Source organism: Azolla caroliniana, unplaced genomic scaffold, assembly GCF_043228905.1.
Source record: "Azolla caroliniana isolate FFs.n. ecotype wild unplaced genomic scaffold, voAzoCaro1.0.p SCAF_1, whole genome shotgun sequence".
Taxonomy (NCBI): Eukaryota; Viridiplantae; Streptophyta; class Polypodiopsida; order Salviniales; family Salviniaceae; genus Azolla; species Azolla caroliniana.
Genome location: NW_028230436.1, coordinates 26941306 through 27002253, shown reverse-complemented (window position 1 = coordinate 27002253; position 60948 = coordinate 26941306). Strand labels below are relative to the sequence as shown.

The following is a 60948-nucleotide window of genomic DNA, read 5'->3' as shown; positions in this document are numbered from 1 at the left end:
TGTTTACATAAGCATTGTGTAATCAAACTTTTCCCGAGGATGCTCTCTATACTATTATCACAATTACATACACTTAAGTATTCACACCTAAGCTCACATTTTCTTAGTTCAAATCCAACTTATGTTATTGCACGTTTTTGCAAGATTGTTATGTACTTATGTTATTGTTGTAACTTGTGAACTCGTGTGGATCACGTATCCGATTCTACAAATTGCATGTTATAGCAAGAGAGTTATGTTGAATAGAAAGTGAATTCTAGCCATTTTCTGATGAAATGAAATGTGGGTAACTCAAGCACAAAAATAAGGTTCATTATAAAAATGATGGGGGTGTGTGCAACTTCTAAGGTAGGGGACACCAAGTGATGTTAACCAACGAACGATATTTTGTAGACTTTTAAGATTCATTATAAACATGACGGGTTTTCAAATTCTAGGGTGGGTGACACCATATGATGTTAACCAACAAACAATATTTGTAGACTTGGAAACAACTTTTTGGGCACGAGGAATGGAATTTGATAATGACATGACAGGGCATCAACTTTAAATCAAGAAGTAAAACAAAGCGAAAATGAAAGGCGAACAATGGAATCTGAACGAGGTGTTTTTTTTCTCTTTTCATTTCGAAAGTGGGTATGGTGTGGTAAAGAGCAAGCAATGGGACCGTGAATTGTGTGAGTTTGTGCGTTGCGGTTATCCTTCTAGAACATTTTAATTCAGGATGGTTTTGCAAATAGAATGATGACCAAATGTAGAAAGAAGGGCCACTACATGCATTAAACATTACCGGTGGATTATCTCCTATTGGTTGATGTAATTAGAAGATAGTAGAAACAAGAGAAAACTAGTCGTAAACAAGTTAATGATTAATAATAAATAAGTTAATGAACAATAAATAAGTTTATGTGGTTATCTGCATGGCGATGATAATGTAGGAATGCTCAAATAGACGAAGACGAACGTACCTTGTTGTTTTGTAAGCAAAACATCACACTCAAATTGTCTAATTATTTTTAACTTAAGGAGCATGTCTACAAAGTTTATTAGAAAACCCAAATCTTTACTTTACTAGGATAACACATCTAATTTTGTTTATTCCAAAATAACTTTACAAAGCTAGGCTCTTCTTGGAAACTACATGAGGTCTCTGGATTCTTGTCTGCCTAGGAGTGTCGAAATAACGCAAATAATGCAATGCATAAATGGATACCTAATGAGGTGATTTTTTGAAGCCCCAACAATGGTAGTAAGGGCGTGATATGATTGAGAGGGTCTTCGTTCATAGATATAGTGTCCAAAAGTAAAACCCTCAGGTGTGAAAATGGCCACCTAGCCCATTCCGCTCAATGAGAGTGTTGGTTGTTTTTACTTTCCGCCGACCTTTCCGTGAGTGTCGGAAGATGATAATAGAATCCATCTATCTATCTCTCTCCCCCATCTCCCTCGTGTGAACCCAACCTTAAAGCCACAATGTAAAAGCTCTCAGAAAAAATAAAGCGCAAAATTAACTAGGGCTTAAAACAATAATTAAACGAATGGACTTTTTGTTTTTCGTAAGAACCCAAAAACAAAGTTCCGATTTCCCTGCCGCCAGCTCAGCAGGTCATTCCACGTGGCACTTCACAGCTGGCAAATGGCAGGAAGCTGCCGTTGTCGGTGGCCACACCTTAGTAAAGTACCACCACGCACCGTCACCATCCGACGTGGCACGCCGGGTTCTATGCCGTTCTCTCCTGATCTGTGCCAGGTCAGCAGATCAGGACGTGACGTGGCCCTTTTTCTCTCTATAAGTCAGAGAGGGTCGAGACGGGGAGGGGGCCAGCTCAGCAAGATAAAACAGCCCTCTCTGGTCGCGCATCTGACGTGGCGTCTGACTCACTCCATCACCCCCCCCCCACTCTTCTCTCTCGCTGTTCCGTTCATTTTTCGTAATGTGAGGTTCTCTCTCTCTCTCTCTCTCTACACACACACACACACATATACTCTTTCTCTCACTCACTCACTCACTCTCTGTCTCTCTCTGCACCATAGCAGAGGAGAAGAGCTCTGCAGTGTGCAGATCTCCTCTCTCTCTCTCTCTCTCTCTCTCTCTCGAGTAACACACACACACACACACACAATCTCTCTCCCTCTCTCTCAAGTAACACACACACACACACTCTCTCTCTGTCTCTCTCTCAAGTGATCCTAGATCTATGAGTGCCTAACTCCTCTCTCTCTCTCTCTCTCTCATATCTCATAAGACGGTCACTCCGCCATAGCCGATATGTCTATCCTTCACAATTTCTTCGCCTTCCTCTTCTTCCTCTCCCTTCTTCTTACCTCTTCTCTCTCCCTCAACACTTCCACTACCCCTTCCCCTGTTTCTGCCCCTGCTCCCAAAACCGCCGCCCCTGTGCCGAAACCGCCAACAGCCCCTGCTCCAAAACCGCCAACAGCCCCTGCTCCAAAACCGCCTACAGCCCCTGCTCCAAAACCGCCTTCGGCCCCTGCTTCAGAGCCGCCTTCTGCCGCTGCTCCAGAATCGCCTTCTGCCCCTGCTCCCAAAACCGCCGGCCCAGCACCGAAAACCTCCCCAGCAGCAGCCTCTCCAAAAGCCGCCCCTACGCCTCACAATGCTGGGCCTATTGTTAGCCCCCCTTCACATGCTCCCACCAAAGCTGCTCATACCCCCTCTGTCTCACAGGCGCCAGGCCCCGAGAACTCACTCCCGCACGCCCCGAGAACTGCCCCGAGCCCCGGGTCGCACGCGCCCAAAGCCGCCCCAGGGCCCATTGCACCGGGCCCCGCTGCCGCCCCATCATCAAGCACGTCAAAGAAGCATCGTTCTCCTCCCCCGCCCCCGCCCCCGCCCGCAGCCCCCGGTCCCGAATCGGGAGCCGAGGGAGATCTCGACCCCAGCCAAGTTGCCGCCTTAGAAGCCCTCGATGTTAACTTCACCAAATCCGCCCCCTGCCAAACCCCGGGCGACATCTTGCTATGCAACTCCGACCGCCCGAGCAAGCTCATTGCCCTAAGCTTGCAGAAGTGCCCGAAATCCGCGACCTTATCTGTCCCGGCATTGAAGAACCTCACTGGCCTCATGTCGCTCGAATTCATCGACTGCCCCATGACCCCCGTCAAATTCCCTCCCTCCCTCATCAAAACACTCGACACCCTCTTCATCATCGAGAGCTTAGGGAGGACCGGGACCAACGAGAAAGCCGCGAGGCTCCCCGACACATGGATCAAACAATTCACGCACTTGACCCATCTTGTCATCTCCGAGGTCGAGATTAGCGGGAAAGGGCTCTATCCAATCACCCAGAGCTTGAGCTATCTCACCAACATGACCATCTCGAAGGCGAGCGTGGTCGGCATTCTCCCTCGCAACACGTGGCCCTCTGATGTGCAATACATCGACGTCTCCAGCAATTCCATCCGAGGCACGATCCCTTCCACTCTTCGCAACTTGGCTCAGCTTAAATACCTTGATTTTAGCAATAATCAGCTCAAAGGTGTCATCCCCAATGTCTTTGATAGCCTCAATGGCATGCAATACATCGATTTGCATGGAAACCAGCTCTCAGGACCCATCCCGGGCTCGGTAGCCATGTTATATAACTGCTCTCACCTAGATCTAAGCAATAACCACCTCAATGGAACCATCCCTTCCAACATTACCCATCTCAAAGCTCTCAAATATCTAGATCTGAGCCAGAATTCATTCACGGGCGAGGTTCCGTTCAACGACACGTTCATAAAGCAATTGAAAGTGTTGAACCTCAACAACAACGTGGGATTGTGTTACAATCATAGTGCGATCAAGTCCAAGCTCTTGAAAGGGATAGCAGATTGTGCTCCAGCAGTGGGCGATTTCTTGGAATCACCTGCCCCTGCTCCATCACAAGACGGGGTGGGCTCGAGCTCGGGCCGAAGTGGTGGCGTATCCAAAGGGGTTGCGGCGGGAGTGAGCATTGTAGTCATTCTAGTAGCCATTGTTGCATTCTTTGTGGGCCGAAAGATATGGAAAAGTCGCCGGAGCCACAACGAGTTCAAGAGTATGCGGTAACTAACTACCGATGATTATTCCCCGATAGATATGAGGTCGGTATTTGTTTGTTTACATGTGAAACCTTTGGCTTAGCTTAATGCATTTGCTTCAAATTTTTTGGCTAGCTTGATTAGTATATTTATTTGATCCCACACGCCTCACATTTTCTCTGCCCCCCCATTGAGGACCATTATCATCCCTTTGGGATCTATTTGAACAATGTGTTTTCCTTATGACAAAGCCTTATGAAATAAAAAAAACTTGTAACAAGGAGGGATTTGTAATGGCCATTCCCAAATTTATGTAACATTGAGCATTTTTATTCTTGAAACAGTTTGCTGTCATTTAATATTGTAGAGATTGTGTAGATACTTATGGAAAGCATTGTAACTTGCATTGCCTCTAATAGGCATCACCAATTGTAATGAAGCACCATGTTTTATTATGGATGAAGTTGAAAACGTCAAACTTTTTCTCTAGAAAACAATGAACTTAGATATTATCCACATATTAGGCATTGTGCTTGAATCAAAGATGTGCCTCATGTTATGGCATATTGATTGCAAATGCACATGTTTGGGCCTAGGATGAATACATGTGTTCAGCATGGATTAACACTTTCAAAAAGGTGTTTGATAAAATGGTTTGTTATTGTGGACGGAGATTTCTTTTATCATGCAAACTCTATATTATCTTCTCTTGAAGGTTTCCATATCTTTCCTTTTGGGAGTCATTAGTGGAATGGACAAGTACTTATGTGTTCAGAAATAAGATCATATGGAGAAGGGAAACAAAATCTTTGAGGACTTGTAATGAAAGGCCCTTGACATTCAAATCGCATGGCATTAAGCCATACTACTTCAAGTGTAAGAACTCATCATGGAAGATTCATAAATTCAAACTTCATGACAATCAACCAATTGAGGGAATAAAACGTCACTTGGATAATCAAGCAAATAACCCATTATGAAAGGCATGTTAGGACATAAATGTCAAGGTTACGGGAGGACTCAACATTTCTTCACTAATATAATTCACAATATTTGTTTAAAAAGCTTTACCATTGCATAGATTGATACACATATGAAATGTGATCTTTATACACCAACATGATACATCTGAAGTATCTAATGTCATGCAAAATTTAGTCACTTTTATGTCTCCTAGTGAGAAGACATTAGAGGGTCATTATTTTAATATATTAACATAACAACAAAAAGAAAATGAGAAATCAAAATTTCACAAGCATCTAAATCATGCTTTACTTGTATAGTTGGACCCTCCATTTGATCGAGATCGTTAATTGGGGCCATTGCACTATCCACCTTATCACATGGGAGATGAGTGAAGACGAATGAATATCTTCATCGAGCTTTGAATGACCATAATTAGGCTTATACAAATCATTTCAACACTTACATTGAGCCTACTTATTAAGATATTGCTCCCTCAACTATGTATGAGAACTTAATAGTCGCATTTAAATACTTAATGGGATAGAGGGATCTTAAGTAGGAAGGAAGTTAATGGTTTCAATTAATTAGTCCTCGATGAATTAGAAATTTGGTCCTTAATCGTTTTCCTCAATAAATCTCAACGAAGTTGAAAAATAGTATAACCCCTTTCCTTTATATATCCTTACCCTCCCCTTCAACTAAATGTATTGATTCTTCCCTTTCTTTGTGTTCTCTCGCTCTCTCTCTCTCAAATACATTGAATCATCAACCATTCTCAATTTGATATCCATGGGGCTCATTTCTGGACTTCCCCAAAATTGCCAAGAGTCATAACTTAGTATATTAATCATGTCCCCTATGTCCATTACCATGGGCACAATTTGTTCAATTTACAATCGATGTGAGAACAAAAGTATTCTTATCAAAGAGGGTGGTATACTTGATGTACTTTCTGTAGAGTGTCTTTGAAAGCTTTATTAGCTTGAGGGGCCTCTAATATTTTTACTCCATACTTCATGCTAGGCTCTAGCTCTCATTTTGCTTGTTGTAGTACACCATGCATGCCATAGCTTTATATTCAACCACAAATTCTTCAATGATGAGCTCCTTTGGTTTTGTCAAGTTGTCCCCTTTTTGCTCCATGTTTTTGGTATCCCACCATTTTGTACACCTCTCTTATTGGTAGCCGCACTTGAAATGCTAGCAACTAGCAGAGCATGTTGAGTTCTCCATTAGATTGCCTTGGTTAAACCTTTTTATTATTATTGTGGAGCTTGTTTCGTGAGAGACAACTCGTTACTCAATTGTTTCTAATATTTAACATGACATCTTCCCTTTCCTGTTGTATAATCCTAATTTTTGTGCATGGGTTTATGCAACTAGGGAGATTTTTGAGGAACTTGTCGATAACTTTAGTATTTTGAATCATGTATAGCCTCACCTTTAACTTTTGGACAGAGAGATCTTCATTCCCATGTAAGGTAGGTCTTAATTTGAGCACATTTGTCTATGGGGTCTTACCTTTGCATTGGTACACATATGCTAAAATATCACCTTTTACTATAGAACATACGCAAATAGGATGTGTTAGTCACTTATTATTGGGACACACAATGGGGAATCATGTGATGGATCAATAACACATAATCAACACTTTGGGCCTGATTTATAAAGAACTCCTATGCAAGTACACATATAAGTTGCTACAGTAGTGACTATCACAATGGGATTGTCAATGTCTACTTAAATTGTTGCAATGTCTCAAAACAAGGGGACAACTTGATAGGTAGGGACCACTTGGGGGATGGGACAATGTCATCAATAAATGTGAGGGGTTTTACAAAAATCATAACATAGGAATCAATGGGTTTCATGGAGAATGTGTGTGTTAATAAATATCTATGAGATGTGGTGGTTGTGTCATGCAATGAGGGGTTAGCCTCAACGTGGTTCTTTGTGGTTGTCATGCTAGCCAACATGCTATATTCACCGTGGTTTAGTATGTCAATTGGAATTTCAAATGGAAGGACAACTATGGGCGATTAGTCGAGGCATGATTGACACTCGTGTATATGGTGCATTGCATAGACTTACAAAACCATCGAGGCATGCAATGTTTTGGCCAAGTCATGCATGAAGGGTAGGGTCATTGACTGTGAGGATTCATTCCATCATGGCATCAAGAGGCTTGATGATGAGTAGGGTTTCATGCAACACAAACTTTAGGATGGTGTTTTAGTTGGCCTCCCTTGATCATGTTTGAAGGTAGCACAATAGTTGCTCAAAGCAAATGAAGGAGTGTGGTAGGGATTTGTGGAGATGGTATTGTTGTCCGTGGGCCAACATAGTATCATATGTGAAACATAATAGGTATTAGGTAACAGTAGGTAAAACAACCGAAAGCAATCAGAAGCAGCCAAAACTAAACACAGTCGTAAACGTGAAAGGAGAAGGAGCGCGCCAAGGAACATATATATAAGGAGCATCAGATCGAAGAAAAAAAGAGAGATATATAGGAGAGAAGTATGAGGTTATTACGTAATTAATCATACTATAGTGTATCTGATACATTCCGGCAGATAGCCGTGTAACTGTAATCATTTCTCATTCTATAATCTAAACAGTGTTGGGTCTATGTTGTGTCACTGTTCGCTTTTAATAATTGTAAGTAATCTATCTCTCCCTATCGTGTATACATAAACCAATGCTTTCTCTTACGTAATCTGTAGGGTTCCCTCCCGTTTCATAAAAGCGATTTCGACCACCATGTACCACAGTCCTTTGGTCCGATTTTGGTTAGGAATCGAAGGTGTAGCCTCCGAACAGAAAGGCAACACAATTTGGCATGGCCGGTTCACGTTGTGTAACACAACGAACTCACGTGGTGGTAATGCCAGTCGCCAGTACGATGCCCAACAGAAGTACTTGTTCTTGCCCACCGTCTTGCCGCACTGAGCCTACCGAGGAGACGACCGCTTCCGTGCTCACCTAACATTCGTCCCCGAAATCGCGAGCCTCGCCCTCAGTCCATCCCGAAACCCAATCTTCGCCACCAATAATCCCAGATTCACAGTCACCTATCGGTCTTGATATTGCTACCCCTCCCAGTCCTCCGGAAGTCTCACCTCCACCGGAGCGCAACCCGTTCCCGGCCCTTCCGGACGACCCAGATCTTGATACAATGCCTTATCACCCCTATGTTCGTTACACGGATGGCCCGGATGCCGAAGCTCACATTTGCTCCTTTCTCAACACGTGGCAAGCCAACCATTCAACACAACGGCTCACGGACGCGGAGATCGACGCTTCCAAAATCGCCAAATTCACCCTCTCCCTCGATGGCCCCGCTCCATGCTAGTTTTCCCGGCACGATCCTGGGGAGTTCACCACATTCCAGGATGTCCGCATGTAGTTTCTAGAATTATTCCACTGAGAGATTCCCAAACGGGAGTTGCTTCGGCAATTTTACACAATCACACAGGCACCCAATGAAATCGTATCCCACTTTGTTCTCTGATTTCCAGATCTCTACCGCCAACTAGCATAGGATGTCTCAAACAACCATCTCAAGGATACGTTCCTGGCCGGCCTCCATGAGCCTTTACACACAACGTTGGCTGCCACGGATTTTTCACAACAAACCATCGAGCAAGTAGTTGCTCGCGTTCTTGCGCTCGATAGGGCACATCATAAAAATTCATTCGCAATGGGCACGCTTCAAACTGCCTTACCCACAACTGAGGAAACATAGTTCCAGCAAGCGTTACAATGCACAATATGCGCCAAATCTGGGCACTCCGCCCTTGATTGTCCTTCATGATCACACTGCCCCATCTGCCATTCACGGGTCCACATGGTTGAGCAATGCGAATATAACATGCTGAACTGGACGAACTTGGTCCCAGTTCACCAAATTGAGCCTCATCCCAATCAAGCGCAACCACCCCCACCGAACAGAGAGGCGACACGACCATGGGAAGAAAACCGGCCACAATACAACACGACCGGGGGGTACCTTTGACACGACGTGTTACAATAAGGAAAACCAATATCGTACCGAGCCCTGTTGCTACCCCAATCAGCCACACCACACGAACGAGCACTAACACTGTCATCAAGATCACCACCATTGTTGTAGGGATTACGACCACGAGGCCCTACGAAATTATCGTGGCTTCCGTAATTTCGGCAACTGCTAACACTTTGACAATCATTGCTGGGATAACCATCGTGACAATAACTGGCGCAACCCCCCAATGGAGGCTCGGGGCAACCCTCTACAGGGATATTCTCCGCAGGGACGGGAGGATCAACCACAAACTTTGAGCACGATGACCCCAGTACCTTGACAGGAACTACACGCTCCCGATGAACAACGCTCAGCCACAACCAAGCTTAGAATCAAACACAGAAAACAGGGAAAGAATGCACGACACAATGGAGAGAGGAGTACATAGGATGTTAACGTGGAAAACCCAAACTAGGGAAAAACCACGACATCCCACAGACTGCAAACTATCACTATATCAGAATGTACAATAGTGAAGCACCGAGGCAACGACCTCGAGCTTGCTATCTTCACCACTGGCGGCGGTTTCAACAGAGGCAACGACCTCTTCCTCTCTCTCTCTCTCTCTCTATACACAGTTACGCGCTCTAATCTTGCACCAACAAGAATGACAACCACATAATCACACTAAGTTTGCCCTAAGTCATATTTATACTAAAATGACTTTTCGGCTATTTACAAATATAGTCCAGATGGACTCTCAGAAACATATTTACTAATATGTCCCTTCATCCGGTGAGCACTCCTCACCGGGCCTGCATCATCCGGCGCTTGCCGGGCACTCGTCATCCGATTCTCACCGGGTCTTCACCATCCGGCTCTTGCCGGGTACTCGTCATCCGGTTCTGGCCTCGGCCGAGTTTGCTCATCATCACTGTCCTTTCCACTTCCCATCTGGAGGGACTTATTTCCTAACATACCTCGACACCCATCACTTGTTTTAAGTGTAATCAACTAGGCCACTACGCCAACGAGTGCCCCACCAACAATAGGGGCAAAGCACCAGCAGTAAACATGATCACGGTCGACGTGCAGCAGGTGACCACACGTAGTAAGACCACGCAACAATCATAGTGGGACATCCAGGACTCTGTTCGGCAACAGGCTAAGGACTGGGTAGATACAACAAATAACAGCAACATAGACCGTATGAAAGCTGACATAGCGGAATCCAATGAACGGAAACACGGCCAACTATAGACCGCACACTCAGATCAACCTAGCTCTACTGATCACACAGATACCGATCCCGGGTGGCAAGCATTTGCGGACTCTCAAATCTCCATGCCGCTGCATAAACTGCTCCACCTGTTACCTCGCTTCAAGGAGACGGTCCATTCACTCACAAATCGGGATCCGTTGCATCCATCCATAAACCTCATGGCCTTGACACCAAAACTTCCTCACCTAGATTCACAAAACCCAGTCGTACAACTCATCTTATGAGGTCACAAAGTTTTCGAATGCATTATTGATGGTGGGTCAGGCGTCAATGTGATCAGCGAAGCGACATGCAACAAGATCGACATCACTCAATGGGAGCCGTGTCCATTCTGGTTACGAATGGCGGATACACAGTCGATACGCTCGATAGGCCTCATCCGAAACTTGGAATTTACCTTGGGAGGGCACGCTTTTACCGTGTCAGCCATAATCTTACACTTAGAGGCCCCTGGGGATTACCCCCTCCTGCTTGGACGTCCATGGCTACGTACGGCCAACATCAAGTAGCATTGGCAGCGTAACATGATCTCATTTTGGTGCGGAAAAACTAAAGTCTGCATTCTTACGGAAGCACAGACCCTGACTCCTCCTAACAATAGCCCATTATACGCCGAAGGAGTCCATATGTTAGATGGTCTCACAGACGACAAGATGAACTCGTTCCTGGATGAGCACCCTACGATAGTTCCGCTTTTTGAAATCGACATACTTTCGGCCTTTGAACCCTACGTAGCCAACGCCATCGATCACGAAGTTCCCCACAAACCCGACCAGGCATCAATAAAAGAACTTCTACAAGCCTGTGACGCACTTGACCGCGAATTAGCAATATCGCAGCGTGTAAAAGCCTCCACTTTAGAAGAGGTCAACCTCGGCTCACCTTCCAAGCCACGTACCGGAAAAATTGCCAAAGACCTAGCAACTAGTGACAGATCGGCTTTAATAGGACTGCTTACGGAGTATCAGGACGTGTTTGCGTGGTCCTACAACAACATGAAAGGCTTAGATCCTCAGTACTACCAACACCACATTCACCTTCAAACGGACGCACGACCAATTCAACAACGACGATACCGTATGAATCCCAACTATGTGGCAAAAGTAAAAGACGAAATCGATAAATTACTATGCGTAGGATTCATCCGACCGATAAGAAGGGTTACATGGCTAAGTCCTATTGTGGTTGTCCCGAAAAAGAATGGACAAATCCGAGTTTGTGTGGATTACCGGAAACTTAACGTCGTCACAATCATGGATGCCTCCCCACTTCCATTCACCGACAACATCCTCGATATAGTGGCCGGCCACGATTGTTATAGTTTCCTTGATGGTTTCAGTGGCTATAATCAAATTTGCATGCACCCGGATGATCAGGACAAAACAACCTTCATAACAGAATGGGGTGTCTTCGTGGTTGTGGTTATGATGTTCGTATTGAAAACAGCCCCTGCCACATTTCAATGCATAATCTCCAAAATCTTCGAGGACTTCCTTCTAGTCTTTATGCAAGTCTTCCTTGATGACTTCACTGTTTATGGACAACACGCGGAACACCTTGCGCAATTACGATTATGTCTCAAGAGATGTCCGCATGCACGACTCAGCCTCAATCCGGCCAAATGTGCTTTCCAAGTGACAAGCAGAGCTTTACTAGGTCACATTGTTAGTAAAGCAGGTATCGTTATGGACCCAAACAAGGTGCAAGCCATCTTGAATGCCCCGACCCCCACTACAACCAAAGCACTCAACCGATTTCTGGGCCAAATACAGTGGCATAGTTGTATGCTTTGATACCTTGCTGATTCCGCAACCCCTTTACATGTAGCAATCCATACGGTACCTTTTCGATGGACAGAAGAGAAGACATTGCATACCAATCACTGAAAGTCATGTTGTCCCAAGCCCCAATAGTCCAACCCCCGTATTGGATGGAGCCCTTTCACGTATTCGTGGACGCATCCGATATCGCGATTGGTAGTGCTTTAATGTAGAAAACCCCACCCAATTGGTATCACCCAGTCTACTACGCCAACCGCCGACTCTCGACAATAGAAAGGAATTACTCCACCATGGAACGAGAAGCATTCGGCATGATATATAGCATTACGAAATTTCGGCATTATTTGCTTTATGATCTCATGCCAATACCCCTCTAGACGTATGAGATGAGGTTAAATATCATGTTACTATGGTAACACAAAGGTGTTTTAAAAACCATGGGGTGGCAAATGAAAGTCTTTCCCTTATCTCTATATCGATTTTTTCATGGCGGCTCCTCGAGGCTCAACCATGTATGTTTGCGTCATGAATAGTTTATACACAAAAAAATGTTAACAATAAACTATATGTCTCTGTGCCCACCCATGTGGTTTCGGCCCTTTAAGTCCTATTACGAGGACCCCAAAGTGCACTTAGACCTAATGTCTAAACATGTTTTATAGTCGTATGTATTAGTAATGTTATATGGTCTTGGTCATATTTGAACTCGAGACCTCGAGAACAAAGCCATTAAACACCTGAGCTAACCAAATAGGTTGCTCGTATTAAATGATCAATATTTGATATGCGTATGAGAGATACGCGAAGGCATTTGCCCATATATGTTTTTCAAAAGAAAACATATGTATCTAGAAACCCTATTGCCCCCTCGTTAACAAGAAAACTATGTTAGTACGTTACCCAACCTCAAGTCTCATCATTACGATGACATACCCCAAAGTGCAACCTAATGGTCAAGCCACACGAGCCCTCTTTTCATAGTAGGCCCACGTGGCCCATCACATGGTTACGTCCTTACGAATGCCTTCTGTCATGATGATCTCATGGTGGCATCGTAACCATGTAACGAGTGATGAATGTTGGATGTGTGTGTCATACGAACGACCTCACATGAAGTGGGTCAAGCCCTACACTCTCAACATCATTGTGGCTATGATCGTTCCATTCTAAAATGTAGTAAAATCAAGGTGACCAAGGGGAATAACAAAAATAATAATTGTTTAAATGATGGTCACTATGCCTTTCTCACAAAAAATGTGAGGACAACCACCAAGTTCCTTTCCCTGAAAAGGACAACGTTCAATATTCCAAAATCACGTAATAAACACTAATATACACATATTTATGTTTGTCACATGTATACAATTAAATACGTATACACGTGATTACATATGCATGGATTTAAAAAAATCATAACATAGCCAACGAATGATGTAATCAAGATACGTAATTGAGGCATATAGCCTCTACGCACATGAAACATCCAAAAAGGGTGATCGTAATATGCAATTGAGGTATTGATCTCTAACACATACGACACAAATCGCATATTGTTTACATAGAAATCGAGGTATTGACCTCGTATGAATATAGAACATATGTTACACGCAATTGAGGTATTAACGTCGTACACATACGACACAAATCACATATCAAAGATATGTCAATTGAGGTATTGACCTCATATTTATAGCCATACCTAAGCCCCCCATGCAAGTTCACACTTGGCCTTAATGGGTTGTCTCAATCCCAAGGATTAAAAGTAATCCTCCCCTTCCTTACACTCTCGTTTAACCCTCACACTTTATCCACGTGTATAGAATACTACGGTATAATCTTACCACGAGATATTATATGGTCATGCCCATAACACATGATGCCACGTTGTCGGAAAAATTTAGTGAAGAAAACTGAAATGTCTTCGAGAAATTTTGACTATCAGATAATCTTCGATTTGCTCCTTCCAGAAATTGAAGTTTGATATGTCGAACTTCCTTAGACTCATCTCTGATGAGCCGGATGTTGAGGCCATTTCGATGTGATCCGATTGGTCGTTAAACTGTTTTGGAGGGGGATGCAACCGGTTGGTTCATCCGAATTTGATCTAGCTGAATTGGACACAAACTTAGTCGATTGTTCAATCAATTCTACTCGAAGTAACTACGACCAAGTGTGGAGTAGAGCCGACTAGTCTCTCCGTTGTGATGCCTAGCCAAATTGAGTTCATCCCTAATGTTTCTTAACCGAGTTAAGCATGGATTAGACCGATCAAAGTGTAAATCACAGTGTTAGTGTGTTGTTTTCGGTGATGATCTTGTTTCTGAGTGGCTACAATAGAGGGAGGAACAGAGCCGACTGGTCTTCCCGAATCTCTTCTAGCCGGATGGAGCACAAATGACGTCATATTTGAAGCCTATTTTGCTTTGATTGGTTACAACAATTAAGTGGGCAACGTCGACTGGCCTGTCTGAATGTTGCTTAACTTGATGAGGCATGAATGAGGCTTACTTGAAGTAAGTTACACTCCAAGTGGCTACGATCACAGGAATGAGGCATCGTCGACTAGCCTACTTGGGATGTGATCCAACGCAGTGGAGTGCGGACCGACTAGTGTCGTTCTTCTCTTCTCTTGATGGTTGCTAAACTTAGGGTCTGACAGGAACACACGCTCCCTTAGCACAATGCTCAGCCACAACCGAGGCTAGGATCAAAACACAGAAAACGGATAATGAATGCATGACACAGTGAAGAGAAGAGTACACAGGATGTTTACGTGGAAAACCCAAACTAGAGAAAAACCACGGCAGCCCACAGGTTGCAAACTATCACTATGTTACAATGTACAACAGTAAAGCACCGAGGCAACAACCTCGAGCTTTCTATCTTCGCCACAGGCGGCGGTTACAACAGAGGCAACGACCTCTTCCTCTCTCTCTCTCTCTCTATACACAGTTACGCGCTCTAATCTTGCACCAACAAGAATGACAACAACACTGTACTAAGTTTGCCCTATTAAGTCATATTTATACTAATATGACTTTTTGGCTATTTACAAATGTAGCCTCGATGGACTCTCAGAAACATATTTACGAATATGTCCCTTCATCCAGTGAGCACTCCTCACCGGGCCTGCATCATCCGGCGCTTGCCGGGCACACGTCATCTGGTTCTCACCGGGTCTTCACCATCTGGCTCTTGTCGGGTACTCGTCATCCGGTTCTCATCGGGTCTTCCGTTGTCGGGTACTCTTCATCCGGTTCTCACCGGGGCTTCCATTGCCAGGTACGTTTCATCCGGTTCTCGCCGGGTCTTCCGTTGCTGGGTACGCTTCATCCGGTTCTCACCGGGGCTTCCGTTGCCGGGTATTCCTCATCCGGTTTCGGCCTCGGCCGAGTTTGATCATTAGTACTGTTCTTCTCACTTCCCATCCGGAGGGACCTGTTTCCTAATAGGGTCTTCAAGAAGACAGGGACAAGGATGTTGAAGTCAGATAACGGCCAACAACAAGTTGAAGAACCTCAACTCTGATACCAGATGTTGGAGTTTGAGACCGTCAGTGCGGAAACAAGACCAACATCTATGCTAAGAAGATCACCAAGTTAACAAGTTAAAGCAAGATCAAGGAAACATAGTGTGAGAAAGAGAGACACAGAAGCACATAATGTGACAGTCTTATTCCAAAAGTTACAATACAAGAATGATACTATCAACCTCAACAACACCACATACTAGGTTACAAGAGTCAGTTTAAATACCAATCGACTTAGGGCAATTGCCCTTTGTACTGTTTACATAAATAGCCTAAACCTAGTGTGTCCAAATGGGACAATGTGAATATGTCCATTATGTACCTGTATTCGACACTAAGACTTTACAAGTCTAGAAAGTACATAGCTATGATTATGGATGGTGGAATATCTTGAAATGTAGTTGGCATTCTAAATTGCCACTTGTTGCGAATGTCTTTATTTGGAGAATTTTGATTGGGGGTTTTTGCCTTTGGGATTAGCTCTAAAGTGAGGTGGACTACTAATAGGTAATTACTTATTTTGCATTGTTCAAGTGGAAGATAATAATCATTATTTCATACGATGTACACTTGCTTGTCAGTTATGGAGTTGTATTTCTCAAATTTGGCAAGTTTTGTCACGGACACCCAAGCAATGGGTGTTTGCATAATTCACACAGGCCGAGCCAAAATCAAAGATGGAGGTAGTTTTCTTATTTTTTAGATATTGGGGATTGCATCATAATTGGGATATGTGCAATGCTTTTGCATTTGATGGTAGGCATGGTGTCAAAGCCTATCTCTGAAATTTAAAGGAAGCACTAATATGACATCTTTATTGGAGCAAATAGAAATTCATTCCTTGATGGAGCGTTTGTCTTCCTTATTGGCAGAGTTCAACATGTCCCACTACGCATGTAGTGTTGATCAGACTCCATTGTGGTACCCAATGTACGTAGTGTTTGTCACAAACATTTTTATCAATATACTTGTGTGTTTTTATTGAGAGAGAGAGAGAGCCTAGATGGAGTAATAGAGAGGTGAGATAATTGGGTTTTGAACCTAAGATGTAGTGTTAATAGTGTAAACAACTTACCACTAGGGTAAGCTAATTACGATAAAAGAGTGTGTGAGAGAGAGTACTGACAAATGGAAGTGATAGATAGATAGAGAATATACTGGGAGTAATATCGATCGAATGTCAACAAAGAAGAGTCTGAAATACATACTCACTCGGGGGGGGGGGGGGGTTCTCATTGTTTCCTCATATGTATGTCCCTCCGTTATCGCTACTTCCTGAAAGGCCTTCAATTTGACACTCGCTTGAGCAAATTGCACATGATGTCTCAAGCAAATATTTAACAGGGGCAACCACAATTGACCCACGTTCCTCCTTTTACATTTATGTGTTGCCTTACTTGGGATATTGAGATACGGCGACGGTGGTGTTTTCGTTGTTAGCCAGAATTGCTCTTTTGGGTAGGCCAGGGGCATTCCGCGGTGGAAATAAAGAAAACTCAGGGGTATTTTGGGAATTTGTTTTTTGGTTTTCGTCGGGGTTAAGTGTTTAACCAGGGTTGAGTTAAAAAACCAAGTTTTCATTTTCTGTGCCGAGCCATAGCCGTCGTCGGCGTGAGCAAGAGAAAGGAGAAGGCGAAGGCGAAGACGCAGAAAACCATGTTCAAGAAGCCCAATGAAGTTCGAGCTCATCAGAGGATCTCCGGAGCTGATCGGAAGAAGCTCCGTCGGTCCCTCAGAAATCGATTTCTTCACGCTTCTGATGCAGATTTAGACCTCATCCTTCCTCCCAAGGTATATAAACAAGAAGAAAAGATGGAAACGATATATTTCAGTTTTCATCTTTCTTTTGCATTATTCGTCTGCATGTGTAGATTTCATGTAACAGAAACCGCTCTTGCTCCGGAAGTCTATTAGTTGTCCTGTGCTAATCTCCCATCTCTCTGCATCAAATGCTATGAAGCTTCATTATTTTGATGGTACTCCCATTTATCTCCATTCTTCCACTTCGAAAATCATGTAAAGAATTTCCCTTCTCTCTATTTGTTTGTTTTCTATTTATTTCTTATATCTTAGGAAAACTTGATTTTTATATAATCCTATTTCAACTTTGGTCCTTATTCTTTCTCCCAAAGTAAAATTCATTTCTCTGTGCATTTTTTCCATACCAAACACATCTAAAATCTCTTGTTTTCTCTCTCTGCTGTTTCTTCTTATGTGCAACGTTTTCTTTGGTTAAGACACCATTTCTCTGCAAAGTCTCTCACTGTTCTCTTTGGTTGGCTTTCCTGTTTATAATTCCTACATAAGCGAACTTGAATATAAGTTACCTTATTAAGAAAACTTGAAAATAGCTTACCTTATGAAGCAAACTTGAATATAGCTGAAATTTCTATTTAATCTGACATGAAGCAAAATGTTTTTCTCGCATTTTGTCGATCATACTCTCTCTTATTTTCGTTTGATTTTGTGCATTCAATGTCTTTGTTGGTTTGTTTATCCACATAGTCTGTTGTTAATTTAATTTCGTTTTCATACAATCTCTTTATTTATCTTAGTGATAATTATACTAGAAAATCTATTAAAAAAGGTATCACATTCATGTTTTTGTATATTCTATTCAGCTTATGTTTTTTTCTTTCTGAACTTTGCACATGCTGTATTGACCATTTTGCCTGCTTAAAATCACAAGGCTGAAGTTACTATGGCAAAATTGGCGAATCGAGTCTGTGTCTATGGTGTGGAGGGTGAACCTCCTCTGCTGTTTGATCTCGATGGAAGAGGCAATGACATATTTCCAACAGGTGAGATTCCAGAGCAGAAAGATGAAAGCTCTAGTTATCTGATTGACTCTAATTGCACCAAGAAGGAATTTTACATACAGATTATTTGTTTTATTTTCAGCTTCATTCTACATTATCTTCAGATCTCTCTTGTCTTTCAGGGCCTTTTAAAATACCAGTAGTTTCCTGTGTTATCTGTCTCAATACTTATTAAACGAGTCATCATTATGACCTTCTTGACTTAATGAATATATACATATATATATATTTGCACTCTCTTTCTTTTTATTGTCCATTTCTTAATGGTTAATGTCCATAACATGTCATCATTATGAGTGTTTTGACTTATTATGGAACAGTATTTGCATTATGGAAGGTTCCATCCCTTTTGCCTTCATTTGTTCTCAAAGGAGGCGAAGTGTCGCGTTATGTACTCGGCGGTGCAGATCTGATGTTTCCTGGTATTCATATTCCTCCTGAAGGCCTTCCATCATTTACAGCTGGTGAGGCATGGGCTGTAAAAGTTCCTGGAAATGCGTCTCCTATTGCTGTAAGTCTGGAAATCCTTTTTTCATCAAATGAATACAAACTTAAAATGGTCAAGTAGCCCTAATTTGGGTTTATAATCCAGGTTGGAATAACAACTATGAGCAGTTCTGAAGCAATGAAAGCAGGGCTTCGTGGGAAGGCATTGCGTATAACTCATTATTACAGAGATACACTATGGTAAGGATGGGGGTGTTTATAAAAATAGATAATGAAAGAAAGACGTGATAACATATATGGTTGGTGAAAGACCATATATGCCTATGATACCTAACAAATTTTAGGCATGACATTTGTGATTGGCCAGCTTCCTACATCATTGCTAGTAACTGTGTTTTTTTAAGCAAATGCAAATTGACTTTCTTTGTCTCTGATTACTTGGAGACTAAGACACACTGCAGATGTAGATGCTCAACCTACCAAGGTCCAAGACAGCAGATGCATACACCATCCTCTTTTGAGGGTTGACTCTCCTTTGTAGAGCTTATCAGAGCTCCAGATAGTGACAATCAGGACTCTTCTGTGATCAACCCACCTATGTAGATCTTATCAGAGCCCCAGATCAGAGACAGATTACCTTGTATTCTCAGATCCCGCCACTTCAGGCACTTGTAATATGAAGCCTCTTTGAGCTGTGATTTCTGAGAGAACCTCAAAGGTATCTGATCCAATAAAATGCTACCTAATTACCCTGTCCCACTGTAGATAGGTGAGTGAGAGGGAACTTTTGTGTGACTATATTCTGGAATGGGGGTAGTGCTTGAATGTGAAATTCATATAAACAGAAACATGTAGTGACCTATGAGCACCAAGTTTCGGGCAATTGGCTTTGACAATTGCAGTAACAAATCAAAGGCAAATGCACTGGACTTATCATTCCACATTCAATAATAAAACAAATATTTGCAAATGAGACTGTAGTTATTATCAATGGCCACCCACAACCCTGCTTGGATAATGGCTTGAAGTTTAGGTTCATCTGGGATATCATCCTCATAAATACTCTATAAGTGCTATCATCAATCATGGAGCGTATGCTCTTTTGTGATCATCTAGAACGCCAACATCACGCTTTGGAATATTCTCATCAGGGCTTATATCATGTGTCTCAAATTTCCCATTGATGCGCCTCACATCCATCTTTGCTCGTGTATCAAGCATATATATTACCCATGAAAGAGAGATGTGATGGTGTGGTTAGATCCAAAACACCCAGGGAGTGGGGTGTTGTGTGAGGAGAGAGAAAGTAAAGAAAACTGTGCAGAAAATGGAGAAGAAACCCTAGCCGTTAAAAGTCCCTATCTCATTATGAGAGATTTGGAAGCAATTCTTATTGATAAGTAATTTTTAGGTCATTGGGTATGTTCATTCATGGCCAATGACCAAAAGTTATAAAGATAATGTAAATGCCTATAACCCCCCAAATTGGGGCCAAAGGGAGCTTTCACATCAAAAGGAGTCTTTGGGATCTTTATCCCCAAAAGCCTCCCACCTAAAGGACCAAGGAGACTCCTTTAAGCTAAGTAACTCCCACCACCTGTATACATAGCTGATGTTATGCCTTGGGTAGACACTTTGTGAGAGCATTTTCAGGATTCTGTGAAGTATTGACCTTGATCAAAGTGGTTAAGCCATCATCTAGCACGTCTCTGATGAAGTGGTATCTCACATCAATATGTTTTTTGCAAGCATGAAACATTGCATTCTTTGCCAAACATATAGCACTCTGGCTATCACATCCAAGAATAGGTGCCTTTTCAGGTGTCCAAACTCACTGCACAAGCGGGCTAACCAAATGGCTTCTTTGGAAGCCTGTGGCTGAAATATATTCAGCCTCTGTAGAGAAAGTGCATAGATAAGCTTGGTCAAGAGAAATGGATTCTCCAACCTTCAAATAGATCTTTCAGACCTCGTGGGGAGAACATGCTTGGGGGAGTTGTTGGATGCTGACTTCAACATATCATAGTTGACATGATCAAACAAAGCTTCCATAAAGAGAAAGAAATGTTCACAATGACATAGCATAGTTGTGGCTTTGAAGAGAGATTCTCCATGTGCTCCTTGTAAAACTTTTTTATCAGATGCCTTACAAAAACATGGGCACCTTGCCATTTCTTAAAGACAACTTTAGTTCTGAGTTTGTTGAGACTCACAATAGATAATAGGTTGAAGCCACCACTGAATATAACTCAGCAAAGCACGAATTGAAAATCAAAGTGGGTTGCTCTTTGGGAGTCTCCTAGACTAATGCTTTTGTGTCCTGAAAAGGAGAGTGAGGTGAACCAGTCCCAAGTTGTGTCATATGAGTGATAGTTACCCATCTACAATCCAACTTCCAGATGGAGGAGAATATCTGCAATCATCTGCATCTGCCGTCTGTGACATCCAGCTTTCAAACTTGAAGTGACTGTTCTTATGAAATAATAATAACACTCCACATCCTTGAAGTGACTTCCAGCTTGAATTAACTATTTATTTCTTCGGTTCAGAATGAGATGATGTTACCAGACATTTGAAGTAGGTAATGTACTTCTTGCAAAGATTAATAATAACATTAGGTTCATGCATTTAGACCCAAGTTTCTTGCCCCCTGCTACTGCCTTCTCCTTGACTGTTCAAATTGAATTTTTGCCATGTCTTGTGCCAAACATATAATGTGTGGTATTTGGGCATTTCAAGGATTTGCATCCAGAGGGCACAGCTCCTCTGCCCAAACTTCTTGAATGATAGGATCAACCACGGTCAAAAAAGTGTACACGAGTGCCTTCTGATCTTTCTCCTCCCACTCAAGAGGCCTTCACTGCTTCATTAATATTTGATTAGCCAATTCCACAAGTTGACGACTCAAATTGTATGATAAAATGATTAGGGAAGGGACCTTTATACAGGCCCCGGGTGAGAGTAGTTGGCTGGTTGTATGTCTGACAAATTTGGGCTGTCAGGTTGGTGTAGGCCCAAACTCCTCAAAATGAGAGCAAGTAATGGATTAGATCTTAATATCCATAATCAATTTACTATGCTAGTAGCTAATATGGCAATAAATACCCCTAATAAGCTGCCTGTTGTAGCATGCATGTAAATGATGACTGTTTTTCTAGAACAACTTCCCATTTTTGTGGAACCTTGATGTCATAGAAAACAGAAGCCAATTATTCCAGTCCCATTATGATACATTAATAGGTTGTGGATGAACATTATGTGCTTGCGTGAATATAAGTTTCACTTAACAGGCATGAAACATGTTTGGTAGGACAAGTGTATTCTTCGTATTGCTAATGCTTAATATCTTTGCAGGGAATCAGCTGAAGGGCGCTATGTTCCCAATGCTGGATTCTTGGAAGATATGGTTACCCGAGATCCTGCATTTCTTAAAGGAGAGTCTATTGAAGAACCTTCTGATGAGAATGATATACCTTCACATGATGATGATGATGATAATGATGATGATGATATCATTGAGCAAGAGGAAGAAAAACCGAGGACAAATGAAGTCATTGGCTTAACCTCTCAGGAAACATCTGATGAAGGCTCAAGCAAATCCAATGTGGAAAGCTTAGTTACGGAAATTGGCAATGCAAAAATTGATGATGGTTCTATGGAAGAGGATTTACCTACAGAGACACCTATGACAGTGGAAGAGGTTGATGCCCTTCTGGACAGATGTATGCTACAGGCCCTCCATACCACTGTCAAAGAAAAGGATCTGCCTATGCCAGGCAGCACTTTGTGGTAATTCCTACTATTTTTGCTTGGATTAGCTTTTTGTAAAAGTCATGGTTTTCATATTCATGTTATATGCTCTTGGTTTCACACAATAATTACTAACGTTCGCTTGGATTGGCGTTTCATAGAAATAATGTTGTATGATATATGTATGTGCGAGTCTGCACATGATCCATCTCTGCTGTAATTATCATTATTATTTTATGAGAAATTTCCAGAAATATCCCTGGGTTTTTCTTTATCTCTACAAATGCACCAAATTTTGGTTATTTCCCAAACATGCTTGATCAAATCCAGTAAGAGAGAAGGGGTTGAATTGACCATAATTTGCTCAAATAACTCATGATTGCTTATAAGGGACGAATCAACCATGTAATTGTTTGCATATCATATAATTACTATAAAGGGTATTTGGGCAAATAATGACAACCTAGGGTCATTTGGGCTAGAGGTATTCTACAGATTACTCCCTGTTTGAGTATGAAGGAAAGAATTTTATCGTGGGTTCTCGTAACATAGTTATTTTTTCTGGAAACAGGTCTGGCCACATATTACCTTGCAGGCCTGCTGGAGTAACATTAGATTTAAAAAAATCATCCCACAAGAAGCTTTCCAAGTGGCTGCAATCAAAGTCTTCAATTGGTCTGGTATAACATAGCCGACTGTTATTCTTGCATGGCTTCAGAATACTAAGAAGAGTAATCAATAAGGCAGATTGTGGATGCTCACTTCATAGTTAATGTTAAAATCTTTTACTTTTTGAAAGTGTATTTTGAAAAGCCCTGAAGCTCGTTAAACTTACATTTTAAATAAGAGTTCACTCCTATTTCATCAATTGTTGTATAACTTATTGCACGTTTTCAACTTCTATTTTTTCTCACTTTCTTTTATTAGTTTGGAAAGGTTAATTCGTTTTTATTTTGGTAAATGAGGGGTTATGCAGCACATTGTGCGAATTTTCACAGGATGCCTTGTTTTTTCACACGACAGATCTCAGCGAAGGAAGACAAACATCGGAAAGAGGTTATGTTACTAGGATTCAATCGTGGGCATCCAGATTTTCTAGCATTCAAGCCAGTAAAGAAGATTCAAGTTCAAGAGGCAAATCCTGTGCCTATAGTGAAGGATGGACAACCACCAAGTGGGCAAGTAGAGATCATAGAACTCTGGAAATGTAGTTCTCATGTTATTCCAATATTTGAGGCAGTGGGTGCTGATCCAAGCAGATTCTACACTGCATCTGAGGCAACAGATGTTGTCTTTTCTTATGTAGAAAAAGGCAACCTTTCATTACAAAGTGATAAGTCCTTTGTTGTCCTTGATGCACTGCTATGCGATGCATTATATAAAGGCACAATCAAGAAGGGAGATAGTTATCCAACACATATACATAAGAAAGATTTGGGTAGTTCATTTTTGAATCGGCTGCAGGCCCATTTCAAAGTTGTAAGAGGTACTGAGTCAGCCCTTAGGAAAGGTGCAATTAAAAGTGTACAGATAATGACCGAGCGACGACAAGGCAGTAAAAAAGTTACAAGAGTGTCAGGAATTGAAGCTTTCCTTGTTGATGCAGATGTACTGGCAAATGAACTACAAAAGAAGTTTGCTTGTAGTACTTCAGTTGCTGAGTTATCTGGTGAATTTTCTCTCTTCTTTTGTTTCCTTTATGATTGTTTTTGTTATGTATGGGCTCTTATATATTGAAACTATCGTGTTTGTGTTGAATATCACAGGAAAAAAAGGGCAATATGAGGTCCTTGTTCAAGGTGGTGTGATAGAGGATCTTGGGAAGCACCTTGTTCAACAATATGGCATTCCTAAGAAGTACATTGAAATCCTGGATAAAACGAAACGATAAAGAAATAGAAGCTTCTAGCTCTTTATTGGGTTTTTGAAGTGTAGAAAGATGTTTTTAGCTAATTGATACGATGAGCCATGTATCTTTTTAATCGAAGACACCATCTAATGAAATATATTGATATTCAGACAAATGTTGCATGCCTTGAGTCTATCCATGCTTGTATTTCAAATTGCAGTGACTGATAACGGGTTTGAAGAGTTTTGTCTTGCACTAAATTGTTTTGATGGTTGTTTATTCAGAAAACACTCCTCAAAAGTTAGAAACCTTCAGAGATGGCAATTTATATATGTTTGTGTTCAGTTAATCAGAGGCAATGTATATATGGGTCTGTTCACTTAGTTATATATTTACATGTTTTACATACTGATGATCTTATGTATTTAGTAAACACATTTGAAACCTTCAGAGATGGCAATTTATATATGTTTGTGTTCAGTTAATCAGAGGCAATGTATATATGGGTCTGTTCACTTAGTTATATATTTACATGTTTTACATACTGATGATCTTATGTATTTAGTAAACACATTTGAAACCTTCAGAGATGGCAATTTATATATGTTTGTGTTCAGTTAATCAGAGGCAATGTATATATGGGTCTGTTCACTTAGTTATATATTTACATGTTTTACATACTGATGATCTTATGTATTTAGTAAACACATTTGAAACCTTCAGAGATGGCAATTTATATATGTTTGTGTTCAGTTAATCAGAGGCAATGTATATATGGGTCTGTTCACTTAGTTATATATTTACATGTTTTACATACTGATGATCTTATGTATTTAGTAAACACATTTGAAACCTTCAGAGATGGCAATTTATATATGTTTGTGTTCAGTTAATCAGAGGCAATGTATATATGAGTCTGTTCACTTAGTTATATATTTATATGTTTGACATACTGATGATCTTATGTATTTAGTAAACACATTCCTTGGTTGAAAGCATGGATAACCACATAGTTTATGTAGATTTTGGTCACAATCTTGCAATAGTTGTTGAATGCTTTATGATTCATTCACAGAGGAGGGTTATGGGCCATGGATAAGTATATTCGCATGGTTAGAATAGAACAGGCAAATCTTTAAATCATGTGAATATTTGTGAGGTCTAATTTAGATGCATAAATAATCCCAAAGAAGGGCATGAATCTATTTTCATGCCTTCAAATGCAATATGTACGAGGTTTTAGGTTTCGAGGTTCAAAGGTCTTGAAATGAGCGACTTGTCAACAAAGCAATCATTGAACATGTAAGACGAAAGAAATGTAATTGTGCCTACAAAAACGTACTTTGCTTGTATGGGTGGTTTTTAGAGTTTTGCAAATAACTCTTATCTCGTGCCTATATCTTGTTTTGTTAGATCCCTCACGTTCTTCTCTTTTCACAACTTATCTTGCACAATTTATCCATCCATCTTCCACACATTCACATATCCTAACATTTGTCATTTTTTAGTTTAGCAACCATATGCCCACATGACCACACTTTCCCTCATTGTAGCTTAATAGGCAAGTTGGCATTCAGGGTTTTTTTTTAATGCTCAACAATTTACATGTCACCATGGGATTTCTCATGCTCCAATGCACACTAAAAGGTGACACATCCAATGGTTGGTATCTCTCCACATAAATGTTGTATTGTTGGATATTCTAGTTACAATGTCCCAATCTCTACAATGCTTGTGCTGCATAATTATGACACTCTCATTTAATAAGCATGAAGCAAAAACTAGATGATCATAATAGTCAATCCCATAAATTCTTACAAGGGATAAATGTCCAAACAAGATTGGATGTAATGGGTTGTTGGTGTCCCTTTGCATAGATGGTGTATTGGTGGATATTCAAGTTACCTTGTCTCAATCTCTACAATACGTGTGGTGTGTAATTATGGGCAACCTCCTTTAATAAGCATGAAGAGAACACTAGATTATCGTAATTGCTAACCCCAATAATTCTTCCAAGGATTACACGTCTCCCAAGTTAGATTAGATGTAGTACACCTAGAGAACGATGACAATTTGAGCATGTTTTGGTTTACATATTCATCATTTCACAAGACAAAAATGAGATTTGGAAAATTAAATTGATCACATTTGCTTCGTGATGCATCCGTAGGTTCCTTGATGAATGAGGCTTTTTGCAACACCACAACAATGTATGATAACCTCAAAAAGATGCAAATGCTTGTGTTTCAAACATTATATTACACATGTTGCACCAAACTACAAATTGTTTTTTTTGTGAATGGGAAACAAAGCTCATCAATACATGCTAGAGCCCATCCCTTTGTCTAGCATCCAACCATTGCTTCAATATGACTTAGCTCAAATTCTCTTCAATGTGAGATAGGGCATTGGGTCACATGTGAGGGTAATTTTCCTTGAACAAGTGCAAGAGTCAAAGTATCACGCTTTGATAATGTTTGGCACTCCAAACACACATTTCCCTCACAACAACAATGTTTATCTCTAAAATTCTTGAACACCAAGAGTCACTCAATTCCACAAATACATGTAAAAATGATTCGCTTTTGGTCCCATAGGTCATATTTGACCTCCAAGGATGATAATATTGGTCCATCAACCAATAAATCAATTTATATACCTTTTGTTTCATCATGGTTTTATAGTGCAATGGTGGTGCTTTGGACTCCATAACACAAAGTTATCCTATCCTGATTTGATATGATCCATTCATCGTCTCTTGCATACTCATCATTTGATCCTCTCTTATCCTTCACATATCCTCCCCTTTGTTTGCTTGACATTGACCATAATTTCATGAATCGGCATTCTTGAGAATCACCTCAAGGCCAATGTGTAGGGACATACAATCATCTACCCTTTAGTTGATGAGACGGCAAGGGTAAGTGTCAAACACCCTCTAGCTGCTACTTACGTGTGGACTAACCACAAAAGAAAACTCTAAACTAAGCCTATGACTTAATCACACATATAAGACAAGATGTCTAACTTCCATTATTCCACTTAAATCATTTCCAATCATTAATGATACAAAGACTAACATGTTAATTTATAATTAAGTCTATGATTGAGAGAGAGAGAGAGAGAGAGAGAGAGAGAGAGAGAGAGAGAGAGAGAGAGAGAGAGAGAGAGAGAGAGAGATGCTTAAGCTTTAGCTTGAGGGACTATGTTAAATTGAGGAAGAACCCTCCCAAAAGGTTTATAATTTCACTTGCATGATACTCCATTATTTTACTAAACTACAACTATTTCTTTTTGACACATAGAGGATATAAAGATTAAGATATTAAATTTATAAAGAGCATTCATCTTATCTATCTTTCTCTCCTAAAACCTTGACCCTCGTCATAAACCATAGCTCAAACCATAAGATTCCATTTCAAGTGTTGAAGCTTTATTTCTTGTACTCCGAGTGTGGTAGGTTTTTCTCTTAATGTGTTATTATTTCTCATTTCTCGTGTTATTCTAATTTTAATTATGTGATTATGTTAATGTGGTGGCATAGGTTAAAGTCTCTTTCACAAAAACCAATGTAATAGTGAGGTTAAGGAGATAGTTCACCAAGTGAGCTACTTCACTCCATCGACACGCTTAAGAGTGATTGGCATCCCCTCTTGCTTATCTCACAAATAATATGGTGTTTATCCACCTGATTCTTATAACAACGAACCAACAAAGAATATTTTCGTTGTATATTACATACTTAGAACCACAATTTTGCTTAACACTTAAATAATCATTATTTCCTTGATGTACTATATTCAATCTAGGCAAGAGGCAAGTAAACCACAATAGAATGATGGGACCGGAAGATATCATGATCTAGTTCTTGCCTCATCACGCTAGGTCTTTGAAGCAAGAGGATTTAGAAGAATAAGAAAAAACTTTATTAAAGATGATGTCCACCCAATTGAGATGCCCTTGAGGTGATTTACACAAAAGATGATTGATAAATGGAAACTAATTACACATGTTGCGAGGTGTCACTTTGACTTTACAACATAGAAGGTATTGTGTTCCCATGTGTCACTTTGATTTTCTAACAAACTTGGAAACTTCTACATTATAATATGAAGACTAATGTATCGACACACATATATTATGGTTTGAATTTTCAAATATAATGTTGTTTCTCCATTTAGTGACTTTTTTTAATTCCTATCAATTTCTAGTTTTAATGGTTGACATCATGGGGTAGACTTAGTGTGTATTCAATGTTGATTTCCCTATAAATTGACCATTGAGAGGTACATTATGTAACCAAAGAAGATTGCCACGAAAACTCTAGCATTGGGGTTGTCAACCTTTCTCCTTTGGGGACCTAGAATATCTGGCATGGATGGGGTTTCCTTGTAAGGCTCACGCACAATAATTATTTCTCCTATTCCTCAACAAATCTTTGTTTTTGTTCCAAAATCTTTAAGTTTTAATTTTCTGATACATCCCCTTTATTTACTACATGCTTATATTGTATTGTTTGGAGGTGTTTGATGGTATAAAGCCATTTAAAGAGGCCTAAAATTATCACACTTGAAGCATAAAAAAAACCCGATGCAATGGCACCAGAATGATCTCATCTCATTAATTTTTTAATATTCAAATACAATGGTCTATTACAAACAATATTCTATAATATGCCAAAAGCTATATCATTTGGGCTCATTACCATTTCCCCCTACCATTGTATTGTATGTTGTATAACACGCCATAAAAATGGGAACCCATATTCCACTACAACATGTCAAAATCACTTTGATTGTCTTCATGGTATAAAATAAATCAAGTTATTATTTAAGAAGACATATATTCAAGGCAAAGTTATATATTGTTCCGAAAATAACTTTGAAGAGACCTAAAATGGGGCGTCATTTATTTGTCATAGAAATATCACAACAAGATTCCACAAGCAAACTAGTCTAGGAAATCATCTCTTTTGCCATACGAAAACAAACATATCATGCATGTTATTATAAAAACATCCCGAAGGCTTCGAGGTTGTCTGTTATTGCCAACCTCAAACTTTGATTCCATTGCAAGTATCATAGTTTTTCGGTTAGAGCATCCTTTTGGGACAAAGGGCCCTAGCAATGGGCACGGTTCGGTTCGGTTTTAAGGCAAAGAAATCGAACCGAACCGTTTATATAAAACAAAAACCAAACCAAACCGTTTAGGGAAAAGTTGAAACCAAACAGAACCATTTAATAAATTTTTTAAACCAAACCATTTAAAACCAAACCGTTTAAGGAAACATTGAAACCAAACCGAACCATTTAAATTTTTTTTTAAACCTAACCATTTAAATCAAACTAATTAAACATCTAAATAAACAAAAATACATTAAATTAAATAAGCATTTAAGTTAATTTTATTAAATCAATAAAAGAAACTTTAATTGAACCATTAAATTAAATAAACATTTAAGTTTAATTAATTAAATCAATAAAAACCCATTAATTAAACCATTAAATTAACAAACTATTAAGGTAAAAAAACCTATAAACCCGAGTTTTAGAACTGAACCGAACCGAAAGCGAACCGTTTATTGAAAACCCAAACCATTAATTTTTTTTGGGAACCAATAAATTGTTAAACCATGGCTTAACGGTTCGAGATGAAACCGTGCCCATTAGCTATGTCTAGCAGCGCATCATGAGGCGTAGCCCATCACTATTCAGTCGGGTCATAATTTTGTGGGTAAGGATTGGATTCAGTCGTAGCCCATCACAATGAAGGGGGGGGGCAGGGGCTCACCTGCGTATCGATCGGCTTTAAAACAAGGTTGTGCCAAAAGCTTGCACACAATTCGAACGAGGTGGACTTATTCTATTCCGAGAACCCTAACCCTAAGTAACCCTAGAGAGCGCACACATTATGCATACAAATTATACAAATACATTATTAATATGTATTATGTATGAGACAAACCATGGCTGAAACAGTGGGCTAAATTTGGTGTTAGAAGACATTAATGTATCTTTCTTTCTCTCTCTCTCTCTCTCACAAACACATAATAGGAGAACATAAATATATGTATGTGTTATATTATATGTACAGTAGTACATATTTCACCTTCCTCTTCTCTCCTTCGATTCTTCGTCTCCCGCGACTTGGACGCTACGATGATGCCGTGGAACCTCCGCCTCCTCTTCTTCTGCAGACCCCTCGTTACTTCTTCTTCTTCTTCTTCTTCTTCTTCTGCTCTCGTGGATTTATCTACCAGAAGAAGCTCCACATCCGTAGCTGCAATTCACCACCATCATCATCATCATCACCATCTCCATCTCCTGCTTCATCACCGTCCCACTCATCGTCTGACGGAGAAAACCCTATCTCGCTGCGCCATTCCCTCGGCAAGAGCAACAAGCTGTAATCCCAAGGTAATAACCGTCGGATCTCCTTCCGCAAAACCATGGACTTCCGGCCGTTTCCAAACGGTTGGATCTACTTTATCGAGAACAAGGAATTATTCCCCTATCTTTAGAGAAACGTCAAGGAATGTATCTCCGTTTTGCCGTTTCTCCAAGGAAGAAGCTGTCGTCACTTCATTCACAGGATCCAGTGCAATATTCAATTATGTTGGGAAACCTGTGAATTTTGCTATGATTTGCAATCAGAGCTTAGCGTCTTCATCATCATCATCGGCTTCGTCCTCTTCCTATTCTTCTTCTTCTTCTACTCCGACAAATGCAGGTTAGATATTCGTCCATTTCGTAGTCATATATATTTGGCTTTTCTTAGGATAAGATGAGAAACTCAAAGTTTCTGGTCATAAAAGAAAGATATGTCTAAAATCAGGTCCAAAACTCCACCTTGGGACTCTATGCTCATTCCTCAGTCATATAGACACATGTCTGCGTGTATGAACTCGAGCTAATATCTTTAAATTTCGACTCTTGAAAATTTTGATCTTTGATCTTCTTTCAATAGATTTGTAGGAGAAGATGACAAATACTCAGATATTGTATTCATCAAAGAAAGTTGTGTGTTCATCCACATTCAGTAGATAATTAATTATTTAGTCATAAAGACACTAAACTTTCAAGAGTGAGAGCTTGAATATATGGAAAACTTGAGTTTGAGTTTCATGTTCGTCAGTGGACTTGATAAGAGTGACAAACAGTCAAAACCTTTTCTGACATTGGTCAAAGCCATGTCCAAACTCAGGATTTGTATAATCATTAATATTTTCTCATATAGACGTGAATCTTTATATTACCTTTTAGATTTTTGCATATCCTTGATCTCAACGCTCTTGAAGAAACTTGATGTCATGAACACTGGCAATATGCTGTTTTTCTAAGGAGGGGAGGGCAAACAGTGGATTGTTTTCACATCAGAGAAAGAAATGCCCGAACTCGGGAAAAAATCCACCTGAACTTATAGTAAGTCATACAGAAATTTTCTAACGACGTGATGGCAAACTATTGAATTGTTTTCTCATCAGGGAAAGAGACGTCCAAACTCTGGGAAAAATACCATCTGAACGTATATTAAGTCATTGAGAAACAATTATATGTCAATATTAAGTATTATAAATGCAAGCGTTCATGTTCTTAAAGTGGCTTAACTTGATGCACGCTATCAATGCAGTTTCTCCAGAGATAGTAAATACAGATTTTGTCGTCAAAGATAGCTTAGCCATGTTCAAACTGTTTTTGTGCTAACGTTTTTGAATGTGATCTTCCATAGACTTGGTCAGCTTCAGACACATCCACAATGAGATTGTTCATTTTTATAAATGAGTTGACTCATACAGATTAGTTTCAGAGATCTGACTCTGAACCTACATCTGTTTGCATTTACTTATTCAGTTTGGGATTTCATAGCTTTGCCCTTGATGTTCCTTAGTCATATACATGGTCTCTCTTCCTTTTTAAGGAGATGACAGACACAGTTTTCGTTGTCAGAGAAACCTATGCACAAAGCTCCATTAAATCCATACTCTCATATCCTATGTTTTTATAAATATATGTGGCTTTACTTTCAGGGTACCCTTTCCAATGTTATTGGATACTGAATGTTCATATAGTGCAATGTTTTGACATTTAAAACATATAGAGAGGCTGTGGAAGTGGTATACGGTTAAATTGCAGGTAGACCGTTGTTTGAGGAAGATGCCGTTTTATTCATGAATTGGTGTTGTTTCTTTCAGAGGTGAGAGGGATGTCCGTAAGAGGCTGACTTAGATCCTCAATGCTACAATAATTTGAATGAATATTTTCTGCCTCTCATGGATATTATTACATTGTAGAAGGGACTTCATTGAGACACAAAAGTGCAATAGATCGATAATTGGAGGAGGCCTTAATGTTATACATATCTGGAAACATGAACACACAAATGTTCTGTGAATTATATTGGTAGATTCTTAAGCATGGTCATCAAGACTCCCTAACTTACATCTCAGGATGTATTAAAACATAATTGCACTGCGTGTTTACTGTTGATAGGTGTTTGACATGGTTCTCACCTTGTTCGACATACTTCATTAAATGACTAACGTATAATATACTTACAAAATCCCTCTTTGCATAAAGTCTTTATGCCTCCACCAATTAATTGATATAAGATAAACCTTTAAGTTCCCTTAATGATGTAATCATCAGAGTGATAGCAGTAGCAGCTGAGATACTTCAGAAAAAACTGGTAGTGTGCCCCAGAATCTGAAACATATTATCAAATGGGAAACATATTTGCCAGCCTGTCTCTGGCAAGCTTGGCATTATGCTTATTCAGATCTTCTGCTGTAGCCATCTATAACACTTAAATTAATGTATGTTCAAAATAATTGGGTTGATTAACACGTTGGTTCATTTCTAGATGCTTGCTAACAATTTGAAGCTTGAATGTTTTCGCTTAGGCAAAGAAGACACAGTTCTCCCTATGATGCATCATTCCTCTAGTTTTCTTCAGGTTTCTTTATCTGAAGAAGAAAAGGATGTTGTCAATGAGTCATTTGCACTTGTGGTGTTGAACCATGATCTACCTTTACTGACACCATTTCTATGGGACAAAGGTTTGTCACAACATATTGACCCCCTCATGTATGTTTCACATTTCAGCATATGAAAGTAACGTGAAACTACTGTTGCTTGCAGCATGTTGTCGAATTTGTGCAGACGGAGGAGCGAATCGGATTTATGATTATATCCCTCGTTTCTTACCATCTGAGGACCCTTTTATAGTTAGACAAAGGTAAGAAAGAACTAATGTTTTGCTGACTGTCGTATCAATGAATTGTGTCTCTTGTTATTTGATTGGAAATGATCTTCCAAGGTCATATCTTACCCTCTTGATTACACTTATGGTGACAAATTGTGATATTTGTAATAATTGTTTTCCTCATTATTATCTAAGGATATTTTAATGGATAAGAAAAGATAATATATTTCTCAGGAGATTTGTAATATTTAAGCATTTTTGTATTGGAGCATGCCTTTTTAAACTCACATTTTTATTTGAGATGAAGGTGCATTAATTTTGAGATTTTTATAAGTAGTTTAGAACAGGAAATCTCTAGGTTCTGAGAAGGGGATATTTTTTATGCTTTTTTTTTTTTATCTCTTTGCTTATGTATATGAAGTGGTGTTAACAAAGAATACAATATTAGTGCATTGATATCACCAAAATTTCAGGCGCATCCGGTAGATTGTCATTTCCTATAATTTAGCTCATAATGAGTTTGTGAACATGTAAATATTATGCATTGAACATTATTATTATTACTTTCCAAAGGTACACATTTCTTCCTTTACAATAGAGGATTCCTTACTTTTCTCATTATTTATCAATGAGGCATGTGTTACTTTGTAACAAGTTTTTCATGTGTGACCTTGTAAAAATGTTTAGATACAGGCTATCTCATCATTAATCTATTAGTCTTGCATCACATTTTAACAAGTTATTCATGTGTGGCCTTGTAAAATGTCTAGATACAAGCCAGATATCATCAAGGGGGATTTGGATTCTATTCGCTCTGAAGTGAAAGATTTCTATGCCATGCTAGTAAGTGTAATAAGTATTTTATTCATAAATACAGCATTCTCTAAAGTTTCTCCTTTCTAGTTTAGAAACCCTTTGGTTTCCCTTTCTAGATTTAAATTCTTCTGATGGTGCTAAGCTTTATCTACGCCTTTGTGATAGTAGTTGTTACATAATCGTCTTTAAGCTTATTGCTGCCCTATCAAAGATGTGATTTATGTTGGACTTTTATGGGAGTGGTGACTTTGTTGGTAGGCCCAAATGATATCTAGCTAGACGTAGCATATATATGGAAAACCCACTCTAAAGTCAACATGATTGATTGAATCCCAACCCAGTGTTGCGTGGCTTGTTGACACTGTGGTATCTGCAATTCATCCATACATGAAAACTTATAGCTCAGCTAGTTTTCTTTGTTGCTTTGTCAATTACATAATCCCAACCCAGTGTTGTGTGGCTTGTTGAAACTAGTTGTTACATAATCTTCTTTAAGCTTATTGCTGCCCTATCAAAGATGTGATTTATGTTGGAGTTTTAAGGGGGGGGTGACTTTGCTGGTAGGCCCAAATGATATCCAGCTAGACCTAGCATATATATGGAAAACCCTCTCTAAACCCAGCATGATTGATTGAATTCCAACCCAGTGTTCTGTGGCTTCTTGACACTTTTATGTGCAATTTATCCATGCATAGCTCATCTAGTTTTCGTTGTTGCTAGCTTTTCTAAGTAATGGAACTAAACCATATTAAATATCTATTTAGGGGACAGAAATCTTGGATAATTCAGATGATCAAGAAACAACGGACCTTTCGAAATGTCTTTCTTATGTCAAAGAGAGCATGGAAGATGTTGATGAAGGAAATGTAAGCAATATTAATCTTGAGAATAAATCTAGCAGTAAATAAATTTCTTTTGAGCTTGGAGTGCACAAATATTTTTAATCATGATAATTTACAACATGCCGTATTTTTCTGCCATTATACAGTTTGCTTAAGATTAGAAAACATTTATGCATCTCTCAGACCTTTAGTTAGTGGTGAAACATTTTTGGCACAAAAAAGTTCACTACATCTTTCAGATATTTCTTTGATGGTAACAAGCGTATATTTTGTTTTAGCTGTCTCTCTTTATATATAGTTCTCTTTAAACATCTCTCAGACCATTAATTAGTGATGACAAGCATTTTTGGCATAATACAGTTCAGTTAAGATGAGAAAACATTGTATACATCTCTCAGATTTTTTAATTGATGGTAACAAGCATACATTGTTTTTTAGCTGTATCACATTTTTTTCTACTCCTTTTAGATAAGCTTCTGTGAAAATTCTTATGTAAATTAATGTCAATGATGGATGCAAGCTAAAGCTGTCACCATTAAGGTATTCAAATGAAAATCAATAGAAGGAATGAGGATGATATACTTTTCTTGGCTTGCATTGAGAAATATGGTTATCTTTTGCTAACTTCCTGAGGTTAAAACTTACAGGGAATCAGAATGATATACTATGCATGACTTGCATTGAGAAATATGATTCTCTTTTGTGAACGTCCTGTCATTAAAATTACAGGGAATCAGGATGATATACTTTTTTGTGGTTACTTTTTTATGAATTAATATCTCTATCTCCTTTCAGATGAAGCTTCTTGTGCTGGGTGCATTAGGTGGACGATTAGACCATGAGTTTGCAAATCTCAATTCTCTGTATCTATTCCGGAAACTTAGAGTCATTCTCTTAAGTGATGAAAGCATGACTTTTCTCCTTCCAAAGGGCCATAAGCATGAAATTAAGATAAATCCATCTGTGGAAGGTCCTTATTGTGGTCTTTTGCCTCTGAGTGGTTCATCTCTCAGCACTACGACATCTGGTCTAAAGTGGGATCTAGGTATGCATACACATCGTTTTAATTTTTATTTGTGAAATCCCATAGTTTGCCAGATTAATATTTACTTTTCATGATTATCACAGACAAGACTTCGATGGAATTTGGTGGCCTTATTAGCACATCTAATATTCCTGTAAGTGACCATGTGATGGTGTCGTCGGATACCGATTTGGTCTGGACAATAAGCCTCCAACATCTACTTGCTCGATTGCGAGAACACATCAGTTTGAGGAACAAGGTTATCATTTCTTATTACTTGCATAGTCGTCTAGAAATTGAATCCTAACCTTTGTGAACACGCTGAGATTATTAAAGCCTTGACATCTTTCTACCAAAATCAATCATATGCGATGCATAATTTCTTTGAATGCTTCGACACTGTCAACCATAGAAATGGAGTGAAAGACTCGATTTAAGAATGTTAATGATGGCTAGTAAATTTCCAACTGAAAAGAATGGAAAGTTTATGAGAAGTTGACTACCAAATTTAGCATCTAATTGTGACCTTAACATTTCCTTCTTCAGGGTAGTCAATGTCTATAGTGGATATATTAAACCAATGCATTATTTGGCAAGAGGAACCCGCAACTTCCTCTCAACATTCTTTTATAAGGTGGGAATGAGAGCGTTTCATGGTCATGCAAAACGGACATTCAGAGCTTGTTACGTTTTACCTGGTCATGTAGTATCTTTGTACAAGAGTACAGCTAATAACTGAATTCAAAATTTCAACATTCTTAGCTTGAAGAATACGAAAATACAGTGGTTTTCATCTCTTCGTAGTTCAACAATTCACACATACACACCCGTATATATACGTATGATTGATGATGGATCATTAACAATCATATATCTATATATACAGTTTTATCTGATCAGATATCGTTCAAAACTGGGCGACACAGTGTTATCTTCATCACATTTGAGTCAGTGGTTGGGTCCTTGAACAATTAACATTCAGCCAACCAAACTGCTTTGCTACATTAAATCTTTGCCACCGCCATTATTTTTTAATATGAACTTATTTTAATGTATATAAATAATATTGGCAAAGGTGCTAATTTTGTGAAGAGAAACATTGTAACATTCAAATATTTGAACAATATTTTATGTAATGATGAAATTTTTAATGGTTAGTTTTGTAACTGTCAATAAAAGTAAATATGAGCATTACCAATACTTGGTTCTTGGTAAAGCTTCCATGTGGGATGATTTATCCACAGCATTGTATTATTGAAATGGGTAATAGGATTCAATACTTTAAGATGTCATTTTTTGGAAAGGGGTCAATATCATTGCATTATGGAAAGGGGTCAATAGCATTGTATTATATAAAGGGGTCTATAGCATTGTATTATGTAAAGGGGTCAATTGCATTTTAATCTTCTCATTTTTTTTAGCATTTTAGTTGAACGGGGTGAATGGTAAATGTACAAACGTCACCAAGCCATGCTATGCTGTAAATGGTCTATTTTATGTTTTGAAGAAGCTAGCGACTCTTTTATTCAAAACTAACCAGGCTCATCATCATCTTTCTACGTCTTCAGATTGAAACTTTTCAATGATGTGTGTTTTGAGGGTAGCTAGTGACTATTTTATGCAAAACTAACCAGGCTTATCATTCTATATCTTCAGATTATAAGATAAGGAAACTTATCTGAATGAGAAACTTCAAAGGTTTGCTTGTTTATTTTGCAAATTATCTTGAATATCATATATATGCATCAGTGGAGATTGTGTTGATAACTAAAGCCAAACAATGAACCACTTAAATGGAATGGCCATAACCCAATATATTATATATAGATAATAGATATAATCACTTTTATTACTAGGTCAAGTTACCAACAATTATGTGCATTTTATATGCATGGGTGGAGATCATATTGATGATTTAACTACTTATAGATGTAAACTTAAACAAAACAATGAGCCACTTAAATGTGAATGCTAATAACCAAATATGGGTATTGACAATTTTATTACTAGATCATGTTACCAAAAATTTGGTAACTTTATTAGTATCTGTCAAATACACTACTCAGCATCACATTTTCTAAACATTATAGAGCTTTGCCAATCCATTCCAAATTTACAAATATACATATGTCCAAGCGACTGGCCCTATTACATTCTCTCTTTGATCCAGGGTTAAATAGAAGATCAGTCTTATATGTATATACTTGTGTACAAGGAACCAGCTGAGCAGGTTTTTTCTCCAAACTTCTATGTGCTTTTCATAGGCAATCAATGGAATATATAAATTTTAATAGAACAACAAATGGAATATTGAAATTGATATAAACTGGCGTATAAATCTAAAGAGGGATTGCTTTAATGATGAAGGCAATTAAAACAATAGGGTATTCGATGACTCCTACACCACCTATTTCATGCATTTGAAAGAATATTGGTTCAAGCATCAGAAGCTCATATTCTTTAATATTTCCCTTGTACGATCAAATATTTCATGCATTTTAAAGTAGATGAGTAGTTCGTAAACAAGTTTCCAACTTGTATTAGTTCAAAATTAGTTTAGCCTATTACTAAGTATTTATGAAAACGTATGTGCTCATGATGAGGCATTTTGTTCAGCAAATGTAATTATGCCCTATTTGTAACAATGTTTGATTCTGCCAACAGTTACGCTCTCTACAAGACTAATTAGTAAGAAAGACTTTTCATGGCAAGGGCAAACTAACATGTGATCTGGAGCCATTGCGTTCTTAATTACACCATAGCAGGCATAATTTATTTAAACATTTGGTCATCTTCAATGGTTGGAAGTTACACAGAGCACACATGAGAAGAACAATCTAATTTATTACTCTTGTCACAATATAACATAAATGGCTCATAGCAAATTGCAGCATAGAGCAAAGTAGCGCATTCAGACTCCAAATAAAGCAGATTATGAACCTACCTATCATAATCATGGCCTTTCCTACACAAGGTGCTTAATTATGCAAAGATCCAATTTGACATACATAAATTCACACCAAGTATAAGCGCTCCATCTAGCACACATATACCAACATCAATGCAAAATACCATTAATACAATCCAAGCTACAAATCGACCATACCTTACAAGATGATACTTTTTATTTTACTTTGATTATAATTTAACATGTCTTACAGCTCAAGGATCCAATCAATATCTCGGACTTATATACATATACAGGAGGAGTTTTAAATACATGAACTCATCATAAAGCAGAGCATAAAACAACATCATCCAAAACCACATACTGAAACACATGCAAAAGCTATGCCAAATTTCTCAAATATATTCAGAGGTTTAATCCTATATGAAATCACCCAACACAACCTATATATCCATAAGCATCCTAGAATTCTGGAGACAGATACATCCTGTATATTCAATACACATCGAAAGCCTCCAAATCTTGTTCACAACATATTAAAACCACAGGTTAATACTTAATTAAACCCCATCATATTACAACTTATACCCAATCCAATCCAATCCCACAGTACACTGCACCATGGTGGCAGTAATAAGAAAACCTACAAAATAATTACCTATGTATGTATATATAAGGTCACTCCATGTCTTAACATGGATCAAGACACAAATGATCGGATAAAAAGTAAGTCTTTTTTCTTTTCTTTTTGAGAGTTGAACTTGTGATTCGAGCCACAGTTTCTCTTCCAGATTTAGTTGTAGTAAAGCTCAAGGCCCATACCATCATGGATCTCGTAGTCTTTGAGTGTGATGTGGTCCTTGTAGATGTTGTACCACTTCTGGATGCGAATCTTCTCGGGCCTAGTCCCCGTCTGGGCAGCCACAAGCTTCTTCAGGTCCCCGATGGTGTCGTCTTCATTGCATTTCACGCGCACCTTCTTCCCCAGCCGGTCGTTCAACACCACCTCGATCATCGTGGCGAAGGCAACAGCGATGGCGACGTGTTCTGCCAGGGAAAACGTGAATCAGGGTTAGGGTTACGCAGAAGAAAGAAAGAACAAGCAAGAAAACAATAAAGAGGAAAGGTAATAATAACATGAGACATAGACATACTGTGTGTTTTGGGCGAAGGCGATGATGGTGATGTCTGTATTCTGTCAGAGGGGGGGGGTGATTAGGGTTTGGAATGAACAAAGGAAAGTAAGCAACCGAGGGAGAGAAAGAAAGAAAGACAGGTAAAATGAGAAGACGAAGTATTAAATCCAAAACATATATATATGTACATAAATGTATATGTATATGTATATGTGTATGTGTATGTGTATGTGTATGTGTATGTGCATGTGTATCATCATCATGCATAGAACGTAATATTCGTGTTCGTGCAAGAATTCAAACGTTTGGAAACGAACACGTTTGAAATGGGAAAAATACGTGCTCCTTTTTATTTTTTTGTTTTTTTCATTTGTTGTCATTACAACTTGGCTCAACCTAGTGGTAAGGAGTCATGCTATTGTTGCCTATGTCTTGGGTTCGATTCCTAATTGTCTCATCTCTTTCTCTCTCTCTCTCATTAGTACCAAGTCATAGCAAATTTTTATGTTAGTGTTATAATACTTTTTTTCTTTTTTTTTACTATTATTAGAACTAAGCAAAACCTAGTGATAAGTTGTTGTGCTACTATTACTTGTGTCTTGGGTTCAATTCCCAACTTTTTCATATCCTCTTGTTTAGTGTCATGGCAAAATTTTATGTGGTAAGTTGTTATGCTACTACTGCCTATGTCATGTTTTCTTCATATTCTCGAATATCTGTTTTATGAGTTTTTGATCATTTCTTTTTTTCTTTCTTTGCTATTAAAAATTAGGTCACCCCAGTGGTAAAGTTGTTATGCTACTACTGCCTATGTCATGTTTTCTTTATATTCTCGAATATACGTTTTATGAGTTTTTGAATGTTTGATTATAATTTATAATGACATATTTTGATTCAATCTGTGTAGTTCATACTCATTTTTTTGTAAAGTTCTAAAGTGAGGATGATAGAGATGTCTTGATTCGCATCCCAAAAGTATGCATGTGATACAATGCAAATATTGCAACCATACTTATGTTTGTGGTTCACAATGGATTAGAGTCCACTTATTGGGAGTGAGAGTGAATCAATATATAATATAGACCCTAGTCAATCCAATCCAACTTTGAGATGATTTATCATACACGTTTGATTGAAATCATTCTCGAATGCGAATGCACGTATGATACGTATGGTTCATTCTATACAGTGTATGTATATGTGTATGTGTATGTGTATGTGTATGTGTACATTACATATATTATTAAGTCCTTCCTTGTTTCTTTAGTTGTTGGTTAAATGACTCTAATCACGGCCTTCTCATTGCTTGCCTTGTTCCTTGATTCGTGTTTGTTGTTCACTAAATAAAATCTCCCCTGACAAAATTAGGTTTTGATGCTTTGTTGGAATTCGCCTTCTAAGATTGGGCATTTCACAAAGGCATCCTAATATAGTGGAGCTCTTTGGTGTGTCAATATGGGTCTTGTTAAGTCTCAATGGGCCTTGTTAAGTGATTTGCACACATACAAACACACACACAAGATCCATTCTAACACCATGGGAATCGGCTTGTTAGCCTTACTTGCCAGTTAAGCGTACATTGAACCTCAGCTACATTGGACTGACAACATGTTGTTGCCAATTGTGGAACCCTAAACCTTAAGGAAGCATACACACATGCTTTTGGTTAGTGCATTCGATGGCCCAATCAACACATGTACAATTACATAAAATTAGAAGAGGTGATAAAGTGTGACCGGTCTCGAGGTAAAGTTTATCTCAGATTTTCTAATGAAAGCACACATAGGTAATTAAGATTTGAATGAACCGATCATGGCAAGCCCACCTTTCTAATTAGAAAGCAATAAATAATCCAACATTGCCATGAGTTAAAAATTAATAATCTCCTATTTATTATAAAGAACAACCTTCCTAGTGAGCCTCACTTTTTTAAAGATAGACTTGTGTGCTTAATCTTTTTTTCATGTGAACTTTGACTACCCAGGCATGTTTGGAGAGTACGCAATCATACTTTATAAAATTTGTGACATGTACAAGCATATTTCAGACATTTTTCCTAAATGTTGAAAAAGAAATCTTTGTTTATATATGAATGAAAATAATTGTTGTGTGTGGAATCGATGGAATATAAACTTCTCTTTCACATATAGGTGGGCCAATTTCAAACCGCACTTCGGCTTACACAAAGCTCGCCTATTTCTCAGAAAATGAAAAGGTTAGACTCTATTGGAACATGTCAATGTATGACATGTATAATAAGCCAACAACGTATGTTTTGGTGTTGGCAATGCACCATGATGCATGTAAATCTTCATGCCAGTAACACCTACCAAGACATTAACATTCTCTCCTCTTCCTCAACCACAATAACAATAGAGATGTGTCAGAGTCCTACAAATATTTGTTCATATGCTCGATCTTTCTAAAAAATTATTAGCATATACTCGGTCAAGAAGAGTAAGACAATTTGTTTGATCTATTCTAAATTATGGTTATATGCTTGGTTGAAAAACAATCACCTACCTCAAAAGGAATAAATTAAATCTCTCCTTATGATTATTCGTGATGACCTCATAATTGTTCTCTTTTTTATTATTATCGTAAGTATCTTACCCTAGTGGTACATCTTCGGTTTGATACCCAATTTTCTCACCTCTCTATTATATACTTCATACATATCTCTTAATTCACCAGATGCCACTAGCAATGGGCCCGGTTCGGTTTCTTGGCCTTCAAACCAAACCAAAACATTTATTAATAAAAAAAACCAAACCAAACTGTTTTAAAATTTATGAAGCCATTAAACCAAACCGTTTAAAGCATAGGAGAAACCAAACCGTTTGCGAAAAATTTAAAACCAAACCAAACCAAACCATTTTTTATTGATATTAATCATTATACTTATTATAAATTTGTGTGAAAAAATCATCATAAATTTATTTATCATACTCATCATACTTATTATACTTATTATAAAATTTGTCATCATACTTATCATAATTTTGGTCATTATACTAATCATAAATTTGATCATCATACTTATCATAATTGATCATCATAAATGAAAAAGAGACTCTACATATAATATATATAAAAATTAATAAGTTAAAACAAGAGTTTAAAATTAAAAGTTGAAAGTTATAGCTTATAGAAAATATTTATGAGTATTTTTTAACCTATAAACCTTTAAACCGAACCACATAAATAGAAATCGATAAGCCACTAAACCGCTACACCGCTAAACCGGTCAATTCAAAACCGATTACTAACATTTGAAACCAAACCAAATTGTTTAGTTATCTTTGAACCTATAAACCGTTAAGCCACGGTTTTTCGGTTTTGTTCGGTTTGAGCCGAAACCGGGCCCATTGCTAGATGCCACTATGAAATGTAGGGGTTGAACCCATGACAACTTGGTCTACATTGGGCAACCTTACCAATTGAGCTACATCCATCTGGGCATGATCTCTCTCTTTCTCTCTCATCGTAATGAGCTTACCCTAGTGGTAAGTTGTTACAGTACAATCACTATGTCTTGGGTTCAAAACCCAATTGTCTCACCTCTCTATTACATACTCTACGTAGGGGTTGAACCCATGACCTCGTAGTCTCCATTGAGCTACATCCACCTAGACCTCTTTTTCTCTTTCTCTTTGGTAAAAGTACACAATTATGTTAATTGTATGTAAAATTCACTTAGTTATTGTTGGGAAAATTGGTCCCTCCGGATGGAAAGATAAGTTGAATCGGTCGACAACAACTCGGTTGAGGCCGAAAAATCGATCGATTCCCGATTCAGTTGAGGCCGAATTGGAGTAATAATTGATTTGATAAATAGTCGAATCGGTTGAAGCTGACTCGGGGCTATATTTGGAAATAGCGTCAATGTGCCCTTAGTGGGCTATATTTGTAAATTGCCCATATTGTGTATGAGTATAAATAAACTTAGGGAAAATCATTATAGTGTGTAGAATCATTAGTGTGTATTGTAGTGAACTAGTGTAGTTGCCTTTGTAACTAGTGGAAGAGAGAGTGTGAGAGAGAGTTGTAACTTTGTAACTATTTGTGGACAAAGAAGAGCCTAAGGTTGTCGGCTTAGAGTTTCTTATTGTATTCCTCTCGATATAGTGATTTTGTTTCAGAGTCTATGGGCTCCCATGGTTTTTCCCATTTTAGGGTTCCCACGTTAATATCTTGTGTATCTGTGTTAGTGCATCATTTTCTATTATTTCAGTTTTCTGTCTTTCTCGTTTGTGATTGGTAATCGGTTGTGGCCGATCACATATTCAACAGTTATAACATTGCTTAGTCTCCTCTACCTATCATATGCCTATGTAGGGAGATGGACGTCTTGTAATGCCATTAAAAAACTTGAATATGCATTTGAGGAAATGATCCCCACATGCTCTAACATCTACAAATTCCACATGAGAATACCTTTCAACTTCTTTATATAGGCTTTCACCCCATGTCTATTATCAAATATAAAAGCATTATGCATATTCCAATCAATGTGTTGTAGTCCCTAAAAACGTAAAATGATAGTTCACCATGATATTGACATTCAACCATAAAATGCCCCAATTAACCACATTTAAAACAATGTCTTACAAAAGTCTCCCATTGAAGCTTAAAACCAAATTGACCAAATCAAGATGTATCTATATTCACCCATCCTGGAAGTTTACAACTTGTATCCCATAACATGCAAAATCTACATTTGTTCAATGAATTAACATGAGGAGCAACCAAAACTTTACCAATTTGAGACATCAATTCTGGTAGTAAATCCCAAAAGAATGAGTTACTACAATCAACGATCACCCAAATTGGACATTGTTGTTTTAATAAATCTTTATAATCCACCACCGGAACCATTCCATCACATGCACTAATCTTCTATAAAAAAACATTGGTACCATTGCCATCAAGGTCTGTTAAGAGTCTATTACTAATCAATAGACCAAATCAAGTAATAAGGAAGAAAATAGATTGGATAGAAGAACCCGTTCCACCCGACCACCCCCGAGCTATGATCTAGACATAGCCAACCTACCACCGACGTCCCATACCGCCGGATATTAGGATGACTAATACCTTGGAAGAGATAAACACGATCGTCGAGACGAAAGCCTAGCCCGCACCACCGGTGTCTACGACAGCAGCCTTCCGACGTGATGGTCCTTATGAGGGTAGCTAAGCCTCATATTTATACCTTTTCCTAGGCCCCTTGAATAGATGTGCCTTTCTAAAAGGCTCTCTATTCATTGGTTGTCTAAATCATGATAGTGCATGCACATATCATTCATTCTATCCAATCATTAGTCCCCTTTTTAATAATAGTGAACATACCCTTCACTAATGTAAATATTAGTGACCTACCCTCACCAACGTTATGTGTACATAACAAGGTCGTACAGTGTTCTGAAGATTGAAAAACCACATCATAGAAACCTCTTGAACCCACATACACATCCTCAACACAATTAGGCATTATGAATGAATTCAACCACTACTTAATCCATGATACCAAAGGAAGCTTTGCTAATGAACTACAAAATAACACCACGATCATAGAACCTACCAAAGGTTGCTAACATAGACTTGGTCTCCATCACCACCTCTACAACATCCTCTTCCACACAATCTTTAGCATCTTTTTCATTTTTTTCAATAAAATCAGAAAGCAAAGCCTTAACAAAATCATGATGACTGTCAATATCATAATCATCCCTAATAACATCGTTCCCACCAAGAATAGCAGCATATGATGTTTTGTCATGGTTTGTAGATGTCATGACTAGTATTAGAGACAGAGAGGATTAATACTAGAGATAGAAAGAAGGGAGAAAGATTTTGAGAGAATCACGAGAGAGAGAGAGAGAGAGAGTGGATCATTAGGTTGCTTTTTTGTGAGAAGATTTGGTTGTGGCATGTGCCATGTGATGTGATGGCTGAGGAATCCATAACGCATGGATGGATTGGAACCCACAAGGAGCTCTATAAATTAGCTACTCGCCACCCCTTTCTTCTCAACATACGTGATGGATCCCTAGACCTCCATTGCTTCAAAACTTGGTTGGGTCAAGACTATTTTTTTGTAAGAGAATTTGTTAGATTTATAGCAAGTATCCTTGTGAAAGTGCCAAAAGATGCAGAGGAAGCTGACATTGATATATACTTGGAGGGTTATGTTCCTTAGAGGAAGAGATTTCGTGGTTTCGGGGCGAGGCATCCACATGGGACCTTTAGTTTGTTCAGATTCCTCTTCAGGTTGCAAACATTAATTATTGTAGATACCTTGAGGAGCTCTCCGAATCTCATACCGATTTTGCTATTGCTCTAGCAGCACCGTGGGCAATTGAAGTGGTATATAATGATAACTTTGCATATTGTTTGGGACCTGGTTCAAGGACACCACTAGAGCTCGAAATTGCATGCAAGCGATGGGGAAGTTTGGATTTTAAAAGGTATTGCCAATCGTTGGAAAGGCTCGCTGATAAGTATCTTCTGAAGTGTCTGACACATGTTCAATAACAAGTAGTAGGAGTATTCGTTGAAGTTTTATCATTTGAGATTGGTTTTTGGAACATGAGTGTGGGGTTGTCTATTTCCTAATGTCACAAGAATGTAAAAAATCATGTAGAGGTTTTGTTGAGCAAGAGAGGGTTAATGTGATCGAATCCTACAAGATCATCTCAAAAATTATAGTCAGTGGTGGAATATGAACCCAGACCTATGGATTAATGCAAGCATTGTCTATCACCAGGTTCTAACCCTGATACACATTAACAATTAAGACAGATTTTCCATTAGCACCAATCTATGCATGTTTAAGAATGTATTGCCTGATATTCCATTAGATATATATATATATATATATATATATATATATATATATATAGATTATATTATCGTCTTCGAAGGTAAAATATGACCTATGAGACCAAAAATATTACATTTCACGTGATACGTGTGAAGGTGAGTAGTGACTCTCGATGTTCAATTACCAATGAATGTTTCAATCGAGAGTGCACATCGTGGTTGTGAGAGAAATTCGTGCAAGGATTGGGCTCGATCAAAGAGATGTGGAAAGCATGGTCAAATATGATCAAAGGCAGAGCATTGTATCAAAGTGTGATACTTAGACTCTCGAACTTGTTTAGGGCAAAGTGTGCATAGTCGGCCACACTCATCACTTGTGCCCCAATGCCCCGTCTCACATCTCAATGCGTGCGAGCTAAGTCGCATGGAAGCAATGGTTCGAATGGCAGATATCGGGATGGGCTCTAACATGTATTGATGTGTACGGCTTCCTCGTTTCGTGAAGAATATGGTTTTGTAGTTAGGTGCAACATTTGTTGTATAATGTGTGAAGCGTGAGCCACCACATTTGTCCCATCTCATGATACATTGGCGTTGCAAAAACGCCTCATTTACAGAGGAATCTAGTGACGCATCATGAAGCAAGTATCTTGCATCCCATCTACCAAACCATTTTTCTAAATCTTGCATCCAACCGGAACACAAAATTTTGCTTTTATGCGTCTTTTGGATCTTTTTGCTTGCTTCCCATGCAATTTTAGGAAGTCGATGCGAGGGACTTTTTTGAACCTTAAGCATGTATTCAACAACCCTTTCAATGGCCATGATCTCAATGGGAAACGATCTAGTCTCAAGGAGGAGGGTGTAGGGCGTTTGTTTCTTAACTTGTAAAAACTTTGTAAGAAAATGCTTTTGGACATTTTCAAACTCTTTCCACATAGATTTTGGGATGCTACTGCCCCATACTTCCTGTTGGGGACAAGTTCGTAAGTGTGGAAGAACAAACAACATCTGTGATGTTGAAGGACCTGTGTATGAGAATGAACAAGGTACAAATATATATATATATATATATAGGCACAAATAAACGTTTTATTTCTTAATAGCAACTGTTACAAAATGACAACCAACCAACCCCCTTTTACTAAAGGTTACAAAGTCACTTTATATAGTGACTATCCTAGGGCAACTACCCTTTATACTATTTACAAAAATAGCCCAAACTTGGGCTATCCAAAGAGACAGTGTGAATATGGCCATTATACACTCGTATTCGACACTCCCCCGTAATGGGCGTATACATGGGTTATCTGAAATTACAGGTATATACAAGGTTTATCGGACAGATCAATTTTGTTTGAGTCAGCAAGATTTGAAGACAGAAGACCGAATCGGTCGGGTCGGAAGAGCTGAAGCCGATCCTCAAAGAACCGATGTCGGTTGTCTGAAACCATCCTGTGATGTGTGTCTGACTTTAACCGGACCGATTTTTCATTACGCCCATCTGGTGCCGAAGGGACCGGAAGCGGTCCGCTGAAGGACACTTGGTCATTCCATCTGCGACATTATCGGTTGTGGATATCTTCTCGAGGCCGATTTTCCCTGAAATGATGCAGTCCCAAACAAAGTGATATCGAACGTCGATATGCTTGGAGGCGTTGTGGTGAACCGGATTTTTTGACAAAGCAACAACACCCTGACTGTCGCTGTAGACAACTAGAGCTGAGTCGAAGTCGACTTGTCGAAACATGTGCGCCAGCCGACCGAGCAATAAAGCTTCTTTTGTCGTGTCGAATGCAGCTACATATTCCACTTCGGTTGTTGAGGTGGTTGTGCACTCCTGAAGTTTCGACTTCCACGAGATTGCTCCATTGCCGAATTTGAAACAATATCCGGTTGTTGATTTCCGACTGTCCACGTAGCCGGCGAGGTCCGAGTCGGTGTAACCGACTACGCTTGAGGTTAAGTTCGGGCCAAAAAGAATGTCGTGGTATTTTGTGCCAACTAGATATCTAAACACATGATTGACTGCGTTCCAATACGATCGGCCTGGGTTGTGCATGAATCTGCTGACAACTCCCACGACGTGAGAAATATCAGGCCGTGTTGTGACCATCGCGTACTTAAGGGAGCCGATTGTCGATGCATACGGTACGGACTTCATATCTTCCCCCTCCGGACCAGATGTCGGGCAGTCTCGCTGAGATAGTCGAAGGTTAATGGGGAGTGGGGTCGAAGCAGACTTGGTCGAGTGCATGTTGAAGCGTTCCAAGACACGTCCAATGTAGTCGATTTGAGACAAGAAAAGTTGGCATTTATCGCGATGCCGACTAATCTTCATACCAAGTATGTGTCTTGCTGGACCGAGGTCCTTCATGGCAAACTTCAACCGCAGTTTCCAAAGGAGTTCGGTGAGCTCTCCGGCATGTCGGTCGGAGAGTAGCATGTCGTCCACGTAAATGATGAGGAAGACGGGAGACCCATCTTGAGCTATTTTGGTGAAAAGACAGTGGTCCTCATCACTCTTGGAGAGGCCGACCAACTGGATGAAGTCGTCGAACTTCTTGTACCATTGTCGGGGTGCCTGTTTAAGGCCGTATAAACTCTTCCTAAGTCAACAGATTAGATGTTCCTGGCCGGATGCCACAAAGCCTTTCGGCTACTCCATATAGATTTCCTCCTATAGGTCACCGTGGAGGAATGCCGTTTTTACATCTAGCTAAATCAGCTCCACGTTGTCGGCAGCCACGACGCCGAGCATGAAACAAAGGGTTGTCATTTTCACCATTGGTGAAAATATTTCGTCGAAGTCGACGCCATATTCTTGTCGAAATCCCTTCACAACTAGTCTGGCCTTGTACTTTGGGTTGGTCGAGTCAGACGTCTCTTTTAGTCGATAAACCCACTTACACGAAAGAGCACGTCGATTCTTCGGTAATTCGACCAAGTCCCAAGTCTTGTTTGCGCGAATGGAGTGCATTTCCGACTCCATCGCCAGATGCAGGTGGCTGAGTCGGTAGATGCCGATGCTTCTTCGTAAGATGTCGGTTCACCGGCGTGGGTGAAGAAAATTCCGGGAGAGTACCGTTCCGGAGGTTGCGACAGTCTCTCGGATCTTCGAGGTATGACTAGACTGGTCGCACCGGGTATAGGTGTCGGATGGTCGGAAGCTGAGCCATTCGGCTGTGCTGAATCAGTGGATTCAGGACGAGAGGTGTCGGTTACCCATGAAACCGATCTCGTGTTGTGGGGTGGGCCTTCATGAAGGGTTGGCACTTCGGAGAATATTACCCTTCGGACTTCAATAGGCCTTTCGGCCGTTTTAAGCATAGCTGACTCGTGTCAGGAACAGTACTAAGACAGAGAAGGAATTAGTACTAAAAGAAGTATTAGTACTAAGAGAGGTGAAGAACTCTCGAGAGAAGGAAAGAGTGAGTGAGAGGGAGGGAGAGAGAGAGAGAGTGATGATAAGAAAAGATATATATTATGTGAAGAAAATGTACAGTAGCTAGGAGGCTTAAGACTGGCGTTGAACCGATTTGGTTCAAAATAATGCCTTGTGCCTCCTTTTATAGTGTTCTAAGGAATACTCCTGAAGTTTCTAGAATGTTCCAGAGAAATCTGGAATATACATCAATTTTCTATAATAAAACATAAATGAAAATAATATTCTACGTTGTCGTGAAGAATTTCGGCCAGAGGCGGAAACCGGGAAACATTGGCTACATCGGCGGGGTGCAGCGTGTGAACGCACCCATGTACATTTAGTGTGAATATCGAGGGCGCCTTTATGGCGCCGAAGAGTAGTCAAGTCGGGGCAGACGATCCCATGTAAGCCGGGATTTGTCCCACATTGTAACACATCCCTTTCCTTGTTCTATAAAAGAAAGGGAACGCCCTTTGTGAAGGGGTTGCCCATTTTGCATTAGAGGGTATACCGTTAGGTTTAGAGTGTTGGGAAATGACGCTTTCCAACCTCTCGGCCACAACCGAGGAATACGAATCAATGCAGAAGTAAATCAAAACACAGAGAGAGACTCGAATGCACAGGGTTTAGCGTGGAAAACCCTAGACGGGAAAAACCACGGGAGTGCAAGACTCCAACTATCACTATACGCAGGGAATGTACAACGGCGAGCTGCAAGGCGACGACCTTGAGCTCGCTGTCCTCGCCACAGGCGGCGGTATTACACAGAGGCGTCGACCTCTTCCTTTCGCTCTCTCTCACTCTCTCTCTCGGCTGCTCTCACTTCGCTCCCTCTAAGTGGAAAACAGAAAAATGAGCAACAACAACAAAACTGTTTGCCCTAAGTCATATTTATACACATATGACTTTCGGGCTATTTACAAATATAGCCTAGAGGGCCCTTGGCAAACATATTCATAAATATGTCCCCGCATCCGGATCTCTCTCCGGGTACATTCGTCATCCGGCTCCGTAGCCGGGGTCTTCATCATCCGGATCCGAAACCGGGTCTTCGTCATCCGGCTCCGTAGCCGGGGTCTTCATCATCCGGATCCGAAACCGGGTCTTCATTCCCGATTCCCGGACATCTGACCATCCCATCCGGAGGGACCGTAATCCCAACAAACTCCCCCTTCACTTCGGCATGGGATGTCTTTCCAGTCCGACCCTCTTCCGGCACGCTTCCAGCTTGTCGGGTGTGAGCACTTTGGTCAGCATATCTGACCCGTTCTCGTCCGTGTGGATCTTCGTCAGCACGAACTCCTGGTCTTCTATCCTTTCCCGGATCCAGTGATATCTTCGCTGGATGTGCTTCGTCCGTGAGTGATAGGCCGCGTTCTTCGCAAGGTGGATGGCACTCTGACTGTCGCAGTAGAGTCGGTACTCCTCCTGCCGGATACCGAGCTCTCTAATGAAGTCCTTCATCCATATTATTTCCTTGCCGGCTTCAACAGCTGCCATGTACTCCGCCTCCGTGGTTGACAACGCAACCGTCTTCTGCAGCCTCGACTGCCACGAAACAGCTCCCCCTGCATACGTCATCACATACCCTGATGTGGACCGGCTGGTATCTGCATCAGCCGACATATCCGAATCGGTAAAGCCATCGAGTTCGGGCTTACCGGAGCCGAATCGGAGGCACACATTTGCCGTGCCCTTCAGGTATCGGAGTATCCACTTGGCCGCGTTCCAGTGCTCTTTGCCGGGATTGCTCATGTACCGGCTCACCACTCCGACTGCATATCCTATGTCCGGTCTTGTACACACCATTGCGTACATCAAGCTTCCGACGGCAGAGGCATATGGTACTTTCATCATGTCCTCCTTCTCAGCCTTTGTCTTGGGGCTTTGCTTGCTGGACAACTTGCAGTTTGCCGGGAGGGTTGACCCGACCGGTCTTGCTTCCGACATGTTGAACCGATGAAGCACCTTTGTCACGTACTTCTCCTGTGACAGCCACAACTGCTTCTTCTTCCGGTCCCGGATGATGTGCATCCCTAGTATTTGCCTCGCCGGACCCAGGTCCTTCATTGAGAAGGTTCGGTGAAGCGCTTTCTTCAGCATCCGTATCTTGACCTGGTCCTGTCCGACGATCAACATGTCGTCCACGTACAGGAGGAGTATTAGAAAGTCTCCTCCTTCGAACTTCTTCACAAACACGCAGTGATCGGACTGCGTTTTGTGATACCCTTCGTCGGTCATGAAAGAGTCGAACTTTCGGTACCATTGCCGGGGAGCCTGCTTCAGTCCGTAAAGGCTCTTCTTCAACCGGCATACCAGGTGCTCCTTCCCTTTCTTCTCGAATCCTTCCGGTTGCTGCATGTAGATCTCTTCTTCGAGGTCACCGTGAAGGAATGCCGTCTTCACGTCCATCTGTTCTACCTCGAGGTCCATGCTTGCCGCTATGCTCAGCACCTTCCGGATGGAGGTCATCTTCACTACCGGGGCAAATATCTCGTCGAAGTCGACGCCCTTCTTCTGCTGGAACCCCTTCACCACGATCCTGGCTTTGTATCTCGGGGGGTTTCCGGCATCTCCCGGTTTCAGCTTGAACACCCACTTGTTTCGAAGTGCCCGCTTTCCTTTCGGCAACTCCACAAGTTCATATGTGTGGTTCTCATGCAGGGAATCCATCTCCTCCTGCATGGCACTTAACCACCTGCGGCTATGGGTGTCAAGCTTTGCTTCTTCAAAACTCTCTGGCTCCCCCTCGTCGGTTAGCAGCACGTGCTCTGGTTCCGGAAATCTCCGGGGGGCCCTTCTCTCTCTTAGAGGATATCTCCGTTCCGGAGCTTCGGTAACCGGCTCCTCCGTTTCCTCTTCATCCGAATCCATTTCGGGATCGGGGCCGGTTCCGGTATCAGCTTCATCTTCCTCGGCCGGTTCTGTTTCTTCACCGTCTTCGGCCGGATCCTCGAGTGCTAACCGGTCCCTTGCCGGTCGGGACTGCTCCTCGTAGAGTTGATCCTCACCGGTCGACTTGGAGCTCTTCATCTTCTTCTCCGACTCCCAGTCGGCGAGTGTCTTGTCCTCCATGAAGATGATATTACGACTTCGGAATATCTTTTTGTCGACCGGGTCCCATACTCGGTAGCCGAACTCGTCATCGCCGTAACCGAGGAATATGCATGGCCGGGTCTTTGGATCTAGCTTTCCTCTCCGGTCCTTTGCCACATGCACATATGCGAGACACCCGAACACCTTCAGATGCCGGTAGGATACTTCCCTACCGGTCCACACTCTCTGTGGCGTGTCTCCGTCCAAAGGTACTGAGGGTGATCTGTTTATCACGTATGTCGCCGTCGACATTGCCTCAGCCCAAAACCCCTTGGGTAATTTCGCATGCACCAGCATACTCCGGACCCTCTCCATTATGGTTGGGTTCATCCTCTCGGCCAGCCCGTTCAGTTCCGGCGTCTTCGGCACAGTAAACTCGAGCCGGATTCCCTTCGAGCGACAGTACTCCTCGAACTGCCCCCGGTATTCCCCTTCGTTATCCGCTCGTATCGCTTTCAGCTTCTTGCCGGATTCCCTTTCCACTCTCGCGTGGAGTTCTTTGAAGACGCACAACACTTGGTCCTTTTTCTTCAACGGTGCCGTCCACAGCTTCCGGCTGTGGTCATCAATGAATGTCACGAAGTACTGGGCTCCGCCATGTGACTTTGTTTCTACTTGACACACGTCAGTGTGCACCAACTCCAATGGTGCGCTACGTCTCGTCGGTGGCCTTGAGTGGAAGGAGGTTCGGTTCTGCTTACCGGCCAGGCAATTGGTGCACTTCTCCAGGTGCACATGCTTCACTGGAATAAGGTTGTCTTCTGCAAGCCTCTTCATCCCCTTCTCACTCATGTGGCACAGTCTCTTGTGCCACAACTCACCGGCAGTGTCGGCTGCCACGTTCAACTCCTCCGGACACAACCAGGAATTCATAAGGTACAGTGTGTTGACTTTCCGGGCCCGAGCCACTATCAGGCTCCCCTTGCTGAACTTCATTACGCAGTTCCGGATGCTACCTGTGTAGCCTTCATCGTCTAGCCTCCCGGCCGAAATCAGGTTCAATCGAACCTCCGGAACGTGTCGGACATCCTTCAGCAACATTTTGCATCCGGTCGAGGTTGTCAACCATACGTCTCCTATGCCGGCAATCCGGCACGTACCTTCATTTCCCATCCGAACACAGCCATGCTCACCGGCTGTGTAGGATGAGAAGTATCTTCTTTCCGGGGTCAGGTGGAACGACGCTCCGGAATCGACCACCCAGGTAGTCTCATCGCCGGCAATGTTTAGTTCACCTTCTTCGGTGATGAGCATGATCTCCTCTTCGCTTGCCGCGAGTGCCGTCGTTCCTTTCCGGTCTGTGGCTCCCCGGTAAGCACCATTCCGTTCCGAAGACTTCTTCGAATCGGTGTCGTCGGCTCCGTTGTCTTTTCGGTAATGCCGACAATTCTTTCGGAAGTGCCCCGACTTCCCACAGTGGAAGCATGTGGGCCTTCCTCTTGACTGCGACCGGGTCCCCGACTTCTCCCGTCTTTGCGGACTCCGGTTCCGTTGTCTTCCCCGACCCGATTCGGTAAGCAGCATCTTCGGATCGGAGGCCGGTTCTTTATCTCTCCGACGCGCTTCTTCGTTCAAAATACTTGTCTTTACCGTTTGTAGGGACAAGTTATCTTCGGTGCAGGAGGTGCTGAGAGTCACCACCAAGTTCTCCCAGCTTTCCGGCAATGTACACATCAGAATGATGGCTTGCATTGCATCCTCCAACGGGAACTTGATCGCCGCAAGCTGGTTCACGAATCCCATGAACGTGCTTACGTGTTCCACCATATTCTCGCCGTCCCGGTACTTGAGGTTCACTATCTTCCTCATCAGGGAGGTCCGGTTCAACGCATTCTTCCTCTCGTAGAGGCCCGACAGCTTCTGCCACATCTCATATGCGTTGGTGTCGTTCGCCACGTGTTGTAGAACGCTCACGTCGACGTATTGCCGAATGGTTGCAACGGCTTTCCGGTTCAGAAGCCTCCATTCCGTCTCAAGTACCCCCTTGGGTATTTCCGACCTGTCGATCGGTTCATACAGGTCCCGAACAATGAGCAGATCCTCCATCTTTATCTTCCAGTCGGCGTAGTTCTGCGCATTCAGCACCATCATCCCCGGCTGCCCGCTGCTGCCGCCTTCCATTGTCTGCACTGCAGTCGCTCTGATACCAGATTGTTGGGAAATGACGCTTTCCAACCTCTCGGCCACAACCGAGGAATACGAATCAATGCAGAAGTAAATCAAAACACAGAGAGAGACTCGAATGCACAGGGTTTAGCGTGGAAAACCCTAGACGGGAAAAACCACGGGAGTGCAAGACTCCAACTATCACTATACGCAGGGAATGTACAACGGCGAGCTGCAAGGCGACGACCTTGAGCTCGCTGTCCTCGCCACAGGCGGCGGTATTTGTTGGAGACAAAGTCGTCTTTGCGGAAGATCAAGTAGCATTTGATTGTGTTCTGAATACCTGCGTATGACAGTTTGTAGGTCGTTGCACAGAGAGAGAGAGAGGGAGAGAGACAGAGAGGCACAAAAAGACTCCTTATTCCATAAAGCAATAATACAACACCCAACCTTACAAAAAGGTTACAAGGTCACTATATATAGTGACCGACTTAGGGCAACTACCCTTTATGCTAATTACATAAATGGCCAAAACGGGATAGTGTGAATACGTCCATTATACACATGTATTCGACACTCCCCCGTAATGGGCGTATACATGGGTTATCTAAGATTACAGGTATAGACTTAGGTTCTCGGACATATCAGCTTTGTTCGAGTCGGCAGGGTCCGAAGGCAGAAGACCGAACTGGTCGGGTCGGAACAGTTGAAGCCGATCATTAAGGAACTGATGTCGGTTGTCGGGAACCATCCTGCTCTGTGTCCGGCTCTAACCGGACTGGTTTGTCGTTACGCCCATCTGATGCCGAAGAGACCGAAAACGGTCTGCCGAAAGACACTTGGTCATTCCATCTGCGACATTGTCGGTTGTGGATATTTTCTCTAGACCGATTTTCCCTGAAATGACGCAGTCCCGAACGAAGTGATATCGAACGTCGATATGTTTGGAGGCGTTGTGGTGAACCGGATTTTTCGACAAGGCAACAGCACCTTGACTGTCGCTGTAGACAACTGGAGCCGAGTCATGGTCGACTTGTCGAAACGTGTGCGCCAGCCGACCGAGCCACAAAGCTTCTTTTGCTGCGTCGGACGCAGCTACATATTCTGCTTCGGTCGTTGAGGTCGCTGTGCACTCCTGAAGTTTCGACTTCCACGAGATTGCTCCATTGCCGAATTTGAAGCAGTATCCGGTTGTTGATTTCCGACTGTCTATACAGCCGGCGAAGTCCGAGTCGGTGTAACCGACTACGCCTGAGGTTCGGTTCGGACCGAAAAGAATGCCATGGTCTTTTGTGCCAGCCAGATATCTGAACACATGCTTGACTGCGTTCCAATGCGATCGGCCAGGATTGTGCATAAATCTGCTAACGACTCCTACGGCATGAGAAATTTCAGGCCGTGTCGCGACCATCAGGTACATAAGGGAGCCGACTGCCGGTGCATACGGTACCGACTTCATATCTTCCCCCTCCGGGCCGGATGTCGGGCAGTCTCGCTGAGAGAGCCGAAGATTCATTGGGAGCGGGGTTGAAGCAGATTTGGCTGATTGCATGTTGAAGCGTTCCAAGACACGTCCGATATAGTCGGTCTGAGACAAAAAAAGATGTCGTTTGTCGCGATGCCGACTAATCTTCATGCCGAGTATGTGTCGTGCCGGACCGAGGTCCTTCATGGCAAACTTCAACCGCAGTTGCCGAATGAGATCGGCAAGTTCGCCTGCGTGGCGTCCAGAAATTAGCATGTCGTCCACGTAAATGATGAGGAAGATGGGTGATCCATCTTGAGCTGTGTTGGTGAAGAGACAATGGTCCTCATCACTTTTGGAGAAGCCGATCGATTGGATGAAGTCGTCGAACTTCTTGTACCATTGTCGCGGTGCCTGTTTGAGGCCGTATAGACTCTTCCTGAGTCGGCAGACTAGATGTTCTTGGCCAGGTGCCACAAAGCCTTTTGGCTGCTCCATATAAATTTCCTCGTCAAGATCACCATGGAGGAAGGCTGTTTTGACATCTAGCTGAATGAGCTCCAAGTTGTCGGCTGCCACTACGCCGAGTAGAAAACGGAGGGTTGTCATTTTCACCACTGGTGAAAAAATCTCGTCGAAGTCGACGCCATATTCTTGTCGGAAGCCCTTCGCAACTAATCTGGCCTTGTACTTTGGGGTGGTCGAATCAGACGTCTCTTTTAGTCGATAAACCCACTTGCAAGGAAGAGCACGTCGGTTCCTAGGTAATTCGACCAGATCCCAAGTCTTGTTTGCCCGAATGGAGTGCATTTCCGACTCCATCGCCAGATGCCAGGTGGCTGAATCGACAGATGTCGATGCTTCTTCGTAAGACGTCGGTTCGCCGGCGTCGGTGAAGAAAATTCCAGGAGAATACCTCTCCGGAGGTTGCGACAGTCTCTCGGATCGTCGAGGTATGATTGGACTGGTCGCATCGGGTATCGAGGTCGGATGGTCCGAAAGCGGATTGTTCTGCTGTGCCGAGTCGGGGTCGTCCGAGTCGGTAGTGTAAGGTTCAGCTACCCGTGAAGCTGACCGTGTGTTGAGAGCGGGGCCTTCTTGAAGGGTCGGCACATCGGAAAATGTTACCCTTCGGACTTCGATCGGTTTTTCGACTGATGGATTCATAGCCGACTCGTTGAACACAACGTCCGAACTTCGAACGATTTGTCTGCGTTCGGGGTCCCAGAGTCGGTATCCCATTTCGCCGTCGGATCCATATCCAAGGAAAATGCATTTCCTGGACCGAGGTGCAAGTTTTCGGCGATCATCTTTCGGAATAAGGGCGTACGCCTCGCATCCGAAGATCCTCAGCTTGTCGTAATTCGGCTTACTGCCGATCCATAGTTCCTGAGGAATTTGAAGTCCTAGAGGTCTACTTGGCGACATATTGATTATGTGTACTGCCGTGAGTAGAGCCTCTGCCCAGAAGCCATCCGACAGTCCAGAGTGTTGGAGCATGGAAACTGTCCGTTCTTGGATTGTCCGATTCATGCGTTCGGCAATCCCGTTTTGCTCCGGACTGTGTGGTGTCGTAAATTCACGTCGGATGCCGCGTTGTCGGCAGAATTTGACGAATTCTTCGGATTTAAACTCTCCCCCATTGTCTGTCCGAAAGCATTTCAGCTTTCGGTCGGTTTGATTTTCTACCATAGCGAGCCAATCGGTGAAGATCGAGAAGACCCCATCTTTGGTGCGAATTGGATAAGCCCACACCTTTCGAGTTGAATCGTCAATAAAAGTGACGAAGTAAGAGGCACCGCCGAGAGACTGATGCGACATTGGGCCACAGACGTCCGAGTGGACCAAATCAAGAGGTCTCGTTTCTCTTGGTGCTGATGTCGGGTGTGATGCGGCTGCTTGTTTGCCATACTGGCAATGCTCGCAGAATTGATGGTCCGAGAAGGAGAGTTTGGGGATGTATCCGGCTCTAGATAGATGCGTGATGCCGGCCTTGCTGAGGTGTCCTAATCTTCGGTGCCATAGTGATGACACAGGAATATCCACCAAAAATAGGTTACCCTCTCTGAGCGTAACATGTAACGGATACAGGGAGTGTATCTTGGGTCCTCTAGCAAGCAGGAGGTTCCCCCTGTGGAGTGTCCACCCTCCCGAAGAAAAACCGGCACGAATGCCGTCTTCATCTAGTTGTCCGACTGAGATCAATGGCCTTGAGAGCTCGGGTACATGTCGGACATTGTGGAGTACAAGTGTAGAGCCACCTGCAAGGTTGAGCTCTACTGTGCCGATTCCGATGATGTCACAGTGTTGTGAGTTGCCGACTCGAACTGAGTCGGAGTGACGGATCGTATATTGCCGAAATTGGGATCGATGAGGAGTCACGTGAAATGACGCGCCCGAATCTAAGAGCCATGTGCTCGATTCTTCAGTCGTGAGTAGAACTTCTGATCCGACTGGATTTTCGATTGATAGTATATTCGGGTCGTCCGGTAGTACATCCGCTGAGAAGCTGACGTAATTGATCTCCTCATGCCGGCCACTCTTCTTGTTGTTCTTGTTCTTGAGTGCGCGGCAGTCGGCTTTGATGTGTCCGGGTTTCTTGCAATAGTTGCAGATTCGGTTATCCCGTGATTGGCTCCGTCTTCGCTGATTGTTCGGCGGCCGTGAGGAATCTCTTCCTCGTATGTTCGATCGGTCTGTCGAACCTTGTACTACGTAAGCGTCGTCTGTTGAGTCTTTGGCGAAAGACTTTCTCCGAGCTGCTTCGGTCAGGATTGCGCTCGTGACTTCGGAGTATTTAACAGCCGTGGTTGACGCGTTGCACACGGTTGTGACGAAAGTTTCCCATGATGAGGGAAGGCTGCTCATGAGTATCATTGCTCTGAGTTCATCCTCGATTGCCGTCCCCTGTGACGAGATTTGGGAGCTTATGCTTTCGTACTCATTGAGGTGTGCTTGGACCGAATCGGATTCTTTCATCCGCAAGTTGTAGAGGCGCCGGATCAGAAACATCTTCGTTGCGGCGACCTTCTTTTCGTAAGTGTCCGACAGTGTTTTCCACAGTTCGAATGTTGTCGTACACGATTGCACCGTAAAGTATACCGATTCCGATAGGTGCATCCGAATCGTGGCGCGGACGATTCTGTCCAGCTTCTGCCACTCAATTGGTTTGTATCCTTCTGGAGGTTCTTCATTTTCGATGGGGTCGATTTGCCCCTTGACTATGAGATAGTCCTGCATTTGTTCCTTCCAGAAGTTGAAGTTCGATCCATCGAACTTTCGTAGACTCATTTCTGACGAGCCGGATGTTGACGCCATCAAATTTGGTTTCGGTTGACGAAGCTCGGTTCGGAGTTGACTACGAACCTTGTTGGACTGCAGCCGGTTGGCTCACCCGATATCGTTCTAGTCGGATTTGAACCCGAGTCGGTTCGGCTTCGGAACTTGCTCGAATTGACTCCGGTAGCTTGAGGGACAGAACCGACTGGTCTTCCCGAATGTTGCCGAGTCGGAGTGAGCCCGGTTCGTTTCGGATATATATGCCGAATACCGATTATTGAAACCGATTATCTGGACCGATTCGGCTTCGGGTGACTGCAGCGACGAGAGAGATGGATCCAACTGATCCTCTCGAATGTCGATCA

General features: G+C 41.3%; 4 protein-coding genes and 1 pseudogene across 4 annotated transcripts; 4 read left to right on the top strand and 1 right to left on the bottom strand.

Moving 5' to 3' along the window:
- The first annotated feature begins 2045 nt into the window (after positions 1–2045).
- On the top strand, positions 2046–4392 carry LOC147869350 (uncharacterized). Its single transcript, XM_087328415.1, has one exon. It carries the CDS (start codon positions 2270–2272, stop codon positions 4052–4054), a length of 1785 nt encoding a protein of 594 aa, XP_087184541.1. The 5' UTR covers positions 2046–2269; the 3' UTR covers positions 4055–4392.
- Positions 4393–17203: 12811 nt separating this feature from the next.
- On the top strand, positions 17204–24633 carry LOC147869349 (eukaryotic translation initiation factor SUI1 family protein). Its single transcript, XM_087328391.1, has 8 exons — positions 17204–17384; positions 18283–18394; positions 18733–18923; positions 19005–19099; positions 22214–22648; positions 23181–23289; positions 23633–24278; positions 24376–24633. Exons 1-8 carry the CDS (start codon positions 17250–17252, stop codon positions 24498–24500), a joined length of 1848 nt encoding a protein of 615 aa, XP_087184517.1. The 5' UTR covers positions 17204–17249; the 3' UTR covers positions 24501–24633.
- A 5954-nt stretch (positions 24634–30587) lies between these two features.
- Positions 30588–37535, top strand: LOC147869348 (thiamine pyrophosphokinase 1-like). The gene is made up of 8 exons (XM_087328404.1): positions 30588–31187; positions 33358–33513; positions 33596–33692; positions 34430–34502; positions 35240–35341; positions 36113–36362; positions 36446–36600; positions 36888–37535. The coding sequence occupies exons 1-8, from the start codon at positions 30617–30619 to the stop codon at positions 36903–36905; spliced, it is 1422 nt and encodes a 473-aa protein (XP_087184530.1). The 5' UTR covers positions 30588–30616; the 3' UTR covers positions 36906–37535.
- Positions 37536–39787: 2252 nt separating this feature from the next.
- Positions 39788–40326, bottom strand: LOC147869347 (ubiquitin-like protein 5). Its single transcript, XM_087328381.1, has one exon. The coding sequence runs from the start codon at positions 40262–40264 to the stop codon at positions 40043–40045; it is 222 nt and encodes a 73-aa protein (XP_087184507.1). The 5' UTR covers positions 40265–40326; the 3' UTR covers positions 39788–40042.
- A 5957-nt stretch (positions 40327–46283) lies between these two features.
- Positions 46284–47225, top strand: LOC147869346 (bifunctional TENA-E protein pseudogene; annotated as a pseudogene).
- The last annotated feature ends 13723 nt before the right edge of the window (positions 47226–60948 follow it).

Bases quoted from the DNA above. Each gene is read 5' to 3' on its own strand.
- LOC147869350 (XM_087328415.1), top strand. From the start codon at position 2,270: ATGTCTATCCTTCACAATTTCTTCGCCTTCCTCTTCTTCCTCTCCCTT.
- LOC147869348 (XM_087328404.1), top strand. From the start codon at position 30,617: ATGATGCCGTGGAACCTCCGCCTCCTCTTCTTCTGCAGACCCCTCGTT. The intron at 33,514-33,595 runs GTTTGTCACAAC...TGTTGCTTGCAG, and splicing joins ACCATTTCTATGGGACAAAG to CATGTTGTCGAATTTGTGCA. The intron at 34,503-35,239 runs GTAAGTGTAATA...ATATCTATTTAG, and splicing joins AAGATTTCTATGCCATGCTA to GGGACAGAAATCTTGGATAA.
- LOC147869347 (XM_087328381.1), bottom strand. From the start codon at position 40,264: ATGATCGAGGTGGTGTTGAACGACCGGCTGGGGAAGAAGGTGCGCGTG.
- LOC147869349 (XM_087328391.1), top strand. From the start codon at position 17,250: ATGTTCAAGAAGCCCAATGAAGTTCGAGCTCATCAGAGGATCTCCGGA. The intron at 18,395-18,732 runs GTGAGATTCCAG...ATTATGGAACAG, and splicing joins CAATGACATATTTCCAACAG to TATTTGCATTATGGAAGGTT. The intron at 22,649-23,180 runs GTAATTCCTACT...TTCTGGAAACAG, and splicing joins ATGCCAGGCAGCACTTTGTG to GTCTGGCCACATATTACCTT.